Below are 60,948 nucleotides of genomic sequence, written 5' to 3'. Positions count from 1 at the left end.
CCTCGTCTTTTTTTTCCTGTCTTCCTTCCTTCCTACTCCCCTTCCTTCCAATTAATAGGTATTGAGTAACTAATAACACTATGTGCCAGGCATATGTAATTAATAACAGATGTGGTTCCTACTTATACATTCTACGTCTATTAGAGGAGAAAGAGCAAATAATCAAATAAAAATCATATGTTGCTAAATGCATTGGGGAAAAAAAAATAAGAGTCCAGATAGGGAGGAGCTTACCTCATCTGGGGAGGTAGGACAAGGGTTCTTTTTTTTTTTTTTTTTTTTTTTAGGACAAGGGTTCTTAAGGAAATGAGAGTACAGCTGAATGCTGAAGGATTCATGGGCATTCAGAGGCTAAGGGGGCAGATAGAGAAAAAACACCTGATGCTGAAGGAAGTCTGCAAAGTGTGTGGGAAGTCTCCAAAGCGTGGAGGATCTGGCCCTACTTTAAGGAACTGTAAGAAAGACTTTCTGAGAGGGAGAAATAATAGCAGAAGAGAGTAAGGTAGATCATGGGTGGAATCATATGAAGCAACTGTAGGCTTTTTAAGCAGAGGAGTGAGCTGCCTCAGTAGAAGTGCCAGCCCTGTGGGGAGAAGAGCACTTACTTCAAACAGCAGGCAAGAAGGGCAAAGGTAGGAGCAAAGTAACTGTGCTAGGCAAGGAAATATGGACTTTGTAAACAGGATAAATTTTATTGAGTATTGAAAGAGAATGATCAACATCTACACAAAACCTGGCCACAAATGCTCAAAGCATTATTTTCATAAGAGCCAGAAAGTGGAAACAATCCACATGTCTACTAAGTGATAAAATGAGAAATAAACTGTGCTATGTCTATACAGTGGAATCATCATTTGGCAATAAAAAGAAATGAAATGCTGACAGAAGCTACAACACAAAGGATGGGTTTGTACAAACCCTTGAAACACAAGGGTTTCAAAGGATGACCCTTGAAAACATTATAAGTGAATGGAGACACCAACGACCACATATTGTATAATTCCATGTATATGAAATACCCAGAATAGGCAAATGTAGAGACATAAAGTAGATTAGTGGTTGCTTAGGGCTGGGGATGAGGTGGGGGACTGACTGCTAATGGGTGGAGTTTCTTTTGGGGGGGGGGCAAAACTGTCCTAAAACTAAATCTTGGTGATGATTGCACCTCCGGGAATATACCAAAACAGATTTAACTGTACACTTTAAAACAGGTGAATTGTATGGTATGTGGATTATATTTAAATAAAGCTGTTGGGATCTCTGGGTGGCGCAGCGGTTTGGCGCCTGCCTTTGGCCCAGGTCGCGATCCTGGAGACCCGGGATCGAATCCCACGTCGGGCTCCCGGTGCATGGAGCCTGCTTCTCCCTCTGCCTATGTCTCTGCCTCTCTCTCTTTCTCTCTCTGTGACTATCATAAATAAATAAAAATTAAAAAAAATATAAAAAACTAATTTAAAAATAAATAAATAAATAAATAAATAAATAAATAAAGCTGTTAAGACAGAAAATACTTTTAAAAAGAATCCAGGAACTAGGGACATCCACAGAAATGGATCTTGATCTTCAATTTTTTCTCACTTCACATTCATTGTACTCCAAATAATTGTAGCTAGCAAAAGAGACCAAGGTCTGTCTTGCTAGGGTGAGTTGGGAGGATTTATGGCTCTATTAATATATGTAAGAGTGGTGGAGTGGAGTCCATTGTTCAACTACATTAGAAGTACCAAGCAGCTGTTTCAGTTAATCATTACGAGGACTGCAAACAGCACGCAAAAGAGAGCGCTCCATTTTTTTCAGCATTTTAAAAGAATAGTCTTAATTTGCTAAAATAATGCCTTTTCTCTTTTTAGCATTTTTCCCCTTTAAAAAGTAGTGCTTATTTGAAATCTTATTTTCATTAACATTAAAGTGTTAGCTTAACTTTAAAATGTCGCCTCGGATCTTTTAAAGATTTTCTATTTCTTAAATCTTGATCAGGAACATGTGAACCATTATTAAATACTACGTGGGTTCAAAATAGCTACAGGGAATATGAAGTTGAACAGGTGGCAATGCTTCCGTTTTCACACTCTGAGAAGGCCAAGGTTTCTTAGGGAAGCATTCCTGGTATCTGTATGAACCAGTTTCATAGTTCCTCAGCTGGGGGGTGTGTGTGTGTGTGTGTGTGTGTGTGTGTGCGTGCACACACACGCAAGAGTAGGGGCATCCAATTTCATTTGGCTTGCGCTGCTGACTCTTAGATTTTACAAAAATTTCATTTCCCTTTCCAGCTTCCGTCTTACTGATGCGTGCATGCCAAAGTGTAATTCAGGCTTAACCACTCTGTGTGTAAGCTAGTTAAATTGTCTTGTTTTATGTATGAAGGAAGCTGACACTCAGGAATGATAAGGAACCTTGATTTGGTCACTTTACCAGTTAATGAGAGATCTTCCGGTGGCAATACAGTCTCCTGATTTCTGATTCTTTTAGTGAAACATTTTCATATCCTAAACCTTCAACCTCTATCTTTTCACATCTTATAATTAGGAAATAAATATCTGCACCGAACATGACTTTATGTTGTTGTTGTTTTTTTTTTCATAGAACTGACTTTAGGAATAGATAGAAGAGGTAGTTATCTGTGTGGTGTCCATAGAGAAAAATCAATCAATCAATCAATCAATAATGACTTTCCTTTTGGGACATTCATTTTCCCAAGTAACAAAAAAGTTTCCACTCATTTCTCTTATTAAACAGCAGTAACTGAAGATGCATCCAGATGCTTTTAACAAAAGACAGCAGCCGGGCACCATGGCTCTGACCTAATGGATTCTAAGAAAAGGAATGTCAAGGTCATTGGAAAATTAGGCCTTTCAGGATTGTGTCCGTGTTGGGACTACTAGTCTCAATCTCCTTGCTTCCTCTGTGACCTCCTTAAAAAAAAAAAAAAAATTCCATTCTCTGCAGGGAAGACTTTTAGAGACAAAAAGGGTAGAGCATAGGTGCCCCCTCCCCTCTTTAGAATTCTAGGGCCTGGTCCTGGAGTTCCTGGATCGAGTCCCACGTCGGGTTCCCTGCATGGAGCCTGCTTCTCCCTCTGCCTGTGTCTCATGAATAAATAAATAAAATCTTAAAAGAAAAAAAAAAAGAATTCTCCATCGCTCTCTGTTGCATTTAAATCCTCAACAATTCCTTCCTCAGCTTACAAAGCCTTACAGGATGCGGCCTATGTTTGCTTACTTCTCCAAGCTTATTTCTTCTTACTTTCTCCTATTCCCCCCCCCCCCCCCCATCAAACCCAATGCAAGGCCTTTGAATTCGCTCTTCACTTTGCCTGGAACGCTCTTCCATCCGACGTCAGCCTGGCGGTTGAAGCAAACCACGGCTTCCGCGTGTCCTCCAAAGGCCCGCCCCTCCAGCAGCCGCCCAATCATCACCATCACCATCGCAGCATCGACTGTTGTGATTTTCCTTGCATTGAGCTTGACGCCCCCCAACATTTGTTGTCCTTCTCCCCTTCCTCCCCCGTAAGCACCCAGACTCCTCTGCCCCCATCGCTGCTCAATCCACGGCCTGGAGCCGTGCCTGACATCTGCAGCAGCCCGCCCAATGCAGAAATGGGATGCACGAGGGTTGCACCCTTTGACCCCCCATCTCCCAAACAGGGGTTAGGACTCCTCATCACGAGGATGCCAAGTTCCAAACGTCTTCCGCATCCTCCGGGGACTTCCCGCCTGGATGAGAGGTCCGCCGAGGAGGCTGTGCAACTCGCCCGGACTAGGCCTTCCCGGTCCTAAACGCAAATAACAGTTAGGTGATCGTGCGCGGCTCGGGGGCCCCGCGGGGACCCACGCTTGACTTCCCGAGTCCGACACCGCGGACGTCGGGAAGGGTGAGCACTAGGGCCCGGAGAGCCCGCGATGCTCCTCGCTGAGGTTCGGGGAGGGCCGACGGCCTGCAGCGCTGAGTGGTCCTCCCCCCCCCCCCCCCCCGCGATGCCGGGGAGAAGGGGCGGAGCCACGCCGAGAGGATGAGCCCCGCTTAGGCCGCCAGAGGTGCCGGGGCTGCGCTCTGGGAAGAGCCCCCGCTCCCCGAAGACGGCCCGGCGGGCCCAGCCCCGCTGACCCCACGGCGGTGAGCCCAAGGCGCGGTGGGGGGGGCGGGCAAGGAACGCGGGAAGGGCCCGAGACCAAACCTGCGCGGCCGGCCAGCGCCTGAGCATCTTGCCGGAGGAAAGGGTTAAGCCGTTTCCAAGGTAACGGATCAGGAAGCGCGCATGACGTTCGCCGCAGGTTCGTAGGTCAGCCTGGAGTTTAAAGCTCCCACGGCCGGGCGGAGTCTGGCCAATAGGGAGGCCGCCTGGGCGTCACGTGACGCACGCCCCGCCCCCGCCGGCGAGCGGCCCCAGAGCACGTGGGAAGGTTTTTTTTTTTTAAAAAGCCCACCCACTTTTGCGCGGGCTCGGCCACCGAGTTGTTCTCTCGCGAGAGGCGCCGCGGCCTCTCGCGAGAGTGAGTGGGAGGCGTGGGGACTAGGTGGTGGTGCGGGCTTGGAACTGCGGCGGCGGAAGCCGGGGGTGGGCAGGGCGAGGGCGGGGGCGGGGGCGGGGCGGGCCGCGGGGCGGGGAGGGGGGAGGGCCGGGGGCCGGGGCGGGAGGGGGGCGCCCGGCCGCTCGGCGGCTCGCGCTAGGCTGGTGGTTGCGGGCCGGTGACATGCGTGGGAGCTGCGGCCGCTGCGGCCCCAGGTGAGGCGGGTGCGGAGCCTCCCGCAGCGTGAGCCGCGCTTGGCCCCGGGGGCGGGGTGGGGGGGGCGCGGTGCAAGGGGCGGCCCGGCCCGCAGCCCCCGCTCGGATTTCGGGGCTGCCCGGAGCTGCGCCGCCGCACGGCGGTGGGAGGAGGGCGGGAGGAGCTGGGCGGCGAGAGGAAGCCCGCGGCGCTGGGTCGGGGGGGGGGGAGGGGGTGTCCTTGGCCTCGAGACGGGTCCCCCGGGGTCCGGACTGGGGCGGCCCGGGTGCAGCCTCCCCTCCCCCCGCCGAATGACGAGCTCGGTGTGCATCCCCGGGGTGGTCCTCGGAGCCGGGGCTCCGGTGCGGGAGCTCAGTGTCCGTGGGGTGCGCACGGGAGCGTTTGCAGGAGGAGGAGGAGGTGGAGGAGGAGGAGGAGGAGGGGGAGGGGGAGGTGGAGGACGTTGCACTTTGTCCCCGAGCAGCATCCTTCAGTGTCAGGACCCCAGAGCCCTGGAACCTGGCGCAGCCCAGATCGCGGGACAGAAACGGAAGGCGCCAAGCAGCTCCCCGGAGCCTGGATGGTTTGCATCGTGCTGTCAGATGTCCTCCGAGGCTGCTCGTCGTTAACGGTTTAGATGCCCTCGCCATTCCGTGTCGCGAATGGATTGGGCGTACTTTTTATTATTCCAGGCGCCTGCCTACTCTGCTTTGCACACACATAGGCGGGGGTGACCCCAAAGTGTTAAAAGCGTTGGTAAGATGGCAACGGCAGGGGGAGGATCTAAACCACTACCAGGGGTGTGCGCAGAGCGCGCTCGTGAATTCGTGCTCTCCCTCTCTCTGTTCTCAAACCTGATTCAGCCGGAGCCGGTTTTGGAATTAAGGGTGTTAAGGAAATTTCAGGCTGAGAAATAGAGCTGACACGCATTACCTAATGGTCTTAAGTGCAAACCAGGGTTAAGCATTCTGGATCTCTCTTCAGCTTCGCAGTTACCCAGCCCCTTGCAAAACACGTAAGCTGCTTCCCACCGCTTGTTAGAGGTGATGTTACAGTGACACTGGTTGATACTGATTCTGACACTCAGTATCTGAGTATCAGATTCCTGCAAAATACTCAGAAGATAGAGAGGACTCAAGAATTCTAAGGTACTCAGGAATGCAAAGATGGTTTTAAGGTCTCGTTTAGGACTTGAGAGCAGCAGTTGGCAGCACGGTTCCCAGCACGATCAGTGTCGAGTTAAAATAGTGCATTAGTAATGAATCTTGTTAAACGTCTGGTCACCTTTTTTTTTTTTTTTTGCAAGTAGTACCACGGATTTTCTTACTTTCTTATGTTCCTTCTGGCAAAGCAACCCCAGGGTTGAGAATGGATTTCGCTGTTAGCTGTGGCTGTGAGTAACAGGGCACTTTATGAGAGATCAAAGAACGTAAGGCAGTCAGAACAAATGGGTTCCCAGGCTAAACTGGTGACCAGTGATTAATAAATGTAACCATGTAATTGCACTGTTGCTAACTAAGGTCCTAGAGATAGACTCCTAGGCTAGTGATGGGGAACTTGCTAAATACCCTGCACCACAGTAAGGGAGCTTCTTCAGCTTCTAAATTCCTGGGATAAATCTAGAAGCCAAAGAAATCCTCCTTTATCTGTAGGGGCTAGAAGAAAGATAGTACATTTATTACTATTATTTTTTTATTTTTATTTTTATTTTTATTTTTAATTCCAGGAACATACTGTCTGGAAATAGGGAAATTTCCGCTTATAAATAGGCAGTGGATTCTTTTAAATACTTAAGGAAAATATGAAAAACTTAAGAAATGTCTTTTTTGAGAATGGGCAAAAGAGACAGGTCTGGATTTTACAAAGCTCCCTCCCATTCCATCGTGGCAGACTGATTTTCAAGGACAGAAAAATCGAATTCTGTGCTAGTCTTTATAACCTTTTGGTAAGGGTTTCAAGCTTTTAGCATGTGGATATTTGTTGATTTGTCTTGCCTTTGAAAAGTAACTGAAGTGGGGCACCTGGCTGGCTCGGTCTTCAGAGCATGTGACTCTTGATTTTGGGATTGTAAATTGGAGTCCCACATTGGGTGTAGAAATTACTTAAAAATAAACTCTCAAAAAATAAGTCGTTTAGGGTAGGATAATATTTTAGGCAAACTGAATTTGTTCTCTTTCTGTCAGGTGGTCTGCATTTTAATAATAAAGTCACCCACTTGGACGGAGGATGGGACAGGCCAGGAAGAGATCCACACTTAGTTTGAGCTTGACATGAGGATGTGTCAACTGGTAAAGTAGGCAAAGGAAAGAAAAAATACTATTACCAGTTTTGAAACAGACCAGAAGATCCGAAGGTCTTTATTCTACTCGTCTTTGCATATAAAAGTTCATTTTATTGTTAAATACTAGAGAAAGCGTTTGAAGTGTATAGAGACTCAACAGGTTAAAAGGAGAAACGTTAACATTTTTGGATTAATCTGAGATTTTTTTCGTGAAAAAAAAAAAGATAAATGGCCTGGTGGTCTGGAATAGATTGGATGTAACTTGAATGGAAATGAAGCAAAATATAGAGTTTGGGCTTTGGAGTCATGCAGATCTATTAATATAAACGAGCCTCCATTTCCTCATCCCCGGTGGTGAGAGTCCAGATACCTCATAGATATTTTGAAGCATATAGTAGCTGCTTATTCAGTGTTTTTCCTTTGGCCCCTTTTAATGGCTTGATTATTTGGCTGCGAGAGTCAAAAACCCATTTGAATGAACTTAGTTTAAAAAGGCATTTGTCATAACAGTTGGAGGACTGCCTCTGAAGTCCCTTGCATGAAGTCCAACTCAGCATCCTGGGAACTAGAAAATCTCTAGGCAATTAGTTACTTTTGAGTTTTTCTCTGGGAACACATGGTCTTGTCTCTGCCACTCTGGACTCTGTTATATGTGTTCTAACTTCTTTTAAGTTGGCTCTCTTTAAAGCTCTTGGTTTCTGCTTCCCTCTAGCTTGGGTTTGCCGTGGTGCCAGGTCGCTCTGCTTTTGCAGCATGGTCCTCAACAGGTGTCTCTATATTTTAATTCTGAATTTCTGGAAGATAGTCCTGTGGGCCAACTATCTACTCCTGGTCCGTTTGGCTGAGGACAAGGAAGATGGGAATAGGAAAAGGAGTGGGGGTGTGTGTGTGGAGACTTAGGTGTATCTCAGCTTGTACTTTTTAAAACTGGGTGTACTGTAGGTTTCTAATAAAGAGGGGATGGACAGGGAGGAGACGATGGATACCTCTGGTGTACTTTAACATCCTGCAGTTGGAGTTTCCCCCCTAGGACTGCATTGAACTTGTTCTCAGTAATGGTCTCCTTCAGGACCGAGTCTTGTAGGTTTGTAAGTTAAGGCAAATTATATAAGCGTTTTGTGCCTCAGTCTCTTTATGTGAGATGGGTATGAAAACAACACTGTGTTGTGAGAAATGTGAATTCTGTTTAATAGCAGTCAAGCAGTGCCTGACTGGCTGGCACAGGGTAAGGATGTCATATCATTGCTCCTGACCGCCTACTGTGATACGGACTTGTGCAGCCTTCTTAGGTGAAAGAATATAGTTTCTTCCTTCAGGAGTTTAGGAGTTGAACGCTGACCACTCCAGACTTAAAACTATTTCTTGACTCCAGTGACGCTAAATTCTTCTAAATCTCTACTTCACCTGCTTTTGCAACTGCCCCTTATTTGTGGTTCTTTGTTTACCTGCCTGGCAACCCTTAATCATGGTTGTCCCCGTAGATTATTTCTTGATCTTTGGTTCTTTCCTAGTCTGTAGGATCAGCTCTCAAGTTCTGTATATATAGATGATGCCTAGAATGATGTCTGTAGTCAGGCTATCTCCAACTAAATGTATATATTTTAGATCCCTTTTAGATATTATATTGACATAAAACACTATCTTCCAGTTACCCTATAACTGGCAAAGGCTCCACTTTCCTTCCAGCTCCCCAAGCTTGAAACCTTAAAATTATCTTTCATGCTCTCTTTTTTTCTTTATGCCCTAAATATATCCTGTCAGTTAATAGGTTTTGCCCAGGCTGTTGGGATGCCTCATATGTACAAAGCACTGGGCCATTGGCAAGGAAATCTATTTACTCATTCCTGCTGCTGGCAGGTTAGAGTACAGCCTTATTACTATGTGAAAGAGCTACTTAAATGTATTTTCAGCAATATATTCTTTGAGTCATGGCAACATAGATGTCACTGATAGAAATGTTTCTTGGGCTAAAATTTTGAACTTATTTTTTGTTAAAATAATCTTAGGGTTATGTATCGGTTATATCTAACTTAGGTAGATGAGGGTTATGTAGAAGATTAAGAAACTTCTAAGCCCCATATTCACTTTGGAAGCACAGCCTGAAGATTTTAAGTTTTTTTCTTTTTTTTAAAGGTATGTTTATATTGATATACAGGAAACTAGAGAAGCCAGGATCTTAACAAATAGATAATCACTGATAGCTGTGGTATTTTTAGATTTTATAAGTCAAACAGCAAGTCTGTTCTTAAGGAAGAAGCAAATGTTTGAATTCCTACTATATCAGTTCTGGCTGTATCACATACTGTTTTTGCATATGTTATATAATTGCATTCTTATAGCAGTTGGGAAGATAGCCGTAGCTTCCTGATTTTGCAAAAAGGGGAGATAGCCTCACCTTTATGCTACAGTTTGCCTATTAGGTATTCTGTTTTGTTTTTAATGGTTGCTCCAAGGTTTTCAAGATAACTAAAACTTATCAGTATCATTTTTTGTATACTGTACAAGCAGTATTTTTTTTAACTCTAGCCCACCACATTGTGTATTTTATTTTGTCATGCATTTTACTTGTGTCTGTTGTAAACCCCATTACATTGTTATTACTTTTAGCTTAAAAAGTTATTTTTTAAAAAGATTAAACAAGGAGAAAGTATCTCTATAAAATATCTTTTATATTACCCTCATATTCACCCTTTCAGGCATTCTAAATTCCTTGTCTAGATGAAACTTCCATCTGGTATTGTTTTTCTTTTGCCTGTTATTCTAGTAATGGTTGGCTGGTGATGAATTCTCACAATGTTTTTTCCCTTCAAATAAACTTATTCTGCTTTAATTTTTGGAAGATACTTATATTGGGTATGGATATGTCAGTTGACAATTTTTTTTTTAAAAGATGTACTTGTTTATTTGAGACAGAACATGTATGTGAGCATAGGGAGGGGCAGCGGAAGATGGAAAGAGAGATTCTAAAGCACATTCCCTGCTGAGCACAGAGCCCAATGTGGGACTCAATCCTAGGATCCTGAGATCATGACCTGAGCTGAAATCAAGAGCTGAACCTTCAACTGACTGTTAACATTTTTTTTTAGATGTTGCTCAGTTGTCATATTTATGGCTCAGCATAGTTTCTGACAAAAAGTCTGCCGTCTTTCTTTGTTCCCCTATATGTAATATATACTTTTCTCTCATTGCTTTTCAGATTTTTCTATCACCAGTTTTCAGAAACTGGATTATGATGTGCCTTGGTGTGATTTTCTTTTTGTTTATTTTTCTTAAGGTTTGTTGATTTCCCTTGCATCTCTCAGTTTATGGTTTTCATCAACTTTGGGAAATTTTGAGCCATTTTGTCTTCCGTTTTTTTTTTCCATTTTGTCTTCCTATACTGATCCTGTCCCCCACATTCTTGGGGATTCAGGTGACTATTTACAGTAAATCACTTATGCTGCTTTGTGTGTGGATTTCTGCTTTCTGTGCTTCATTTTGGAGCTTCTATTGCTATGTCTTTAAATTCACGTTCCCTTGCAGTTCTCTAATCAGCTGTTGATCGTACCCAGTATGCTTTTTATTTTAGACTTGTTTTTATCTCTAGAAGTTTGGTTTGGATCTCTTAAATTTTCTGTTTCTCTCCTTGTGACCATGTTTTCCTCCCCTTTCTTGAGTATATGGAACATATTTGTAATATAATTTTAATATCTTTTATGTTCATTATATCATCTTTGTCATTTCTGGATCTGTACTTAATGACTTTTTTCTTCCCAGTTATAGGTCACATTTTTCTCTTCCACTGGTAATTTTTGACTGTGTGCTAGCCATTGAGTTTTATGCTGTTGCTTGCTTGATTTTTTTTTAAGAGTTGTTGGATTTAGTTGGGGTTCACAGGTTATTTGGAATCTGTTGGATTGTTTTGAGGCTTGCTTTTAAGCTTTATTAGGGTGACTACAGGTCAGCCTCTGGTCTGGCGCTGACTTAGTTCCCCAACTGAGATAATTTTCTTCTCAGGAGGCCATCCATTGCCTGACATATCTACCCTGCCTGACTGGAGATATTGTTTGGCCTGCTGCTCTTTAGTAGGTAGTTCTTTCCCCTACCTCTGATACTCGGCACAGATCAGTAGTTGACCAAGGACCCTAAAAGAACCCATCTGCAACTCTGATGCTTTCATTCTTTGTGAGCTCTCTCTCCAGTGCACTACCCTGCAAATTCTAGCCACCTTGGCCTTCCCAGACTCTCATCTCTGTCTCTGCAAGTTGGTGAGACTGCGAGACTGCTTAGCTTTCTTCTCTCCATGCTGTGACCTAGAGATAGCAGGCAACTTGTGTTTCCCTTCTTTCAGCGGTCATAGGCCTGGGTTACCTGTTGTCTAATGTCTTAAAACTCAGGTTTCATACGTTCTGCCCTGCTTTGTTGTATTTATATTTAACAAAACATTAATTTTTAACACTTGGCCATTCGGAACTTGGCCAACACGTTTTTGGAGCATTTATTATAAATATATTACCAAATATTATAAAATTAGAAATTATTGGGTACTTTAATACTTTCATAAAGTGTAGAAGTACCCATACAAACATTTAAAGGTATACTTTCCTTTTTAAAGACTTTTTATTTATTAACCCAGCAGATGTTTGAATACCTTTCATGTTAGAATACAGATATAGTAAAACATTTTTATCCTCGAGGAATTCACAAAAGGAAGGAAGCATGCAAATAGTGGCACCAGAGGAGTAAAGGACAAATCACTTTGGGAACATAAAGGAGGTGGCTACTTTTTGGGCAAAGAGGGGCAGATGAGATAAGCCAGATCTTCCTCAAGCAGGAAGGTCCTTGAACCGATGCCTAAAGAGGGAGTAGTTCAGCTGGTGAGAGAGTAGACTGGCGGGAAGTTTAGAAGGGAGCCAGGTCAGGATTTGGTGATTGATTAGATGTAGTACTGTGTAGGGATTGAGGGAAGTTTCCACTTTGGCCTGCTGGCTCATTTGGTTTACTGGCTCTTACTAATGGAATACAGAAAAAGATTGTTTAGAAAGTTTTATTCAAATTTTGACATACCAATATTGGAGTAACTGGGATATTTAGTCAGAAGAGTCTAAAAAATTGAAACAAGGGACTGAAACTCAGGTGCAGGAGCTGAACTGGAGATAAGACATTAGGGAGTTATTTGCATAGTTAAAACCAAAGGTAGAGGTTAAATATCCTTGGAAAACTAGATAGAATGAGTACCATAAAGGACAAGGATGGAGATTAGAAATGTTAGCATTTGAGAAACAAGTGGTGAAAAAATTTAGGGAAGGAGACTAGTGTAGTGACCAGAGAGATGGAGAACTGTTTCTCAATTAGAAGTTACAGAGGGTACTCGTTAAAGATACAGATTTCAGGGTCCATGTAGATCTGAGTCTTGATCTTCAGGGGTGAGGGCGGGTGTTAGAAATAAGCTGATCCACATGTGCACTGAAGTTTGAGAACCAGTGCTATAGGAAGAGAGTCAAGATAGGACAGAGACAAAGAAGGTGTTTCAGAGACTCCTTAGCTAGGTAACTCACGCTGTAAAAAGGTCAGGAAATAGATGTCAACTTTAAAATTTCTTAGGCCGGAGGAGAGGAGGAAAGACTTGGAAATACCTGTTTTCTGATTATGAAAGAACTTATGCACATCCAGAAAAAGAAAACACATAATTGTATCTACCCAGGTGAACACGTTTATACCCATTTAGTAGATGTTCTTTTTCACATTGCATATATATCTGTGCAGTCATACAGATTTTACGCAAAAAATGAGATACTGTGAACACGTGCAAACTTGTCTTTTACTTAACATATCATCTTCCCATATTATAGTTATATGACATTTCGTAACATTAAAAAAGTCCCAGTTGTCATGAATGATGACTGTCATGAGTTTAGTCTATATCCATTACATCCTAGATAGGTGCATATATACACACAGAGTTGCATGTGTATGTTAATTATTTTTTAATGACAAGTAGCACCTACTGTTTACACTGTTCTGCAACTTGCTCTTTACCTTAATATATTATGGTCATGTTGTCACATCAGTGTGTATTGATCTAACTTTCCAGCAGCTGGTAATAATCAGTCCTACAAATGTAGTATGATTTGTTTGAATTGATGGACTTCTAGATTATTTTTAGTTTTTTTTTTTTGTTTTAGTGAACATTCTTTTCCACATATCTTCATGAATTTTGTGCAAGTGTGTATGTAGGATAAATTTTAAGAAAGGAAATCACAGGATCCAAGATAAGTGTAATTTATTCAGAGTGTTCCATATGTCTGTTTTCTCTACTCCCTATAATTGTTTCTCTAATGCTTTCATCTGTTTTTATTCTGTGATGTTTCTTAAGACTCCGTTGGCGTTCCAGTGTTTATAGCAATATCCATTCCACTTTTTGGTTGCTACTAAGGGGATTTCATTTATTTTATGGTATTGTTTTTATTTTTGAATTTATTATTTATTTTTAAAGATTTTATTTACGTATTTGAGAGAGAGCATGTGCGTGGACCAGTGGGAGGGTGGGGGGAGGGCAGAGGGAGAGGGACAAGCAGATTGCCCGCTGAGCGGGAGCACAGTACGGGGCTGGATCCCAGGACCCTGAGATCATGACCCGAGCTGAAGGCAGGTGCTTAACTGACCAAGCCACCCAAGTGCCCCTATTTCATGGTATTGCTTTTCTATCCTGTATCTTTACTGAGCTCTAGCAGCTTGCTTTTCAGTTGCTTGCTTCATCTGTCTGTACTTTCTGTCTCTGATATGCTTTGAAGAGAATGATCTTGATTCACTTAAATTTCTTTGGCTGCAGAAAAACACAGTTATCCCCTGCTTAGTACTCTTGTTTATTTACCATAATAGGGCACAAATCAAAAAAACATTCAGTGGAAAGTTTATTATCAAAACCCAGAGGTGTTCAGGGGAAAATACTGTGGTTTTGGCCCTCTTATGAAATGTCTAAAACTACATTCTAATTACATAAGATGGTGAAGAAACCCTGCTCTCTTGTTCTTTCTCTCCCATTTATCTTTGCTTCATTTCCAAAGATATGCTTTACCAGAAGTATGAGTCATATCATCTCGTGTTGGATTCACTTGAATGGACTGTCGCAAAGATTATTCTCTGATAGATTTTTCCATTTGTGAGATAATATTTTACTTATGTGTTAAGTTAAATGCAAAGTGATAGAATAAGGTTCAGAGGGATGCCTGGGTGGCTCAGCAATTGAGTGGCTGCCTTTGGCTCAGGCCGTGATCCCAGGATCCGGAATCGAGTCCCACATCAGGCTCCTTGTGGGGAGCCTGCTTCTCCCTCTGCCTGTGTCTCTGCCTCTCATAAATAAATAAAATCTTTTTTTTTAAAAAAATAGGCTTCAGAAAATGAGTGAAGATACAGAACTAAATGTAGTTTCCTTTTTATTTATATAAATTCTGAGGTTCCATTCTGAAAATAGATAATATGGGTTTTGGGTGGCATGATTATATTTGTCTAGATTTTTTTTCTTTCTTTAATATATTTCTTTTTATTTTTTTTTTTATCTTGTGTTCCTTCATAGGTCTCTTTGAAGGTTGGATTCCATTTGCTTTAGTGCTGAACTGTGAAGAGAGTGTTCTATCTAGGTCTGCTATTCAGGAGTGTTGTAGGTAGAGCAGTGGGGTAACTAGAGGTGTCAAATCCTGGCAGGATGTTGTCTCAGAGCACCTTGGCCTCCCCCAGCTTCCTTGCCACTGTTTCTTGTGCCTCAGGTATGGCTTGTCACAGCATCTTCTTCCGGTGAGCGGCTCATCTAGATAATTGGTGAGCTTTTTTTTTCTTTAGTGTATAAACTTTTCTTTAGTGTATAATCTTTCCTCATGTTGACTTTGGTTAGTAGCTGCAAAGGTGATTGCTGTTGCCTGCCTCTTACCCCCCAGTTTCAGGAGTCAGAGAGAGTGAAGGTGCTTTGTGTGCTGCTCCTCTGTCCTTCGGTGTTGTTTCTAGTGCAATTGCATCATGTGGGAACACATCTGCGTTATTCAGTCACTCTCCTGTTTCTGGCATCTCAAGGACTTTTTCTTTGTCTCTAACATAAAGTGTGATGAACGAGGAACAGCTTTTCAGTCCTTTACACAGTCTAGAGGAGTGTTCAGAGTCTGGAGTTTGAAGGTTGAGATTTGAACCTCAGCTCTGCTGCTTACTGTGTGGGCCTGCATGAGTCGCTTAACTTCCCCTGGCCTGTTTGTCTCATGGTAAACCTGGAGTACTGTTCTATCTGTTCTATCAGTCCTAAGGATTAAATGAGGTGTTCACCTGAATCTCTTAGCAAAGCGCTTGGGGGCATGGTAAGCCCTCATTTGGACCCTCGATGCTTCAGGATCATTGCTTTCTTTGATGATAACTTCCCAGAAGAGGATTATTGTTTTATATATAGCATAGGAATATTTTCAGAGTTTTGATGTGTATTACACAGTTGCCCACTAGAAAGGTGCTACTTGACTCAGGTGCCAAGTTCGAGAATTTTGTTTTTCTAGAACCCTTGTGTAGGCCTTCCTATTTTATATGCTTTATGTGGCGTTTAAGGCAAATCCCTTTGCTACTGAGGGTTGGTTTCTGGCAGTTGAAGGGAGCTCTGTGGGGGAAAAAGGAGAGTGAGTTGGCCTGGGCAAAATAAAAGGATTATTGTCTTGCTTTGGCCATAGAGGCTTTTATATTTATACCTTGTTTTGAGAATTAGGCCCTCTTGATCATTTTGGTCCATAAGTAAATATTTTAGTTTTTCTTTTACCTATGATTTATAGTTTCCAAAGTACGTCTTATACATTATTTTCCATTTGATTCTTACGGTAAACTTCTCCAAAAATAAATTAATATGTACACTAAGGAAGCACATCCAGAGATATTGCAATTTACATAGAGGAAAAAAAGCTAATGAGAGGTAGAATAGGGACATAAATGGTACTCTGAGTCCTGGTATATTGTTCTTTATCTTGTGCTTTTGGGACCTCCCTTGCCTTTCTCACAATCCTGCTTCAATTCTAGTCATTAATCAAATTCTATTGTTAAGGAAACCATTAGGATTAATTCTAGTTAAGAAGAGAATATCATCATAATTGTTTCTTAAAAATTAGAATCTAGAAATCTCTAGAGGGAGGTGCAGGTGTGTGCGCACATGCATACACATTTTGGTTTTCTCTCACAGCGAAAGCATATGAAATTAGAACTCCACCAGCATTTAATTTCTTTGCCATTCTGATGGAAACTAGGTTGATATTTGGTTTTGCATGTATATCTCTTATAGTATAAATTTATATTAATCAGATGTCTTAAAACCTCAATGGGGTTAATTCTTGGTAAAGCCAGTTTGAAACTAATCATTTCTTAAATTTTATTCATTCAAATTTTTAAATTATTTATGATTTAGAATTCAGTTCCTTCTTTCATTCTTTACTATAATAAAATACTTCCCTTCCAAGTCTCTGAACCCAGGAGAGCTATATTACTTTGTTCTCCCCTCTATCCATAGCATCGAGCACAAGTAGATTTTAGATGGACCAAGGTACTGTGATTCGATGTGAATATTGAGCACTTAATGCCCAAGTTGATTTAAGCTTTCAAAGGTACTTTCTTAAAACGTTGATAAAAAGTTTAAGTCCTTAGTTTTAGAGTTTCTTCCAAGATGTGTGTGCAGGCATGCGTGCACACGTGTGTACATGTGCATGTGGTAGGTACTCTTAATCATTTAACTTGGATGTTTTTTGAACTCATTGGCATACTGTTAAGATTCCTAAGTAAGGAGTTTGTTTATGGGATTTTATTTGATATGTATTTTGTTTGATTTTATTTCATATTCTCATTTGTATATTATCAAATATTTCTGCCCAAGAAATACGGAGTAGAGCATTTACATATCCACAGTGGCTATAGGGTTAGACTGACTTTTGGGAGGCAAGAAGGCCGGGATTCTTTTGTGATATTTCGCTATTTCAGATTTTTAAAAGGTTTTCCAAACTTTCCTTATTAAGACTTTCAAATATTTTCTTATTTGCTAAAAACCAAAACACAAAGGCAGTGAGATTGAATAGATAAGGGCAGACTGCTTTATCATAATTTTTTATATATCAGATATTTATGTTTTTATTTTTTTTAAGTGACTGAATTTAAAGAAGTTATTTTAGGAGAGAAAGCTTGCCTGAATCACTAAAATTAGTAAATTGTTTTTCTTTAATATATTTTCTTTAGGTGTTAAATGGATTAATTCTTCATTGATTACACATACAACAGCAATATAGTTATGGCGACCTTCCAGACTTTGAGAAACAGTCACATGAAGACTCGAGCATCTGTCAGAAAAGTAAGTTCACTGTATTAGATTCCTTTAAATGATAGTTTTAAATAAAAATGTTGACCATTTTTAAAAATCTTATTAAGCAGCTATATGGTATTGTTTTAAATAAATCTGTGTTGTAATTAGTAATATTCAAATCTTGCAAAGATTGGCATATATGAATATAGAGATAGGAAGTCAATCAGCCTTATTTCCCAAAGATCACAATGCCTCCCCATTTCTTCTCAACAGATAGTTTTCTGCCTTCTGTGTTCTCAAGGTCTTCCATCTTTTGCAATGTAAGCATCAGGTATAAATTTTCTTAAGTACCTTTGCCCCAAAATATTACCATTTACTCAATTCAGTAACTATAAATTTGAATATTTATTTATTTTAAAATTTTTATTTATTCATGAGAGACACAGAGAGAGAGGTAGAGACACAGGCAGAGGGAGAAGCAGGCTCCCCATGGGGAGCCCGATGTGGGACTTGAACACGGGATGCCTGGATCACGACCTGACCAGAAGGCAGACGCTCAACCACTGAACCACCCCGGTGTCCTAAATTGGAGTATTTATTGTATGCTAGGTCCTGTATTAGGTATTGGATAATCAGTAGTGAGCAAATTAAATACGATTGCCTGATTTTTTTTCTAGTCTGAGGAGGAACGCTCTCTCTTCCTCTTAAGACAATTTGGTTATCGTTCCATTTTTTGATCTCTTTTTTCCTAACATTTTATTGTGAAAAATTTCAAGCATACGGAAGAGCTAAAACCTTAGCACACCTAAACTTGCAGGCCGACCACCTATACTTGATAGTTGTTAATACAGTCGACCTTTGAACAACATAGGGGTTACGAATGCCAACCCCCTATGCAGTCAAAGATCCATGTACAAGTTTTGGCTCCCCCAGAACTTTACCTCTAAGAGCCTACAGTTGATTGGAAGTCTTATCCATAACTTAAACAGCCAACTGACACATATTTCGTTTATGTCTTATATTCTGTATTCTTAACAATAAATTCTAGACAAAAGGTAATGTTATTAAAATCATAAGGAAGAGAAAATACATTTACAGAAGTGAACTGTTTATTGAAAAAAAAAAATCCACATGGAAGTGCACCCATGCAGTTCTAATCTGTGGTGTTCAAAGATCAACTGTATTTTATTTGCTCTGTGTGTGCATGTGTGCACGCACACATGTTTACTTTCTGGCAGAAGTACTTGAAAGTTACAGTCTTAATATCTCTTCACTCCTTGAATACTTGAGCATGCTTCTCCCAGGGATTATCGTATCCTCCCCATATAACAATAATACAGTTACCACATGACAATAATGAAATTATATCACATTCAAGAAAATTAAGTACAATTCCCTAATGTCTGATACCCAGATGTACTCAGACTTCCTTTATTACTCTTAAAATGTCTTTTTGCAGTCTTCCCCACCCCCAGCCACACTCCCATTTTGGATTTAGTCTAGGCTCCTAGGCCTTGAGTTGCACTTGATGCTTATGACTTATTTTTGTTATTTTTGGTCTGAGAGTTTCTCCTCTTTTATTTATTTATTAAAGTTCAAGAATGACTTTTTTTAAAAAAAATATTTTATTTATTTATTTATGAGAGAGAGAGAGAACGAGTGAGAGAGAGGCAGAGACACAAGGAGAGGGAGAAGCAGGCTCCCTGTGGAGAGCTTGATGTGGGACTTGATCCCAGGACCCAAGGATCACAACCCAAGCCAAAGGCAAATGCTCAACCACTGAGTCACCCAGGTGTCCCTCAAGACTGATGACCTGAGCAGATCAGGCTAGTATCTTGTGTGATGTCCTGCATACTAGATCTGTGGTATTTAACTTATTCCTCTCTCTTCTGTGTTTCATAGACTCTAGAAGTTAGATGTCAAAGCTTGATTAGATTTGGGTTAAACATTTTTGGCAAGAATAGTTGTAGGTGATGTGAGGACAGAATTTCAGGTTTCCCTGTGATCAGTGATGTAAAAATTGATCAGTTGATGAAAGTAGTAATGTTGCCTGCACTCCATTTTAAAAGTGTATTTTCCATTTTCTAGTTATCTATGATACTTGGCAGTGTGCATATATCTTGTTTTTTCCCCAACAACTTTTTATCTAATATTTTTGGTATTCCTAATGACTGTTTCCTGAATCTTTTATTTCTTAGAACCTACAAAATGATGATTTTCCTAATGTTATCATTCCTTTTATATTTATTACCTAGAATTCTTAAAGAAAAGCTTTCCCCCATTAATCTTAAATGAACTATAGTATCTCCTATAAAGATAGGGTAAATGCCCTTGAATTACCAGTTTTCAGGTTAGTGATTTGGTGGAATAGGCAAATGAGCTTATTTCCATTCATTCATTCAATTTGTATTGCTCTGGATTCATGGATTTTAAAAATTCTGTATTTTACAATCTTTTATTTATTTATGGTCATTTATTCATTTAATTTGCTCAAGGGGACTCAGACATGGTCCCCTCTAAGCTGGGGCCTATGTCCTGTTGTGTTAGGCTCTTAATTCTTTGATTGTTTCCCTATTTCCTGGGATAACAGATTAACCCAGTTTCACCTTCTACTTTCCTTTCCTCAGACTTGGAATTGGCTATTTCTCCAAAGAACCCTTTCTAGTTTTTAGAAACCAAGTACTCTGGGTACTAGGATTGGTATCCATATCTCCTTCAGTGTCATGAGTTTACATCAGTAGTTTAGGTTCAGATTTCATGTTTTTTTTTCTTTTTTCTTTTTTTTTTTTGAGTTGTTTGTATCCTAGCTTAAAAACTTCCATCACTAATGAAAACAGAATCATTTAAAATTCAGAATATTTTTAAGCCCACAGAAAAGTTGAGGAAGGAAACCAGTACAATGAACACTGTACATACCCTTCACTTAAGTTCACCCTCTATTAACATTTTGCAGTACCCATTCTATCTGTGTATAGAACACACATGTGCATGTGCACACATGTGCACACATCCCTCTCCACGCTTCCCTTTTGAAACCATGTGAGAGTAGGCTGCAGACATTTCTTAAGAATATCAGCATCATTACTACCCCTGAAAAAATTAATTCAATGACCTCATCTAGCATGCGGTCCATATACAAATTTCCCTAATTGTCTCAAATATCTTACTTTATACTTTGCTCTTCATCTAGGTTCCAGTCAAGATTTGCACTTTATTTGGGTGTTGTGTCTCTTTGGTTTCCCCCCAGTATCACCAGATATTTCCAATATAAAGATATGTATCCTTTATAACTGGTACAATTAACAAGTAATCTGTAGGGTGATGCTGAGAGTGTGAGTAGCTTTTAACCCTGTGATAGGATACATTGATAATCTTTCCCTAGATCAGTAATTACACTGGGATTTACAAATAGCATTTAAAAATTTTGTCATTCTGTCCATATTTGTCATCTAGCATTCTTAGGTAAATTATGTGTTTTTCCCCCATCCCCTATTGTTTTATCTGTCCCTTTTAATGGATTCAGAGATTTAAAAAAAAAATCCCGTTGTAAGATTCCTAAATTTGACTAGTGGAAATCCTTCAGGTTGCCTTTCCTTTTCCTTTTCCTTTTCCTTTTCCTTTTCCTTTTCCTTTTCCTTTTCCTTTTCCTTTTCCTTTCCTTTTCCTTTTCTTAAATTTTAATTCCAGTATAATTAACAGTGTTATATTAGTTTCAGCCATACAGTATAGTGATTCAACAATTCTTTACATTACTCAGTGCTCATCATAGTAAATGTACTCTTAATCCCATTCACCTGTTGCTTCTGTGTTCTTTTGAAACAGCTTGTTTAGTCCCTGAGCACGTACTTGGTTCCTGTCACAATTAAGATGTCCCCCCCTGCATGTCATACTTTCTCTGCCTCTAGCCTGGAACCAGCCATTTTCCCAAGAGCTCTAGTTCTTTTTATTGGCAAATGATATTTAAAAACCAATGTCTTTGTCCTGGGTGTGCTCATTACTACTGAGGGTCATTGCTTCTGTGATGGTTTAGTAGAAAAATGCAGTACATATGCTTAAAAAATCATGAGTTAATATTGGTAATTCATATTTGATATTAGATTTTTTTTCTTTATTGCTTTGGTTTCATATGGATCTTGTCTTTTAAACCAAAGATTTCCACTAATTTCTTATTTATTAAAATTAGCAAACATTTATTGAGTTCATATAGTATGTGAGGTACTGAAATCTGAGGAAACAAATTGAGTAAAACAGAGTCTCTGACCTCAATAATTTGGTTTATTTCCTACCATTAAAAATGAAAACACTCATGATAATATGTTGTGATATGGATTAAATGCTCTCAGTGTGCAGATAATACATTTATTTTGATGAAGGGGTGGGAAAATCTTCACAGGTCTTGGGCTGGATAGGATTTCTACAGGGAAAGATTAGGGAGTAAGGACATTTCTAATAGAAGAGCAGATCAGTAAATCAGCAGAAGGAGAATAAGGTAGAATGAAATTAATGTTCTTTCTCTCTCTGACTATAATACCTATTGTTTTCTTTATGTAATTTTTTCCTCCCTCTGTTCCTTTGTGTTTGTGACCTCTCCCCCTCCCTCATTTTATCATGGATGCTTTAGGACCCCTGAAAGCCTTAGCTCAAGTTATTATCTTTTTTTCCATCTCCAGCTTCATTATGAGAGTAATCACTTTTGTTAGCATGCCTTTTTATAGCATCCACATTACCTTACTCCCTATGTAATTGTCGCTTCTGTTCTGCCAGTGACTTGGGAATCAGGTATGCGCTCTGTTGGGTTTTAGTGTGGGGTGCAAGTGAGTGAACCCAGAATGGGGGCCTTATGAGCTTCCAGGAGATCAAATGGCTGGGCAATGGTATGTGTTTTGAGTACGTGGGACTCTACTTGATTAAGCCTTTTGTTGGTTCGTCCTCTCAGCTCAGTTGAGGTCCGTATGTATCCACAGGTGCCAAATGAATATTAATTGGAGAGTTAGTGACCCTACATTTAAAAATAGAATATCTGCAGGATCTTTTACCCTGTCTCAGAATTAAATAAGTTAAGAATATCTTTTATTTTCAGAGCTTCAGTGAAGATGTGTTCCAGTCTGTCAAGTCTTTATTACAGAGTGAGAAGGAACTATGCACTATATCAGCAGAGGATTGTTTAAAGCAGGATGAACATGCCAATTTGACTGAGGTTTGACCTAATACTTTATGTATCTTTTCTTAAACACAATGTATTTTCACGCTTCCTTGTAAAGCTGCATCATCTATTTTTAAGTTGCCTAAAATCTCTACATATTAATTCATGTGTGAGAAGTATCTGTTTTAAATATCAGCTGACATAATTATCATAGTGTGTTATAATGAGCATATTTAATTCTGTGCATTGGCATTGTTAAACACTCACTGGACATAACAGCACAGTATTAGTTGATTCCTGCTATATGCAGTAATTCATACTTCAATGCTAAAATTTTCTGCTCTGGAACATGAAATATATACTATTCTCATATTTATTTTTTGGTTATTGTTAGCTTCCTTGATTATTTAAGTTCAGTACTTTGATACAAAATGAAACAGTAGTGATAAATTTGTTTTGAAATTCATGTATTTATTACTCAAGATATACTATTTGCTCACCTGCTTTTGCTACATCAATGTTTCCAGTCTTTGTTTGGACTTAACTACTATGAAAAGAAGTAAATTTTTTCCTGCAGTATAAACAGTCTAGCAACACATTCATGTCTTGAAATAAGAGAAGTAAGGTATTAGGTTGTTCAAGTTCAGAAGTGGTAAGTATATTAGTTAAAAAAGAAAATTTGTTTTGAAACCAAGGATCTAATATAAAAGTCTTGATTGTTCTTATTTTGGGGAAGGATTTTCTTTAACATCCTTGAGAAACTATATTTGAAGTAGTTCCGTAGGATGGTGGTGAGCATACCTTTTAGGCCTCTTGTGTTCTCTGACTTGAGCCTTTTCCTTCTGTGTCAGCTAATTTCCAGGGCTCTTGACTTTATCTTCTCTGTTATCCCTTCTGCTTTACTTTAGTCAAGCTGAGCTTCTCTTAATGTCCTCAGTTGTTGCCAAGTGTGGCAAGTCTCCTGTGTCCTTCTGCCCTCACACAGTTTTCCAGCTTGTGTCTCTCCAGCTGCTTACGTAGAGCCTTTCTGAGCCCACATTCCTTGGTGAGGCATTCCTCAATCAATGGGAAGTATAAGACTGCTGGCATCTTCAAAACCCATGTCAGCTTATTTTCTCTTTTGTATTCAGTAAAAGGAAACTTGAAAGAATAGAAGGAATTCTGTCTCATTTGAGGGTGTGCGTATCTCAAAGTATTTTTTCCAAGAAAGGAAGGAAGTTCATTTTTGTGTGTCTTTGTTATTGCATGTCTGTGATGTGCAAGGCACTTTCCTCCATGTTTTCTGATTAACCCTCACGACTGTGGAAGTGGAGTTGTATGGCTTAAGTTTTGCAGATGGGGAGCCTGGCTCCTAGAGCCTCACAGTTTACCTAGAAACCTGGAAATTGGCTGTAGCACTTTTAGGAAGTGATAACCATAATTAATCAGGATAACGATCCTGGGGTAATACAATATTCTGACTTGTTTGTGAGTCATCAGAAAGAGACTGAGTGTCGCTTTATGTCATAACTATGCTGCTTTCCCTTAATTCTTGAGAATTGATTGTCCATATTGCTGTCATTAAAGTATTTATATTTTTAGTCACAGTACTTGCTTAGTTGACAGTTTACCATGCTGACTTCAAATGGAATTTTTCTTTTCTTTTCTATGATATCAAAGACATAAAGGGAATGTAAATTTTTTAAAAATACTTTTTTGGGATTATAAAAGTAGTACATGATGCTTATAGAAAATTAAATACTACAAGCATAAAAAAGAAAATGCCTATCATTAATCTTATGAATTGGAAAAAAACCATGGTGAACAAAGAAAAAAAAATAAGATCACTTATAATTCCATCTAGAATTAAACACTACTTACATTTTGGTGTATTCCCTTCCAGTACTGTTTTTCACATGTATGTTTTTAAAAATAAATAAGGTTGGAATTGGGTGCATACCTTGTATCATTTTTTCTGTAACTTGTCCTTTTTACTTAGTAATGTGACCTTTTCTCATGCCGTTAAATATATCTTTTTAAAGACTTTATTTGAGGGAGAAAGAGAGCATGAGCCAGGGGAGAGGGAGAAGCAGACTCTCCACTGAACAGGGAGCCTGATGCAGGGCTCATTCCTGGGACTCCAGGATCATGACCTGAGTCAAAGGCAGACGCCCCACCAACTGAGCCACTCGGACGCCCTGGCATTAGATATTCTTTAGAAATTTAATTTATATAAACTTCTGCAGAGAAATCACTATGTAAGCATTTTGAAGGAATAAGTAATAGTATCACAGGGAGTCAATAAGGAGTTTTGGGGACCTCCCCAGGGAAGGCCTTTCTTAGGGGTTAACATTTAAGTTGGATCTTGAAGAGTAAGGAGGAGCAAGGTATGGAAACATCCAACCAATAGAGATCCAGGTTGAGGGGGTGTTATTGCATAGCTCTTAGGCAAGAACATGCTGGGCATGCTCTAGACCCAGAAAGGGGGCCCATGTATATGAATGAAAGTGTGGGAAGGTTGAAAGCACTAGCTAACCCAGAGCCTGGGGGCCTCAGTTAGGACTTGGCAGTGGGAAGCATGGAAAGGTTTGCCAAGGGAGTGACATGATTATTATCAAGACCAGGTGGGACAGGACTGTAGTAGTGCAGATGAGAAGGGTGGCAGGGGAAGTGGAGAGAGGAACATGTATGGGAGATACATTTGTGGAGTAGAATTGATGGAACTTGGTAATGCAGTGGATGTGGGGAAGGTTGAAGAACTACATTATGGAACCGTGTCTTTGGTGAAAAAGCTTTGTGATGATCTTTGAAAAAACTTATCATTTTGTCAAAGACAGGATTTTAAAAATTTTTAAGTGAGGTATAATTGACATGGAACATAGTGGTTTTTAAAAAATTTTTAAGTGAGGTATAATTGACATGGAACATAGCGGTTTCAGGTATGCTTCAACATTTGTATATAACTGAGCATTTTAATGTTTTTTTTGTGTGTTTTTTTTATATCTCAGCTCTGTCAATCTAATTGCAGTAAGACTTAACTCAAGTTAATGGAGCTTTATTCCTTTTTTATTCAGGTTACATTTCTAGGTTTTAATGAAGAAACAGATGCTGCTCATATACAGGTATAGTCAATTTATTGAACTGGAAAAGACCATGAGAGATTATTTGGGACAAATTTTGAGGCCATGAAATTTGCCTTATTTAAGAGCCCAAAATTTACTTAAATTCATCTGTTATCATTCCTATTTAAAGCTAAAAGACATTTTGAGATCACCTTTTGAGTGTGCTTTGGGCATTTTCACTTTTAGCATTTTCAGAGTATTCTTGTTACAGAAAGTAAAGTTAGGAGACCACAAAAGTAATTTATTTGAGAAAGTTGCAAACCGCAGGCTAACTTTTCCTCCATTCTGTGCAGCATAACGTAGAAAGTGAAACTTGTTTTTTAATTTGAATAGTCTTTCTAATCTGACTTTATCAGATTATTATGTTTTTAATTGAGCTAGAATAAAATTTAAAAGGTGAAATTTGTAAAAAGTAATGATTAACCAGTGCAAAAATTTTAGCCTGATCTATGCAGGTGTTTACAGAGAGGCTGGTAGTTGAGATTATAATCAGCAAAGGAAAGCTTCACAGCTATGTATTGGTTGAAACTTGTATAGATGTGATAGGCATACTTTGTTTTGTTTTGTTTTTACACCTTGTGCTGCTGCTTAATATTTGTGATTGCCATGGGTTTACTTTTGTGGTAAAGCGTCTCCCAGTGGACGAAGTAATACTGTTCACTTTTTTATGAATAATGCCTATCAATGAATAGTCTGCTGTGTGTCTCCCTTATGCCCTTGCCTGAAGGAAACTATTTAGACAGAAAGCACAACAGAAGACATACTCCTGAGAACGTAAGGCTGAAAAGAGAAGTGTTCCAAAGTATTTTTCTCTTTCTCTACTTCCTCTTTAAGAGTTACTGGTAAAGTCATGTTTATAAAGGAATGTATTCTACGAGGGGTCAAAGACATTCATAACTCTTTCCCTGGGTAAAGAATTTACATAAAAAGGGCAAATGATAAAAAAAAGGAAATCTCTTTTCCTTTCCTTAATATCTTCATAAAATTTTTATTCGGAGTCTAGAAAGATAGATTGGTATTTTACAATACCAGAAAAATAGATTGGTATTTAACAAACATAAAACTTAAGCTCTAAGAAACACCGGCCATTGGTAAGAATCCTTATATGTAGGAAATAACCCATGGTTAACCTGAAGATTGCAGGTTGACATTTGTAGCTAAAAAGTATTAAAAACCTAATTGTCATGGATGCATGAGGTACTCTGTAAAAATGCTTTTGCACTTGATGTCAATATTTAAAAGGCTATAGAAATAGGTATTAAAATATATTTTTTAATTTTTTGTATATATATTTTTAATTTTTTTAAAAAATATTTTAGTACAGTTTATTTTTGAGTTTAAAAAATTGTGTAAGATAAACTACATATGTTAACTCTTTTGAACTGGAAAATGTATTAACCAGTAGACCTTGCAGTTTTTGGATAAAGCCCACATTATAGGAATCTTAACAAAAGTGTTATTTATTGTATTACTGTTTTAAATTAGGATTTAGCTGCAGTTTCTGTGGAACTTCCAGATCTTCTGAATTCATTGCACTTCTGCAGTCTAAATGAAAATGAAATCATTTGTATGAAGGATATAAGTAAATCATCAGATACAAACAGTGGTCCTCTAAATCAGGTAATTTTTATATATCCTTTCTAATGTGTTTTTCAGGGCAAATTTTATAAAGACATTTGATGAAGAGTATTAAACTTTTAGGGATCCCTGGGTGGCGCAGCGGTTTGGCGCCTGCCTTTGGCCCAGGGCGCGATCCTGGAGACCCGGGATCGAATCCCACATCGGGCTCCCTGCATGGAGCCCGCTTCTCTCTCTGCCTGTGTCTCTGCCTCTCTCTCTCTCTCTCTCTCTGTGACTATCATAAATAAATAAATAAAATCTTTAAAAAAAAAAAAAAAAAAAGAGTATTAAACTTTTAAATGCTTGGATGAAATTTCTTTTTTTTTTTTTCCTGGTATCTCAAGGAAATATGATTAGTCAGTAACATAACTCAGGAGGCTTTGAAATCACTGAAAGATAGGATAATTTTGGCCATAGCTTTAAATTAGATTTTTCATGTGCGAAGTTCCCCAAATGATACGTAAGTACATATTCGTTTTTTTTCTGAAAATTTATTTCTCGATTTCTTGGATTTCTGTCTTTTTATAAATACTACAGGAACTTTCCTCCCCTTTATGGCCAATTCCAAATTTATATATTGTGTTCAGTGTTTTGGAGAAATTACTTTAACTCATTTTCTGTTAAAAGAATTTAGTATAAAGTTGATATCTGAAGATATGTTTTTTTATTTATAAATAAAAATGTTACCATTTCAGACAGGTAGTTAGTATTATAATAGCGTTTAGTTCTTTTAGTATTACCTTGTTGATAATGCATCAAAGAAAAATGCTTTGCATGTTTTACCTTCTAAAAAGTGAATTAGTAGGTTTAAAGTTTGGATTACTTATTCCAAGTATAAAAGTCTACTATGTTCATTATGAGGTGTACAGATAAAAGTAGAACTGGTTGCCTCATTTCTTTAATTATGTTCTTCATTTATATTTACTTTATTTACTAGGATTACAAGAGGTGATTAGCTATTATATTTAATTTCCAGCTCTTGACTAAGTCATTTGTCAATATTTGCATTTTTTAAGATAATGTGTATGGGGAAAAAATCTGATGATTCATATTTTTAACCAGCTGTAAACGTTATTATAAAATTGTATTATAATACTAGGGAAATTTAGGTAAAAGGAGGGGAAGATTCTTTTACAATAGGAGGGCAGGTGGTATCATGCTAGAAGCTACTGGAAAATGGGGTAAAAATAGAATAGAACTTGCTTCCTGCCCTCTACCAGTTTACAGCGTGGTTGGTGAGCTAGGTTAATGAACAAGGAAACTCTTGGCGATGAATGCTAATATAGGTAAGTGTGATTGCCAAAGATATGGATAGTAAGTTCTGTAATATTATTTAAGGATCTAGAATGGGTCGAATTTGAGTACCGATGAGAAAAAATTGGGAGAAAGAAAGATTGAGAAGTGAGAAATGTTGTAGAGAAAGAAGGAAGAGTTAACAATACAAAATTGGGGAGCCTTTCAGGATACACACATTTCTGTTTTTCCCTGAGATTGTGTTTTTTCTAGGCTTCGCTTGCAGATAATATGCTTTGTGTGTATAATACATTTTGAAAATAAAATGATTTTTTATCATCTTTCATCTTCTCCAAGAGTCAGCATTCTGGAATGCTCTGCGTCATGAGAGTGTCACCTACATTACCAAGACTCAGAATTGATTTTATCTTTAGTCTCCTAAGTAAATATGCTACTGGTATAAGATACACCTTGGACACATATTTGCATCAGAAGCACCAACTTGAGACTGCTAAGGAAGACGATGATGATGACACCAACCAGTCTGTGTCTTCCATAGAGGATGACTTTGTCACTGCTTTTGAGCACTTAGAGGAAGAAGAGGCCTCAAAGCCGTATAATGATGGTTTGTTCTTTACTAGACTTTTTCATGAAAAAATAAAAGTTTAACATTCAGTTTTACTAGTTTTTGGGCTGACTTATTAATTGAAATTCATCTTGATATTTGATACAATTTAAACATTCTAACTTTCTTTTTGATTCTGCAAAAAATTTTCTTGTGATTCCTAAGTGCATTGTTATCTGCTCTTTAGTTGTGCTATTTCCATTTGCTATCTGTTATGGGTAGTACTGTTCAAGCACTGTTTACTTCATTACATTAAGTGTTTGGACCATGCCTGGGTTAAAATTTGAGAAGAGTTAGCTGGTAGAGGGATCATATTAGTGTTTCTAACACGTGTGACAAGGAGCTAAGCATTTCGTAGACCAAGTATTTCTAGATGCGAGGTAAAATGAAATTATTTTAGTAAAAGGTGTATTTGCTCTCAAGTGTGATTTGGGATGAATCTGGTGTTACACATAGTGTAGAAGACAGTTAAGCTACAAATATATATTTCACGCTTGAAGTCTACTTATTTCCATTGATATAAACTAATTTTTAAAAGATTCTGTTCATTTTATTCTTTTCCTATAGGAATAAATATTACTGCACTAAAGAGCCAGTGTGATGCTGCTTCACAGACTTCTTCTGGTCACCATTTAGAAACCCATGATTTAAGGATTCTGGTTAGTTCTGGGAGGCAGAAGTCATTGGCTAACCCTTCAGCTTCCTTAATAAATGTGCTGGGACATAAAGAACTACCTTCTGTGAAAACTTCAGTCACCACGTTAATTTCTGAGCCTTGGATCCAAAAGAGTTTCTACAGGTCATCTAATGCTTCAGATAAAGGTAGTGATGCACGGAAAACATTATTTTCTTCTTCCCCTGCCTACTCCTCTGAATCTGAATGCTCAAGTCCAAGTCCTGTTATTTTCTTGGATGAAGAGGGTTATCAGAAAAGTTTAAAAGCAAAACTTGAGTTACCTAAAATTCCTGTGATGAAAGATGATATAGAAGATTCAGACTCAGAAGTAAGTGAATTTTTTGATAGTTTTGATCAGTTTGATGAACTAGAACAAACTTTAGAGGCTTCTTGTTCATTTCCAAAAGATCCTGTCCTAGGGAAGCCATCGCAAAAGAAAGGACACAAACATGAAAAATCTTGCTCTGTAACCACTACTATGAATCCTCAAAAATTCAAGTTTGATCGTCCAGCTCTCCCAGCTAATGTTAGAAAGCCAACTCCTCGTAAACCGGAATCCCCTTATAGTAACCTGTGTGATGCCCCGGATTCACCTCGCCCAGTGAAGGCGTCAGGGGAAGACAGTGGTTTGTTTAGCCCTATTCGATCTTCTGCCTTTAGTCCTCTTGGAGGCTGTACTCCTGCTGAATGTTTTTGCCAAACAGATACTGGTGGAGATAAGATTCATGAAAATCATGATTCTGTTTATTACACCTATGAGGATTATGCAAATAGCATTTCATGTGAGGTATTGGGCTCAGTTCTTCATACCCAGCACACTCATGCAACCTCAAATATTCATAGTATTAAAAAGGGAGAAAATAAAACCATAGCTCTTAAGAATGGAAGCCTTGATCAAAAAAATAAATCTAAAAATACATCCTTGATGATTAAAGACAGTATTCAGAAATTTGCATCAGATCTTGTGGAAAAAAGTTTCGGCAGTGCATTTAAAGACTTACAGAAAGGAGTCTCTTCATGTACCAATGCATTGTGCCATTTAGCCATCAAATTGACATCGTCCATTTTTCAGATGGCATTTAATGAACTGAGAAGGCAGTGTGCATTTTCACTGAGAGAACGTGCCATTAGCAGTCTGGCTAATTTTTTGGTGAGCGAAGCTTTATCAAATGCTTTACAGGATTTACAGTATGTAAAGAAGCAGATATTCACAAACACAGTTGCTAGGTTTGCTGCAGATCTTGCCGAAGAGCTTGTTTTTGAAGGCATCATGGAAGTGTGTCAGTTTTCGTATCCCCCAACACCCACGTCTCCACAGTGTTGGTCGTTGGACTGTGAAGATAGAGTAGTAAAGTCATATGCAAAAGACTTATCTGAGTCTGTAATACAGGAAGCGTTTATTGAGCTTTCACAAGTTGATGTGACATTCACAACCAAGGCAGCGGTTAGTGTTTCTACAGATAACCTAAAGTGTGCGAGCACAGAAAATTTAGTGCCATTGACACAGACCTCCACGTTTTCCCCTGCTTTTAACAATCAGACAGTTATGGCAACAAGACCCATGCAGGAATATAAAAAGGAATACACAGTACAGCAGGCCTTGTTTTGTACTTCTGGAGTTGTTACTTCTATACCAGTGCCCTTGGCGGGAAATGCCCTTCTCCCATATCATATTTCATCTAATACATATCAGGCAAAGTCTCTTCAGTCATCTGATGGTAATAATTTGAATGGTGATTCTATCCAGACACGTGTTACCACAAAAAACAAAGAAGAGGAAGTAGCATGTCTCAGAAATATTTGTTTACCCTCAGACCACAATCCAGGTAGCCAGAAAGATTTTAAACCAACTAATGATGATATTGAAATGCAAAGCTCTTCAAAATTACCAAGTGATCCTGTGATTATTAGCAACTTTTCTACAGCAATGGTGCATACGATTGTAAATGAAACGCTGGAGTCAATGACATCATTCAAAGGCACGAACACAGTTGATGAACACACAGATTGTGTAACTACAGCAGTAAAGGGAAAACCCTTTGCTTTTCACTCTGACCAAGCAACACTGCAACTGAGCGAAGCTAGCAATAAGGACATGTTTGCTGATCAGTTATCTAAATCTATTCTTAAACATTCCATAGATAAAAGCAAATCAGTGCTTCCAAATGTAGATAAAAGTGCTGAACACAAGGAAGGCTTGCCTATTCCCAGAGAAGAGTCACAATTCCCCAAATTTTCTGATCCTCAAGATCACTTAACCCACTGTTTGCTTTCAGTAGGAAAGGATTATGTTCCAGAATGTAAAGGTTCATCAGCTCACGGATTTTCTTTAGAGACACTACCACCTTGTCCAACAATTGTAGGTCAGAAACCTGATTTGAAGGAAGTTGCTAAGGACAAATCTGTGAAAAAGCATAATTTGAATAATACAGCACTTGAGCCCTTGTCTTTTGGGCAAGAACACCCTTTTCCTCATTCACATACTTTGTCCTCCACAGTGCTTACATGTGTAGATGGTTTGCATGTGGAAGATAAACAGAAAATTAGAGATGGAAATGTAATACCTGGCACTCCTCCATCCACTCCTCTAGTGCCATCCCAGGCTAGTTCTGAATGGGATATTAAGAAGTTAACCAAAAAGCTCAAGGGGGAATTAGCAAAAGAATTTGCACCTGCTACGCCACCCTCTACACCTCACAACTCGTCTGTTGGTAGTTTGTCTGAAAATGAACAAAATACTATAGAAAAAGAAGAGTTCATGTTGAAACTCATGCGATCTCTTTCAGAAGAGGTTGAAAGTAGTGAAGACGAAGAGCACCCAGAAGTGGATGTAAAGTCTGAGCACCCAGGGAAAAAAGTTCAATTTGCAGAATCATTAGCTACCCACATCATTTCTCTCGCAACGGAAATGGCAGCTTCCCATTTAGATAATAAAGTCATTCAAGAACCCAGGGTTAAAAGCCCTTGCTTAAATGCACAAAGTCAAAGAAGTGTGTCACCTGCTGTTTTAAATTGCTCAGAGGAAAATTTACAAACGTTATGCAATTTTGCAAGTGATATGGCGGCAGAAGTCATTACAGAAGCTGAGAAAATAGCAAAAGTTAGAAGTTGTATGCCTTTCAGGCAAAGGAAGAATAGTTGTTACGTTGATGGTGGCCGAGATGATAGATTAGAAGAGAAGTTGGAAATGGAGGCTGTAGCATACCCACGAGAAGGAGATCCATTCATTCTTTCGTTACCACCAAATCCTTTTATGTCTGGTCTGACGTATAAGTATCCCAGCTGTGAAAGCGTGACAGACGAGTATGCGGGTCATATTATCCAAGTGCTAAAACAGGAAGGCGGCAATCGTGAGTTAATAATGGACCAGTATGCCAATAGACTTGCTTATCGATCTGTTAAATCAGGATTACAAGAAGCTGCCAAGACAACCAAAATGAAGTGCAGCTCAAAAATGTTTCCCCTGCAAAGCTCACAGGTAAAAACCAAGAACGAACTATTAATATTCCTAAATAAAGAACACCACCAAGAAGTAGATAAAGAACGACAAAGCAAAAGAAATGGAGGTTACCTTTGTAAAAATCAAACCTGTGAATGGACGCGGGATACATATAAAAATGAGTCCTCTGAACTGTATAATTTTTCAACCTCTCTAGCTCACAGCATAACAAGAGATGTCAAAAAAGAGCTGACAACGTCTACGGTTGGCTTGCCAAAATCCTTAACAGATTCTTGCCTTTATGAAAAGTCTGGATGTGATGAAGATACCAAGTCTCACATTGAGCCAGAATTTCTTCAGTCTCTTCAGCCTCCCTCACAAAATCACAGATTTTATCACAGTACAGGCAACTTAAATGGATATGGTCATGGAGAGAATGTTGTTCAAGCTATAGAGCAGTATGCTAAAAAAGTAGTGGATGACACACTAGAGCTCAGTTTAGGATCTGCAGTTTTCCATGAGTCTGAGTCCACGAAAGCAGCTGATAGGGTCACTTATACGGAAAAGTTGTCACCTCTCATAAGTCAAGCTTGCAGATACTGTGACCGTAAAGAATTGCATGATTGTACTGGGAATTCATCTCAGCACATTTCTAGACTGGATTCATTTGCTAGCGGTAAGCCAGTTTCTGTATCGAAACTTAGCAACATCCATCAGGAGTCTAGAATTTGTCACCTTGATGTCCCACAAATTCATGTTGGTCTTGATAAGAAGACAGTGCTTGCTGAGAAGATAGTTGCTGAAGCTATTGAAAAAGCAGAGAGAGAGCTGAGCAATACCAGCTTGGCGGCTGATAGCGGAATCGGACAAGATGGCATTAGCTTTGTTGAGAGCCTGACCACAGAAATAATGACATCGGCAATGACGAATGTTGGACGCGCGGTTAGCAGGTGAGTTTCAGATGTCCTTTGGGTCTTATGATAAAATGAAAAGTTACTCAGTCATATGTGTCTTAGGTCCTGTTCAGAACCCTAAGTTAACAAATCTTCCCTACTACATTTGCGTGGTGTTTCATATCCTGTATGTCACTCTCCATCTCTGTTGTCTCATTATCCCCCTGACCGCCCTTTGAGGGAAAGTATTAATCACTTCCTGAACTAGAAGAGGAGGCTTAGGGATAGTCACCTTGCCCCCCACCCCCCCACCCCTCATTCACAGAGCTGTGAAGTAGGTAACGCTGGATTGAAGAAAAGCCAGAGAGTTGTAGACCACAAATGCAGAGTATCACTGTGATAGATAATGACTCCAAGATTTCATTCTTTTTTAAAGCAGTGTTTTCTTTCTCTCACAAAGGTAAGTTTTCATATAAAGAGGATAATTTAACGAAACTGCTATAAGGAAGAAAGCTTTAAAAAGCAGTAATTGGAAGTCTCTGAAGACTTCTGTTACTGTTCTCACTTCTCCTGGTAGGTGCCTGTCTAAGGGGACAGTTCTCTTTCTGATGACCTCGCAGTGTTCTTCAGTAGCTGTGCCTTGTGCTCAGTGATTCCAATACCATAGTGATTAAACTTTTCACTTTTAGCCTTTTTTTCCTCCCTGGAAAGCATCAGGACCAACTTATGTTCTTGGTTTGTAGGATTTTGTTAGGCCCACTGGACAGAGAAAGTTCCTAGAGTTGAGGTGGAATTTAATGGCGTCACATGAGTCTTCAGATTTTTTTTTTTTTATATATTTTTAGTAGCTTTTGTCAGAGCCATGGCAAGGACTGCCTCTCTTCTTAGCCATCTTAAAATAGGGAGATGCACATATAGGGAATATAAGAAATAGTGAAAGAGGTTATAAGGGACAGGAGGGGAACCAAGTGGGAAAAATTAGAGAGGGAGACAAATCATGAGAGACCCCTAACTCTGGGGAAAAAAACAAAGGGTTATGGAAGTGGGGGGGGGGTGGGCGGAGGGTTGGGGTAACCGAGTGACTGGCACTTAGGAGGGCACTTAATGGGATGAGCACTGAGTGTTACACTATGTGTTGCCAAATTGAACTTAAATAAAAACAAATACCCCTCCCCCCGAAAAAAAGGAAAAAAAAATAGGGAGATGCAGTTTGGCCAGGACCCTGGAATCCAGTTGTTCTGTGGCATCTTCTTGTGATGTTTCTGGTGAATGAAGGGAGGTCTCTATTTTCTGTAATCAGGCAGCTTCCTTTCTCCTAGAGCTGGGGTTAGCAAACTGACTCTCAGGCCAAATCTGGCCACTGCTTGTTTTCTTTTTTTTTTTTTTTTAATTGTGTGTGAGCTAAGAATGGTTTTTACATTTCCTCTGTGGTTGATAAATCAAAACAATACTATTTTGTGACAAGTGAAAATTAGATGAAATTCAAATTTTAATGTTCATAAATAAAGTTATACTGGAACACAGCTGGGCTCATTAATTTATGTATTGTCTGTGGCTGCTTCTGTGCTTTAACGCCAGAGTTGAATAGTTGGAGTAGTGAGATGGCCAACAATGGTTGGGTGTTTCCTGTTTGGTCCTTTACAGTAAAAATTGCAAGCCTTTGTCCTCGACCCACGTTTCCTTTGTTCATGACTACCTGTCAGTTCTTAATATGGTGATGTATAGTAAGTGGTTAATAAATACGTGAATGAATAAGGTAGTAGACTAGGCTTTTCTACAACTGAAGTAACGCTCCTCAAACAAGATTGACCTCAGGCTATTTTAACTGTTTCTCCCTGTGCCTCTCCCCAGGCTCTAGTAGGAAAAGAGACTCCACCCTAGATGAGAGGAAAATATTGATAGCTATCGATAGCTCAATATTTTTACTTTCCCTTCTGGCTCCCTTGGGTGAGTAAGTAGGCCCCTCAAGTTAATTCCTAGAAGCTAGTGCTGTCCTAGTCGAACTTTTTATCAAGGCCAGTAGAATATTACTTTGTATTTCTTTTCTCTTTTTTCTTCTTAATAATTGTATAGGGTTCTATAAGTGCTGATTATTAAAAGCTGACTCTAGTGTGTACAATGTACTGTTTCCCATTTTCTATTTCTGAAGTTAAAATGGTTTTGCCTTTCAAACTTTAGAGGGATTCATTCAAGTGGATTATTTTTAAAGGTGTCATTTGGTGTCCCTTTTCTTGTAAATGTTTGATTCATGAAAATAACCATAAATATTTCACAAAGCTGTAAATGTACAGAAGGGTGGTATGTGGGTGGTTTGTGAGTGTCGAATGGGGAATTACATGGTAGTGCATTTTTAGCAGAGCAAACATCTAAACTATATTGTGAGCCATTATTTCTGAGCCGGAATAACCCAGTAGTCATTAAAACTCTTCTCTGGACTTCATTTAGTGGGTCATTTCAGCCAAAAAAACCATTAGATTGCAGCACATTCCAGAAAAATGTAAAAAATTAAAAAAACAAAGTAGAGGTCTGTTACGGCTCAAAACTATAACGTGCCTGTCCAATGTAATTCCAGTTGATGTATCTTAAATATAAAATGAGGATAGCCCCAGAGGGGAGTGGGCATTTCAGGATTTATTCTGGGTGCTGGGGATACAAAAATAAGCAAAACCAGTAAAAAATATATGTTATCTAGAACTTACATTACAGTGGAATAAGACAAAACAGCGAAGTGTATCACACAATGGTAAGTGTTTTGGAGGAAAACTGAAGCAAGGAAGGGAATGGGGGCGAGGGTGGTGGTGGTGGGTGGTGCAGCAGGTGGGCATGGGTTGCAGTTTTGAATAGGCAGAGGGGGAAGAAACACTGATAAACATTTGAGCAAAGAGCCAAAGGTGAAGGGAGAATAAGTCGCACTGGAATTGGGGCAGAGGGTTCCAGGCAAAGGGGTAGGATTGTGCATGTTGGGGAAGCAGCACAGAGGCAGACGTGCCTGAAGTCAGTGGGCTGGGAAACTAATAGATGGGAAGAGATGGAGACCAGGAGAGGCTAGCATACCAGTGAGTGTATTATAAGGATTTGGACTCTCATTCTGATTGGTGAGGAGCTGTTAGAAGGTTTTGATCAGAAGACTAACATTTTTCCTCTTTATCTTTAAAAATATCATTTTAAACTGCTGTGTTGAGAATAAAATATAGAGGGGGCAATTGCAGTAACTGAACAGTGGCCTAGTGGCCTTTCTCGTGAGATGGAATAAAAATATAAATGTCTTTTCATTGAAAAAAATAATGAGAACTGTTATGATCCGTGCTCAGAATCTTAAAGAGATTGGCTAGTTTGACTCGAGGCTTGATTGACAGTACTAGAATTCCTCAAACTACATTTTTGTTGTTGTTGTTGTTCTTCAAGCCAGAAAGAGCTTCCTCTCAGTACAAAGAAGAGTACTGTCTTAAAAAGTAGGTGATCAATGTAGGAACGTGCGCTCCTCTGCAGTGGTGCCAGTTGAAAGTATGAATTGCTTGAAAGAGAATTCAGATCAACAGAGCATTTGGGATGGATCCATAATAGATATAGCTCATTTAATTTTGAAAGTATTTTGCTCTCCTGCAGAGTCTCTTTATTAGCAGACACAAAGGGTTGAATGGGCCACTGGTGTGGCTGTGAAGATCGATTCTTGTTTTTGTCATCTTTATCATCAAATTGATAGCTTTGGAACTCAGAATCTGAATATTTCGGATTGAAAATTTTTTTCCCTTCTCCCCCATTCCTTCCTTCCTTCCTTTTTTTCAGTCCAAAAGAAATAGAAGACTTACAGTCAACCGAGTCTTTCGGCAGCCAGCAGATGAATCTCAGTATTGGTGATGACAGCACGGGTAGCTGGTCTAATTTAAGTTTTGAAGATGAACACCAGGATGAAAGTAGCAGTTTTCATCACCTAAGTGAAAGGTAACTAAATTTGTGCGTGTGATTGCATAGTTTAGGTCCTCAGACCTCAGAATTATATTTACACGGGGTGTTTAAAAATTAGAAATATGCCATTATTTTCAGAATATGTTTTATGGTCTATAATGTAGTTCTAATATATATATATATATATATTTTAGTTCTAATAGTTTTTGACATTTATTAGATACCATGATTAGCTAAGCTAATTTTCTTTGGGTGTGACAATAGCTGATGTGAAAAATACTGCATTCATTTGATTTTATACCTTTAGGATTTTCCTGGACTTCCGTGATTTTTGAGGAAAAAATGTATTTCTCATTTCAAAAAATGTTTTTCTTTAGAAGCTGAAAAAAAAGACAGTTATCTGTAAAAGTTATCTAAATGACCCTGTAATTTTCTTGTTATTAGTGAAAGTAATATCTTTCTTGGGAGGATTCCTCATTTACCCTGCTATCCAGGAACAAAATGGCCGAGAGCATTTATACTTGAAAATACATAAACTTCTTGTAAAAATACGGTATTGTACAGCGGAAGGCATTTCCCTGGTATATAACTTGTCTTAGTTAATTTTGTTCGTAGTAACAGTCTTTAGCATATTTTATTAATTATGATACATTTGTTTCTTACATTCTTGACTCTCTAAAGGCATTCCTGACTAAACTATAAAATGCCATAAATTTTTTTTATCTGCATTAATTGATAATTGGAATTAATAAATGCCATCCAGGGCTGAGTCTAGGGAGAGGAAAAGGTCCTAGTTTTTGGCCTGTGAGAAGGACCCTGTGAGGCTTCAGTTGAACAAAAACCCTTGGAATTGACTTAAAAAGAGGAAGAAGTGAGAAGACTGTGGGAGGAGGGGAGGAAGGGAAGGAAATGGCTTCTCACCTGCTAAAACACATCATCTCAGAGCATTTTGTTTGATGCTTGGATTAACCAGTAAGTATTAATATTTGTATAAAACATCTGTTTTGTCATAGTTTCTTAAAATGCTGTGTAAACCACCAATACATCTTAAAATCTGGGTCAGGGACGCCTGGGTGGCTCAGTGGTTGAGCGCCTGTCTTTAGCTCAGGGCATGATCCTGGGGTCCTGGGATTGAGTCCTGCATCCAGTTCCCTACAGTGAGCCTGCTTGTTCCTCAGCCTATGTCGCTGCCTCTCTCCCTGTGTCTTTCATGAATAAATAGATGAAATCTTTAAAAAAAAATCTGGGTCTAAGAAGGCAGTCTTTAAAACTGGTAGTGGGAAGTAGGGGTCATATCACAAACATTATTTGGCCCTTTCCATAACTCTACCTAGAATAGAATGTTAAGACTTAAATTCTCCTCTCATCTTGGAGAAACATAGGCTTCTAGGATTTCAGTGAGGGTCGACATTGCTGCGTAGGAAATCCTAGCGTTGCAATGGTGAACGAGGGTTAGTGGCCCGTGGCATCAAGGGCCTCTGTAGCCAGCTAAACAGCTTTGTGCAGAATGTTGTCTGGTTAGATGGCTCTGTCCTTGGTTCTGTCCTTCTTAGCGTTTTATTAGTGATAGAAAATAAGGAATCCTGCCCATTGGCATCAGTGGTTTTGCTTTCCTGTGGGTTTAGTTACCCATGGTCAGTCGAGGTCCAGAAGCAGATGATCCTCCTGACATGTTGTCAGAAGGCCACTTATTGCCTAACACTACTGTCATTGTGCCTGTGTCATTCACCACACATCATCTCATCTCATCTCAGATGATTATCATCTCACATCATCACAAGGCTGGTGAGTACACGCAGTAAGGTGTTTTGAGAGAGACAGACCACATTCACATAATTTTTATTGTAGTATACTGTTAAAATTACTCTTTTTAGTTTTTGTTGTTAACCTCTTACTGTGCCTAATTTATGAATTAAACTTCATCATAGGGCAGCCCGGTGGCTCAGCGGTTTAGCACCGCTTTCAGCCCAGGGCCAGATCCTAGAGACCCAGGATCGAGTCCCGCATCGGGCTCCCTGCATGGAGCCTGCTTCTGCCTGTGCCTGTGCCTCTCTCCCTCTCTCCCTGTGGATATATCATGATTAAATAAATAAAATCTTTAAAATAAATAAATAAATAAACAAATAAACTTCATTATAAGTAATGTATGTAAAGAAAACATAGTATGTGTAGGGTTCAATACTATCTATCCATGGTTTCATGGATAGCCACTGCAAGCCTTGGAACACATTCTCTGCAGATAAGGGAATACTGTGCTCATTACTTGTGAATGACTTAAAATAAAGATGAAAAGATCATCTCATTAACCAGAACCAAGTTTCAAAAAGACCAAATCAGGCTGAGACTCAAAGAATTATGTTTAACATGGTAAATGCATTTGGTTCAGAAAATTAACTGGATTCAGGCTGGGGAATAACATGGCTTTATAGCATTTTGTCTGAAAAACACCTGTAGTTTACAGTCTTAATAAGAACAGTTATGCTATGTGGCTGTCGAGGTTCAAGGACAGAGAAAAAGTAGGGCTCATCCTGGGTTGATAGTGTGATTGCTGAACATACAATTTCTAGTGCCTCACCTTCCAGAGATTAAGATTCAGTAGGTCATTGGAGGTCCCAAGAATCTCCGATGATTTTACTGCAGGTGCTTCAGAGGCCACATTTAAGATACATGGCTGCACGTGTTTTGTCTTTGATGACATCTGTAGGAACTGTAATTTTCTGGTACAGAGATCAGATAGGAGATAAAAGACTTAAGTGTTTTAGATCCTCCATATGCTTTTTTACTCCAAGTAGGAAGGTTAGTAGAGGGCAACAGTTAAAGAAATAATAATTTCAGAGTTTCATAGGTGCTTATGAGGAATGTGTAGTTATTTGATCTGAAAGAGGCTTGGTTTGTGTATGTGGGTCTCTTAAGTACTGCAAACGGGCTGTGAATTTCTTAGAAGCTATGTAGTGGGTTAGGTAAGAGATGGGACTGGGCTTGCGGAATTCTTGAGATAGTATTTATGAGATATGTCCAAATCGACAGTAGTTTTCATGTGGCTGAAAACCACAATAAAGAATCTGAGCCTCCATTTATCATATGGTTTCACTCATATGCAGAACATAAATAGTGAAAGGGACCATTAAGGAAAAGGAGGGAAACTGGGGAACAATTAGAGAGGGAGACAAACCATGAGAGACTCCTAACTCTGGGAAACAGACAAAGGGTTGCAGAAGGGGAGGCGGGTGGGAGGATGGGGTGACTGAGTGACTGGCATTGAGGAGGGCAAGGCACTTGATGGGATGAGCACTGGATGTTATACTGTAGGTTGGCAAATTGAATTTAAATTAAAAAAATCTTAACCTTTGGCCTCCACTGGCTTGAGGTACACCCCTTCTAGACATAGGAAATATGAAAAGATGTGAAAGGAAAATACACAGATAGGAATAGATAGGAAATAGGAAAAGATTTAAAAGAAAATGATGGATGCAGGGCAGTGTTTAAGAATGAAATATCACTGTTAAGTGAAGATATTCAGTTGTTTTGTGTCAGATTAATGGAAGGTGATTGTATCTCCTAGGTTGCTCGGGACAGGCCAGGTTTGCTTCTGTTGCTTTGGTGTAGTTATTAATGGTGACTTCTTTCATTTCCCAAAGTGTCCTGCTTAGATGAAGAATTATACAGTCCCCCTAGTTAGGTGGCATTTCATAGATAACTGACTTTAAATCGGACCCACTTTGAGGGGTAGGAGGGGTGGGGGAATGAGGTTAAATAGAGGGAGTTTGAATTTTTAGTCTTCACATTTTTTTTTGCCGTTATTCATTTCATGTTCACCTAAACTTTAGGGGATGGGTTTTGATGATTAATTAAAAGGAGGAATCATTATTGTTGTCAGAGTATGGGTAAGGATTTTAATTTTGTAATATTTTTCCTTTGTTTAGAAAATCATTCCTATATTAGAGGTAGTGCAATGTTTGAGATCTTCAGTTTTCCCTTTCTCTTTGGCTCACAGCTGCCTCTCCATTCTATATTTCCATGTTTTTCCATCTTTGGTTTGTCTGACGACAGACCACATAGGCAAAACTCTGGCTGCTTTCAGGGTTTTATAGATGGAGTTATATTTGTCTGAGCACAGGTTGAAAAGAAACTACTCAGTTTTAACTTCAATTTTCTAATACAGTATGGTTTGTGACCGTTTGATGGTGTCAGAGTAAATACAGATACGCAAATTATTGAAATTGCTTGTAAACTCTTTAGAACTTTTAAATAATCATCCCTTTTTTGGTAACTGTATCAACATTTACTGATGCACAGAAGATGATTTTGTGTTAATTCACTTTTTAAAACCAAAATTTTGGTTTTGTGTACATATTAATTTTTGTAATTGCCTAGCCTAATGTGGGGAAACGTAAGCTGCTTATCACTGCGAACTAATGTGCTTACTAATTATTTTAATGATTAGAATTTTAAATCGCATGTTTAGGTTTTAATCTGAAAAATTAAATTTAGTATTGTTTCTGAACACAGTCGCTTATTGTTTCTTTTTGCTTTGCTGCAATGTTAGGATATCGTTTGCTTTCCTCTTTTGATTAGATAGTTTAAGGTGTCTGTGTGGCATTAGTGACTGGCCCACCAGACAGGTGTATTGCTCGATTAAGCCTTGATTACTCAAAAATCTGATGAAAATGGATGTTATTTGCCACCTACTGAATTATACATAATGTATGAAATGAAGGTAATTGACATAATAAGGGTATTTTGAAATCAGAAAAAAAAAAAAAAGAAATCAGAAAACATCTTTTCTCCAAGTAGTTAGAAAAGGTCTATTTGGGATTATGTTTGGTGCCTGTTATTTCAGTACCAAATCCATCTGTCTAAAGAGCTGAGAGAATGTTAACGGTAACCTGTGATTTTTTTAAAATTTTACCCAAACTGAAGAGTTTTGGCTTCTTACAAATTATAGCCCAAGATTTGCCTAAACATGAATTTAATCATGAAACTTCTTGAGGCATTCATCTACTGTCCTAAAAGTCATTCTGTTGTGTCCATACGTGAAATAAATAGAAATTTAGACTATTTTTCCTGATGTGTGGAGGCCAAATAAGAAAACTCCCAAACACCCGAATCCGTCGGTAGCCGTGATGGTTTCTGCCTCCACGGATGCCCCCCTCCCCGGGGGCAGCTCTCACCCGAACCTCCCACTTACCACTGACAGAAGCTGTTCCAAGGAAAACCCAGGTCGTCTTTACTATTCATTTTCTGGTTCAGCTCTGTTCTTTTCTTCTTCTGGCAGTAATGGTAACAGCAGTAGCTGGAGCAGTCTTGGTTTAGAAGGAGATTTGTATGAGGACAATTTATCCTTTCCAACATCAGACAGGTTGGTCCGGTCCAGAAACTTACAAACTGATGAGTCTTTCACACTAATGCATGATGTCATACTCTGAAAAGAACGTGGGTTACAGTGCCAGTATGTATCAACCTGCTTTCCTCCTGTGTTTGGACTTGATCCTGCTTGATAATTTACATCTAATGACAAAATTCAATTATGCTAAGATACAACTGACCTCTAATTGCAAAATGTGTTACATCTATGCATGTAGTGCTCCGCCTGCTATTTTTCATCCTACCAATTACTATTTCATTAAAAAGAGCTTGCTTCCTACAGGATTTCTGGTTTTTGTTGTTGTTTTATTTGTTTTTGTATGTAATTTTACTTCATATTTAAGGAAAGCATAGGAAAAAAATTTACTCTGTTAAAAATATGTACATGACATCAGCAGAGGCATTAATGAATATTCATGGCATTCTATGATAATTCAAATGCTGTGTTATCCAGAACCAAATTAGTAGACTATTTTAACTTTAAATTATTTGAAATCAAATTTGATCATGAAATTACTTGGTGTTCTGTATCACAGTAAGGTAGGCCTTCTTGGTTACTGATGACCTACCTGTTTAGGCATCGTTTACAATTCAGATTTTAACGTGAAATGGTGTGAGAAGCAAAGCTTCCTTTTAAATTGTCATTTCTTACCTTTTTAAATGTCATATATCATATCGTAACATTCATTCTTTTCCATGTTTTAAGAATTGGTTTTAGTACCATTATTTTAATTAAAGCTTTTTTTTTTTAACTGCTTCTGCTCTTTTATTTGAAAAGTGATGAGCCAGATGATAAAGATGAAGATCCTGAGGATGATGGAGAAGGTAAATGACTGTTTTTCAAAGTGTTTGCATGTTTTTTTGTATAAGGTTTCCTAGAAGAGTCTTCACTTCGTGCGTTTTCATCTGTGGGCCTCCAGGTTATTATAAATTAGGGTATTTGCAATCACAACAGTCCTGAACTAATGTATCCGGTGACAGGTCCTTTAATGAACCATTTGTACCATTTGATTGCTAAACTAATGAAGTGTACCCATTGGTGTGAAAACTGAATTACTTAAAAAGAGTTATTCAGTTATTTGAGAGGGAAATTTATGATAATCTCTCTCTGTGTAATTATCTTTTTTAAAACATAAAACCCTTACATTATAATATATAATTTATTAAAATCATGGCATATGCTCTAGTTTTATCCTTCCAAACTAGTAACTTCTTAAATTAGTGTTTAATGTTGATCTTACATAAATCAGAAGGTAAAAATTAAAAGATATTTTAAGATACATTCTTCCCTCTCTCAGTCCTATTCCTGAATTCACAAATAGACATATTTGAAGAAAATATTCAGTTCTTCCTTTGATGAACACAGTGCCAAATATCTAAATACCAGAAGTCATTGGTAACAGAGTTCTGGACCATGATTTGTAATCCTTAATTCCAATATTAGAGTATCTGAGTGAATGTAGAAACTTTCTATATTGAAGCTGAATTTTCATTTAGCTGGTTTATTTAGATGGCTTATTTTTTTAAATTATGAAAATACCAATAATGTCTTCTATAGAGCAGCACCTAAAAATATTTATAGTGTTTGAGATATTTGTTTTTGAGCTAGTGCTTTTTTTCATCATTTCCTTAGAAGTAGGGCAAACTGAGAAAAATGCCTAAATGAATTCTTGAAATGTACTTTATTAACACCTGAGTGTCCAGTTAGTTTTACCTCCAGTTATGCCTTTCTTATTTAGGGAAGTCATGTACCCATTTTTGAGCTAAAATCCTCAGACTTGAGGTGATTATTTTTTAGTCCCAGTGCTTCTGCTAAGTTAGACATTCTGTTTTTAAGTAGACATTCTTCATATAGGGCTTCTAGAAGTAAGTTTTTGTCATTGGATATGACATAGGGATAGGTCAATATTTTTAGAGATACAGATAGGCTAGGTAATATTTGCTTTATTTTGTTGACTGAAAAAAATGTTAACTTTGTCTAGGAAAGTTGTGTCATGTCTGGTATCATGATATCATGGTGTACCAGACCCCTTTTTTGATTGAGAGTCATTGAGGGGAGAGGAGGGAAAAGGCAGTACTTTTTTTTTTATCTTAAGAGAATGACACAGATCTGTTGTCTAAGTGAAAACATTAGGGACCAACACAAATCCTAGAAATGATTAGTAGTAGTCTAGAATGCCCTGCAAACTTTAAAAAAGAATCAGGGACCGTCACCAACAAATTTCCACGACTGGCACAAACTGACGTGACGTCTGCCAGCATGCCCACTGTTCACCTCAGTGTGGGAGGGCACTTACTTGTGTGAGCTCTGCTTTTAGCTCAGCCCTCTTTAAGCAGGAGTGATGATATGGGTCTACAGGTCATTAGTTTTATAGCCAACAGCGATTCATCCTTCTTTATGTTGAGAACATAATTTTCATAAAAAGAAACTTGTGAGTAATAGCTTATTTACAAAGAGGTGTGCCAGAAAATTCCCTGGTCTGCCTTTTGGGATGTAAGTGGCTGCATGTGACATTTCCCCCCGTCCTTTGCCTAAAAAATGAAGTGGTTGAGAGCATGGAGCCAGACTGTTATGTTCATGTCCTGGCTCAACCACTTCCCCATTGTAAGACTCCGGATCTCTCTCTGCCTCACATTCCTCACCTGTAAGATAGAGATGGTAGTTCTCACTTCATAAGATGGGTGTGAGGGTTCCAGGAGTTTGTATATAGGAAGAACTAGGATGTAATATGTATATGTAATACTACCTAGGATGTAATATGCCCTGTACAAGTATGTGTTGCTTCTGTTACGTAATTCAAGAAGCTTTCTCAAAGTCCATTTAATACATTTCTTTATATGAGATTTCTATTTTGATGGTTTATAATTTTGTTTCCTCTTTTCTTTACTTGTGGATTGTATTTTGACACAAATCTATGGCATTTATAGTACTTGAATTCAATGCCTCAAAATAGAGTTTTGTATTTGTGCTCTCAGTAGATAGATGATCAGCGTTATTCCTTTGTTGTAGCTTTATTTTGCCCTTTGAAATAAATGTTTTGGTTGATGTTAAGCTGAGGATGAGGGAAGACAGATTTTTTTTTTCCGAGCATTCATTGGAATCTTAAGAAATGGAAAATATTTCTCTACCCATGGGAACCAGAGTATTGAGAGTTGAATTGATGAGTTTCACTTTATGTCGTTCAAATGTAAATACTAGGTTTGGGGCCAGACAGAAAGATTCTGCTCATTACCAATATTGACATGGAGCCTTGCACAGTGGATCCCCAGCTAAGGATTATTCTTCAGTGGCTCGTGGCTTCTGAGGCTGAAGTGACAGAACTTTATCTTCATGACTCTGCAAAGAAGGAGTTCATACAAGTAAGCACCTGCTGCACAGGGTGGTTGTAAGGCCATGCTTAACCATCTTCGGTGTTCTGTATCCCATGGGTGACCTAGCCAGACGCCCCTTGATTGCACAGTGGGTCCGTGCTTGTGTGCTAGAGTCGCATAGTGGGTCCGGATGTTAGCCCTGCCCCTCTGGTAGTGTAACCTTGGGCACGTTCAAGGTTTCCTTATCTGCACTATGAAAATGAGAGGTTACCTTACAGAGGTTTATGAGGATTAAACACAATACTGTAAAAAAAAAATATGCTTGCTCTAGCGCCTGACATCCTAAGCACTCAGAGTTAGGTGCCATTAATAACCATGTATTCATATGGAAAGATTGAGTTATTATTTGTTTTAAATTGATTCATAATTATGCCTGGCAATTAGTATGTCTCCTACTCTGTTAATCCAGTTGTATTAGTGGGAGAAGCTAGCATGCTTCAAAAAGCCATGAAGGTTTAAACATCTTATAAGGGGCCATGGGGTTCTTAATAATGCAATATTCAGATTCAGTACACTAATTGGGTATTTTTATCAAGAACTTAACTGTGTGCCAGGCATGTTGTTAGTCAAGATTTTTATTTTATATAGTCTTAAAATTTTTGTCCCAGAATCTTCCTTATCAGAATTTTGATTTAATCTTCTTATAGGGTATAAAATAGTTCAATGAATAACCGGTGCAAATTGATCTATAACAAAAAGGGAGCAGTCCAGTTACTCTTGATTCCTGGTTCAGAATTTACAAAGATATAGTTTAAAGAAGTGTGTGGAAGAGATATTCAGTAAAAATGACCTTTTGTTGGTATTTTATTGTTTGTTTTTTCTTGGACTTTTGGATTTTTCTAGGTTAGGTTTCTGGTTTGAGGCAGAAGGAGAAGATAAGACAAAGCGATCTTCAGGAAATAAATCGTCAAGAAGGAGTAGATAGGAAAGGTGTGAGAGCCCACTGGAGGGAAGCAGATATTTTCAAGTCATTTAGTCTTAAATAAAGTGAGGGCTAAGGAAGACCATGGGCAGAGCTGAGCGTGAGCATGATGGTGCTAGGCGCTCATCCCCAAGTAACCTAGGGAGGACATTCTGAAAATTCCTCAAGAAGTTAAACCTGGCATTATCATATAACCCAGCAATACCCAAGAGGAATGAAAATGTATGTCCATTATTCCTACCAGGCCAGAAATGGAAACATCCTAGAATGGATAAATAAAATGTGGTATTTCTATGCAATGGAATATTATCTGTCAAAAAGGAAGGAAGTGCATACATGCTACGCCATGGAGGAACCTTCAAGTCACATTAAGTGAAAGAAACTGGTCACCAGAGACCATATCATATATTTTATGATTACATTTATACGAAATGGCCCAAATGGGCACATCTGTAGAGACTGATGTAGATTAGCGTTTGCCTAGAATTCTGTTTGGGAGACATGGGGAGTGTTCACTAATGGGTAGAGCTTCCTTTTGGTGTGACAAACGTGTTCTAACAGTAATTGTGGTGATGGTTGCACCCAACTCGGTGACTGTACTAAAAACCATGGACTAAGTACACTTTAAATGGATGAATTATATGGTCTGTGAACTATATCACTATAAGGCTGTATTTAACAAGGCTAAGCATATTTACATTACAAAATTAAAGTAGTTTTTACAGAACTAAATAGAACAAAATGAGTGAAGACATATTCTGATACCGGTGACGATGTATTTATTTAAACCTGTATTTAAATTTACTTTTTTTTTTTCAAGAAAAATGAAGTATTATTGAAGCATAACATTACATTAGTTTCAGGTGTACAGCATGATTCAATATTTGTCTATATTGTGAAATGATCACCACAATATTTATATACTTTTTTTGGTTGTTTTTTTGTTGAAACATTAACATTTCTTAACTTAGAAAGCCATGTTTCCACTGAGGCCAGAGTGTGTATTCCAGAAAAAAGCCACACTACATGTTGTGGAAGGAAAAATCCACATCCTTCTACTAAGATTGACATCTTTATTATTTTATGTTCCTAATTAAGGGTGTGGCAGATGTATTTAGTTAGGTCGAGAATTTCATGTAGAGATGGCGACTCTACTCCCACACAGACTATCTGGTGGGTGAGGTTGGTGGAGTTCTGTCTCCCAACAGCCCCAAAGTGTCATTCCCTGGAGGAGATGTATTTGTCAAGGGCAGGAAGGAAACATGTTTAGTTTGTGTAGAGGGGTGGTAATTTAGGAGAGGAGGCCTTGCTATAAAACTGGGAAATAATATTTTACTGCAGACGGCAAGAATCTCATAGTTATCTGATACTAAAAATAAAAATGGAAACTTTGTTGTTATGAGATTGTCTTTGGCTAACATTGGACATGCCTTTCTTTCTTACCAGCTCTCAAAACGATTACAAGAAAAGGGATGGAAGGTGGGGGACGTCGTGCAGGCTGTGCTGCAGTACTATGAAGTGCAGGAGGAGAGGCACAAGTCACTGTTTGATTGGCTCTTGGAAGACGCGTAGAACAAACTTCCAGCCAGTACATTTTATCGTTTTGAGAGAGGAAGAAATAGATCAAGATGCATAGGGTAAACTTTGAATATTAACATTTACAGTGAACTGGGAGGGAAGTAAATCAAGCTTTTTAAGCGCATTCAGTCATCCCACGTTGTATATAGTTCATACTTTTGTAATTTCTGTCAAAGACTATCTTCATTATGCTTCTGTGCACATGCGTAGTGTGTTAAGACCCTCAGAACGTTGATTTGAAGGAAAGTCTGACCATGAGGTTTTCAGGGACATCGACAGCAGTCTTCTTGCATCTGAATAGTGCTGCTACAAACCACACTGAGGTGGCTGAGGACAGAGTCCAGGGACAAAGAGTTTTGCTCCTTCACAAACAAATGCTGTGCTATTGAGAACTAATCTGACAAAAGAGCTTTGAGGCTAATGGGTTCCCCCACACACACAATAGAACTTCTGTCTTATTTTTAAAAGTCAATTTTATTTCCACAGCTCAGCTCTTGGTAGCTTTTTGAATCCCTTGCACTATTTAATTTCTTAGAAACATTGGTATTTTAGGTTCCGATAAATACCATAAATGATAGTTTCCCCATCCTTTCATCGAATGACATTATTTACTAATGTTGCCAATCCATCTGGCATGAAAATGAGTATGTGTTTGTGTGTGTGTGTATGTGGATAAGGGAGACTTTAACCTTGCCTAGTGGGTTTGTGCCCTTTTTTTTATTTTAGTGTTTTCTTGGTTAGAAACCCTCTGTTGACATTTAAAAAATGCTTTAAAATAAAATGTCTATAAAGGTTGTGCAGTAAGAATTTTTCTTTCTTTCTTTTTTTTTTTTTTTTTGGCAACTTTGGGCCCCTAACTTATAAATGAAAATAAAGGTACAAAACATGTTAAAATTTTAAAAATTAATGTTGATATGGAAATGCATCCAGAGAAGCCCAGTAATGATTTTCATGGTCAGATTTTTGAAAAAAAAAAAAAAATCCACAAAACTCTCTGCCTAGCAAGGATAAGCCTTTTCCAGAAAAAGAAGGGACTTCCAGCACCTTCTCACTCCCATAACCCCCTCCCGCGATAAAATAGTATCTGCATTATTTTGTAAAGTCGTCTGACATGATTTTTCTGGGCTCCATGTTTTCTACTACTTTGTCTTCAGAAACTGCCACTTGACTTGAATAGAGGACCAAGATTGTGTCTTGGTTTTGTATGTGAGGATATGCATGTGTGAATTTTTGGTTCTTCCATTAGTGTTTTGTAATCTAGAATAAATCACTTTTCGTTGGGGGCTTTTGGTTTTGCTCCATTTCATTTTCTTTTTTCCCGGAGCACTGACAGTTCTGGAAGCTGCACAAAGTGTAGAAGACATAGCACCCACCAAGGGGCAAGGAATAAGGGCACTTATATTAATTTGAATTAATAATTATGAGAGAAATGTATTTTATAATGAGAGAGTAAAGTTCGCTTAAGAAAAAATGCCCAAAGCTACTTAAATATTTTGAGGTTACAGTGTGAACTTTGATTTTTCTCAACTTAAAGAAATAGAGCAAGCTTTATAAATAAATTCACCTAAAGTTTCTTCAAGTATTTTTTACGGTGGAGTAATGCAGGAAATCTGTATAGCCAGAACTGTTTCTGTCTTTAGCTTCTCCAAACTGGAGATGCAGCAGCACTGGGCTGGGTTTATGAACGCTGGGAGCTGGGTTGTTAATCATAACAGGGATTAACTGATTATTAGATTAGATTGCATTTTTACACGTATATGACTATCAAGTTGTGTTTAGTAACTTCGATACACGTACGGGTTTGATTAACAGCAAATTGAGTTCTGCCTTTCTTTTAAACTTAAAGTGAAAATATATTCGTTTTGTAAAAAACTTCCTGTGCTTGGAAATGTTTATGTTTATATCTCTTATGGTAATAATCATTTTGAAGTAAGATTTTCCTCCTATCGTTGTTGTCTCTGCATTCGCTTGGAGCTGTGCTGGAGTCAGGGTTCCTTTACTTAGCCACCACGGAAGGACAGACCAGTCTGTAGGTGTTAGCATGTGTGGTAAGAACCCTAATGGAACTCTACCCTTGTAGCAGTGTAGGGGTGTAGAGAACAATATTAAGTATTAGCAGATGTGAAAACAAGTGTGAGCAAAGCTCCTTATATGGAGAGAAGTATCTTTTAATCAAGGACATTCTAAACTTACTTTCGTTAAAGGCACTTTGTGATTATTCCAAAGACATCTTATGTCTGTTTGGTTGCTCGGTCTTCAGCCCTGTTTGTTGAGAGGACCACCCCGCCCTCCTCCCCCACCGTCTCATTTTATTACTAATCTACTTGACATATTTATATTGTAACATGGTAATCTTGCCATTCTGTGCATTTCGGCCCTCATGAAATTACCATGTCTTATTCAGAACTCTTAAAATTGTGATATGCATTGAGTTGAATTCTGTTTATCAACTTCAGAACCCTTGAAGGATCTGTGGAAAGAAAGTGAATGACAGGAGGCCTCTGATAAGGGTTCTTTTTTTTTTTTTAAGAACATTGTTTTTGACTGAAATGTAGCAATTCTTTCATAGCCTTCTTTTCCCAAGGCAAGTTTAAATTACATTCATATTTTGGATATTATTAATGTTGGTTTTGAAGATATTTCTTGATTTATACAAAATGAATGATTAAGTCACGGAGGAAAATTAAAATATCAATTGGGTTGGTTGATAGAATTTAATGGAGTAATAAGACCTTTGAGAGTATTCACTTAGTGAATACATGCGATAACATCTTTATACTTTGAAAAATGTTCCACTTACCCTTTCAGATATTTGATGTGAATTAATTCAACTCATAATACTTGCATTTTGCTTAAATAAGGGTTTTATGTTGCTGGTAGGAGAATTTAATTACTTATTAAATGTACCATGTATAAAGTGAAAGACCGTTTATCTACATGGCTTTGACATCAGTGCACATTTGCCAGAAGCAAAACTTAACCCCGACTGATCATCAGAATTCAGACTCAAAATTTCTTTTTAGTTAATTATTTAGCTAATAGTATGCTTTCACAATTCACTGTCAGTTTCCCATCAGTATGTTGTTTAAATTTTATATTTCTCAAAGGAAACTTCCCACAGTTTAAAAAAAATATATTAATGCATCCACACTCAGGGTATAGGGAAAATACTTTTCCATATAAAGCCCTGCCCACCTGTCACCAGCACAAGACAGTTAGAGCTTCAGTGGGAATTATGTGATTACCTTCAAGTGAAATGCATCTTTCCCCCATTTTTAGCAAAAGACCCCACACGCATTTACTCACTTATATCCCTGCCCTGAAGATGGAGATGCAGTGTTGGTCACTCTTGTCACTTTATTTATTTATTTTTTTGTTTTACCATCCATGTACATTCCTTTCACATGGGTAGAATTGTAGTTCTAGAAGTTCATTATTTTATTTTTGTTGTAATGTTTGAATACTATTTAATATCGGGTTTTAATATTGCTGGATTTGCTAACTTTGGTTACTTGTGCAGTGTTTAAAGTAATTCACATTCTTGTTTAATATATATATATATAGCAAAAGCAGCTTTGGGTAATTGTAGCTGTTTATTTGTGCAGAATTACTACATTAAGATCTCGTATAACAGTAACTTTTTTTAGCTTTTCTGTCCTTTAATATGTTCATTTACCAAAATACGAACTTCAGGATGCACTATAATTTTGTTTTTGCAGTGGCTCAAAATAAACATTTCAGAAATCACCTTTGTAATAATTTGCAATTAATTGTTCTTTTATCTTTTATGAATTGTTTGTCTGTGATCTTTCCTCTCCCAACTAAGAATTCTCCAATAAACGTAAGAGATGCCTGGCCTCAGTTTCCTTCTATATTGTCTTGTTAACTGCTCTGTCCTGAACTAAACAACAAAGGCATTAATTGAACTGCCATGATAGAAGACACATAATCTCCGTGCTTCTAAAATGGTTTCTGAGAACTACAGAACCTGGGTATTTTTAATCAGACACTGGATTCTGGCTGTATATTCAGACGCCTCTGAATGCTGACATAAGTGACTTGAAAGGCTGGCTGCCCAACCTATTTTGCATTTGAGTGCCAAGTGGAATATTATGGTTGCGTGTTCAGGAATTCTGGCCTGGATCCAGCACTCCTTCCGCAGGCGATAGGGAGCATACATACCCCCTGTCATGCCATGTAGCATCGGGCTTAAGTAGCATCGGGCTTAAAAGTCAGATGTTGATTGTTGCTAATGGACCATGACTTGTCCTCAGTGGGTAAAGCCCAGAAATTAGGGACAGGGGCCCTATCGCTACTTGTCATGCAACCTCTCACCTAAAGCAGGTAAGATCAGTATCGTGCCTAGAAAAAAATCTGAATGATATGCCAGCAATTCTTCATTCTCCAGGGTTGCTCAAAGAGGGGAGGAAGGTTCTAGAAATTAGAGGCTTAACTTTATTGCTCCTGAACAAAAAACAAATCATAGTTGTTAAGAGCACCATTTTTTAAGTGCGTAGACAAGAAAGGGAGACACAGCACAGGTTTACCAAGAGCAGGTTCTATGAGAGCCTTTTTCCTTTTTCAGTAGAATTGTTCCACTGGCGCATTAGGATCCCAGAGACCTGGTATCTGTATTTTAACGAGGCATTTTGTATGGAGAAAGGAATGAACAGTTGTGGCTTCTTGGCTTCTGAGAATGTGTTCCCAAAGACGTGTAGTTTTAATAGGTCAGTGTCGACCTAGAGGGTCAACACCTAATGTACCGTAGGCCACCTGCTGTAGAGCCATTTTATACCCGCCTTGGGTGAAGATCGTGTTGGAATATACTGACCAGGGGTGTCGAAGAGCATTGCAGGGCATTGCATGGTAACCATTTTGAAGGACAATATTCAAACAATTGCAATAAACTTGGACAAGGAACTTCTGAGTCTGTTTTATTTTTTTCCCCTTTTGTCCTTGTGACTGAACCACAATTTGACATTTTCTTCCAAAGAGGGGAAGGTTCTCTTGCTTACACACTTTTACAAATTGAATATTCTGAGCTCAGATATTTTCCTCCAAATACCATATTTTTATGACTTTCTAGACATACACTTAGTTCTCTCCCAGTTACATAAATTCTGTGAACCAAGGAATTGAAGCCTAGAGATTCCGTAGGGGCTTACAATGATGTGAACTTGTGCAGAGTCAGAACAAGGCTGTTGGAAAAAAAAAAAAAAGCTGCCAGAATTACATCTGAAATCAACCTCCTCTCTTTTTCTGTTTATAACAGAATATGGGCAGTTGTGGGGCAAGGGGGCATGGATTCCAGGGAGACTAAAATGTTCTGATAAGGGCTTTTCCAACAAGTCTTGTCTTTGAGTCACCTCAAGTGCGTCGTGGCACATTTTGGGCCAACTTAAACTGCCTAGATTTGGGCAAGCCAGCTGACCTTTCTACTGCGTTGAACCCTAAGAGGCCATGGCTTACCGGAAGGGTCTCTGGTTAAACACAGAGCTAGGGAGATAACGGACAGTACGTTTAAGAAGCCTGATCACCTGAGGCCTCCGTAGGCCCAAGGGGCTAAGTGCTCTGGAAAGGTAGGAGGGGAGTAGTGGTTCTGGGTAAGTACAGGGAAGTGGGAGAGGAGAGACCCTCAGGGCTTCTATCAGAGTGCTAAGAGGTTGCAGGGAGAGGAAGTGGGCCATAGCCAGGGCCCTTGTGGGAGTGGAATGTGTTTGGGGGGAAAAAAGCTATGACATTAGTCCCTGCTTTTACGGAGTTTATTATTTAGCGAAGAAGAGTCATTAAATGAGTAATTAGAGAAATAGCTATTTAACTACGGTTTGAAGGGTGGTGGGAATCTGAAACAGAGAAGCCTAATGGGACTTCCCTAAGGATGTGCTGCTGAGGCTTCAGCTGGGTTCCGGCTCGGTGGGAACCAACCAGGCGGAGGGAGTCAGGGGGGTTGGGGGAGGCGGGGAGCTTTTTCAGTAGAGCAAACAAACACCCTGAGAAGAGAAGGCTTGTGGCTTGTTTGAAGAACCAAAGACCAGTTTGGCTAGAGCCTGGGGAGTTGTGACACATGGTGAAAAATATAGACCGCTCTCACCCAGATGCCTCCTCAAGAACGTGTTCCTAGTTGTACTGCTGTAATGTACGTTTTTTATACTGTAGAAGTTGGGTTTTAAGTCTGAGGCGTGGTGGGTTGATAGTCTCACTTGACCCTGTGCTTTTTATTTTATTTATTTTTAAAGATTGTATTTATTCGTGAGAAACAGAGACAAGGACGTAGGCAGAGGGGGAAGCAGGCTCCCACCGGGGAGCCCAGTCGGGGACTCGATCCCAGGACCCCGGGATCACGCCCTGAGCTGAAGGCAGACACTCAACCGCTGAGCCACCCAAGCGTCCCGACCCTGTGCTTATTAAACCATGCCTGGACCATCAGGTTTAGTCCCAGATGCCATCTCACCAAGGACAGAGAGAGCGTGAACCATCCACACCCATGACTGTCTAATTCGGGAGGAACTAAAAAGGAATCCTTTTAGTTGTCACTGAAATACAAAAGGCTGCTTGGCCCAGAGAAGGAAAGTAGGGGGTGTGTGGTGTGTGTGTGTGACCTCAAAACTGCTTTTAAACATACAAACGGCTGTCAGTGGAGATAGATTGGAACTTGTGACCCTATAGACCAGGTAAGTGGGTAGATACTAGCAGCAGGTTTCAGCTTGTTCTCCCCAAATTAAAGCTCTCCCCAAATTAAAGGACTAGACCCTTTCCATGAAAAAAGTGTGCTTGTCTTTGGAGAGGGGTCTGCAGTGCTGGCTCATCGCTTTTGCCATTTTTTATTATTTTTAAAATTTTTTTAAAAAGATTTCATTTATTTATTTATGAGAGACAGAGAGAGAGAGAGAGGCAGAGACACAGGCAGAGGGAGGAGCAGGCTCCACGCAGGGAGCCCGACGTGGGACTCCATCCCAGGTCTCCTGGATCACGACCTGGGCTGAAGGTGGCGCTAAACTGCTGAGCCACCCGGGTTGCCCACTTTTGCCATTTTTTAAAAAAGATTTTGTTTATTCATGAGAGAGAGAAGCAGAGACATAGGCAGAGGGAGGATACCCAAACAGCTCCTAACTTTGGATTAGGTGACCTGCTTTCCCACCGCTTAATTTTTCCCATGGCAGTTCAGTGAAGTTTAAGAAGAACGTAGGCTATAGGGTTCAAAGAACTTGATATAAAATCACAGCTCTGCCACTTGCCACCTATCATAGGATCTAGAGCAAAGGCCTGGGATGGTGGTATTTTCCTTCACGGGGGATTTCCTTTGCTTCTGACAGGTGCCTGGGGGCACAAGTGGTCTTGGAGCTCCTGAATTTAAATTCAAGCATTGAGGTTTTCTGAATAAACCAGGGGGCTGGAAACTGCTGCACACCTGGGCCAGGGCCTGTGTACGAGCGGTGCAGCCCATCAGGGTTCCTCCTTAGAGAAGGGGGTGGTGTTTGAGAATTGCTTTGTTGGATAGGGTAGCGGGAATGGACTCCTGCCTTGTTAAAGCCCCACGAGGCTACCAGAGTTCTGTGTATCACATTTTTTTCTTCAAGTTTGGCAAATATTCCTAGGACAAAAGAGTGGTGTTGGGTGCCGAGTTTCCTTGCTGGGGTTCTTTGCTTTTACTAGATGTGACCCCATTGATTCCTCAATATCCTTATGAGCTGTTTGATGCTTTTAAGAGGCTGTTTTGATATTTTATCCAATTTTTGCTCCCAGGTAACAACTCAAAAGATTTTAACTTACATGGAAGTACATTTATTTATTTATTTATTTATTTATTTAGCTATCTCCATGTGCTTGACCCTTGACATCCCTTTTATTTTTGTATTTTTATTTGTTTTTTTTTGAAGGGGTCATAAATACAAATGATATTAAATCCCGAAAGGTATAAAGACACACAGTGACAAGTCCTTCTTAGAGCTTTCCAGCCACCAAGCGGCGCTCCCAGAAACAACCACCTTATGGTTTCTGCTGTGCAGCAGTTGTGCTAAATAGGATGCTTCAAAGCTTGGATTGGCTGTTATAACCCATCATCGGATGTTAATTTGAAAGTGTCAAAAAACAGGAAATGGTTATTGTGAAAGTCAAGTTAGTGGTTACTCCTGGGGCAGAGGGATTGACAGGAGGCTAATGTGGTGTCAATAAGACTCTATTTCTTGCCTTGAATGGTGGTTAGACTGTATAGATTTGTGCAATTCTGTGTATACATTTTGTTTAACATGTATGTGTGCACGCGCGCGCACACACACACACACACACACACACTTTAAGAAAACAACTGCACAGACACCTGGGTGGCTCAGTCCATTAAGCATCTGACTCTTGATTTCTGCTCAGGGCATGATCTCAGAGTTCTTAGAGCAAGCCCTGCCTTGGGCTCCATGCTGGAAGGGGAACCTGCTTAAGTTTCTCTTCCTTCATCTCCCTCTCCCATCACCCACCCCACTTGCACACGCTGTTTCTCAAAAAAGAAATAGTAATAATTAAAATACGTAAAAATAAAAACACAACTGCGGAATTGATCATCTCAAAAACACCCAGAGAGAACAGATGGGTTACTTGCAAAACAATAATTTGATTCACCGCAGTTAACAGTTCTGACAAAAGCCCAAGGATAATAAAATGATATCTTCAAGCGCAGGTTAAAGTCAGATCTAGAATTTCACATACTTCTAAACTATTTTTCAGTAATGAACACAAAATTAAGGTAATTTCTAATGGACCAAAAGAATTCACAGTTAACCTTTGTGCGCTGAGAAAAACTGCTAAATATACCACTTTCATAAGAGGTTATTGAATGCTATGGAAACAGTGAAGAAGCAGTGTTTCAAGTAATAATTAAAATAGAAAAATGATTTCTATACACTAACAATGAGACTGAAGAAAGAGAAATTAAAGAGTCAATCCCATTTACAATTGCACCCAAAAGCATAAGATACCTAGGAATAAACCTAACCAAAGAGGTAAAGGATCTATACCCTAAAAACTATAGAACACTTCTGAAAGAAATTGAGGAAGACACAAAGAGATGGAAAAATATTCCATGCTCATGGATTGGCAGAATTAATATTGTGAAAATGTCAATGCTACTCAGGGCAATTTACACGTTTAATGCAATCCCTATCAAAATACCATGGACTTTCTTCAGAGAGTTGGAACAAATTATTTTAAGATTTGTGTGGAATCAGAAAAGACCCCGAATAGCCAGGGGAATTTTAAAAAAGAAAACCATATCTGGGGGCATCACAATGCCAGATTTCAGGTTGTACTACAAAGCTGTGGTCATCAAGACAGTGTGGTACTGGCACAAAAACAGACACATAGATCAGTGGAACAGAATAGAGAACCCAGAAGTGGACCCTGAACTTTATGGCCAACTAATATTCGATAAAGGAGGAAAGACTATCCATTGGAAGAAAGACAGTCTCTTCAATAAATGGTGCTGGGAAAACTGGACATCCACATGCAGAAGAATGAAACTAGACCACTCTCTTTCACCATACACAAAGATAAACTCAAAATGCATGAAAGATCTTAATGTGAGACGACAAGATTCCATCAAAATCCTAGAGGAGAACACAGGCAACACCCTTTTTGAACTTGGCCACAGTAACTTCTTGCAAGAAACATCCACGAAGGCAAAAGAAACAACAAAAATGAACTATTGGGACTTCATCAAGATCAAAAGCTTCTGCACAGCAGAAGAAACAGTCAACAAAACTAAAAGACAACCAACAGAATGGGAGAAGATATTTGCAAATGATGTGTCAGATAAAGGGCTAGTTTCCAAGATCTAGAAAGAACTTATTAAACTCAACACCAAAGAAACAAACAACCCAATCATGAAATGGGCAAAAGACACGAACAGAAATCTCACAGAGGAAGACATAGACATGGCCAACAAGCACATGAGAAAATGCTCCGCTTCACTGGCCATCAGGGAAATACAAATCAAAACCACCATGAGATCCCACCTCACACCAGTGAGAATGGGGAAAATTAACAGGGCAGGAAACCACAAATGTTGGAGAGGATGTGGAGAAGGGGGAACCCTCTTGCACTGTTGGTGGGAATGTGACCTGGTGCAGCTGCTCTGGAAAACTGTGTGGAGGTTCCTCAAAGAGTTAAAAATAGACCTACCCTACGACCCAGCAATTGCACTGCTGGGGATTTACCCCAAAGACACAGATGCAGTGAAACGCGGGGACACCTGCACCCCGATGTTCAGAGCAGCAATGTCCACAATAGCCAAACTGTGAAAGGAGCCTCGGTGTCCATCGAAAGATGATGGATAAAGAAGCTGTGGTCTATGTATACAGTGGGATATTCCTCAGCCATTAGAAACAACAAATACCCACCATTTGCTTCAACGTGGATGGACCTAGAGGGTATTATGCTGAGTGAAATAAGTCAATCAGAAAAGGACAAACATTACATGGTCTCACTCATTTGGGGAATATAAAAAATAGTGAAAGGGAATAAAGGGCAAAGGAGAAAAAATGAGTGGGAAATATCAAAAAGGGAGACAGAACATGAAAGACTCCTAACTCCGGGAAATGAACTAGGGGTGGTGGAAGGGGAGGTGGGTGAGGGGTGGGGCACTGAGGTGAGGTGACTCGGTAAAGGGCACTGAGGTGGGCACTTGATGGGATGAGCACTGGGTGTTATTCTATATGTTGACAAATTGAACACCAATAAAAAATAAATTTATAAAAAAAAGAATTAAGAACTCTGGAAAAAAAATTAAAAAAAATAAAAATAGAAAAACGAAAGCAAAAAGGAACAACCACCCAAATGCAATACTGTTCTTATAATAATTTCTACTTACTTTCTATGGCATGCACTTCACATCGTTGAATCCATGTATCAACCTTGTCATTATTATTCCTATTTTTCATGTGCAAAAAGTCAGGCTCAGAGAAGTTAAGTGTCTTCCCCGGTGGGCATAGTGGTAACGCCAGGTCGGCCGGGCCCCAGTTCTACTCATTACATTACACTGTGTCACCATATTTAAAAGCCAAAATACAGAAGGTGACAAAATTACCTGTAACAACACCTAGAGCCAACAACTATTTACCTTGGCAAATTTCCTTCCAGTTTACCTCTCATACATATATTTTATACAATTGGGATTTCTTTTATTTCATAAATATTTGCCAAAATCTTTTTTTTTTTTTTTTTTTAATTCCACATTCACCTTCGGGATTTTCAAGTTTGGTGGTCAATGAATCTTGCCAGGCTCTTGGATGGAAATATCTTGAACAAGAGCTCTTTGGTCTGACGGATACATATAATGTTGTATTTTCTTTGCATTCCTCTTGTGTGATGCTGCTTTGAGACAAAGTTAAGACAGTTGATAATCTTTACAATGTAAGTATTTTAAGTAGATCTTTTGAGAAGAACAGTATGTAAAAAGGATCTCTGGTTGTCTTCCAGAAAGCATGAAAAGGTATTTGATATCTCCGCATGACTACTTGATCTTCCCCTTTCCTGTCTTCACTCTTTTTTATTTTTTAAGATTATTTATTTATTTGAGAGAAAGAGCACAGGCAGGGGCAGAGGGAGAAGCAGCCTCCCCACTGAGCAGGGAGCCCAACGCAGGACTCGATCCCAGGACCCTGAGAACATGATCTGAGCCGAAGGTAGATGCTTAACCAACTGAGCCGCGCAGGGGCCTCTCCTGCTTTCACTGTTACCCACCCATCAGCTCTGACAGCAGTAGAGGCTATTCCATGCACGGTTTCATGTCCCTCAGAACATGATGAGAAGAATGAGCCATAGAA

At 39.0% G+C, this 60,948-nt stretch overlaps 1 protein-coding gene and 1 long non-coding RNA gene across 6 annotated transcripts; one reads left to right on the top strand and one right to left on the bottom strand.

Annotated features, from left to right (window-relative positions):
• Window positions 1-251: 251 nt before the first annotated feature.
• Window positions 252-4,302, bottom strand: LOC112678719 (uncharacterized). Its single transcript, XR_007404809.1, has 2 exons — window positions 4,175-4,302; window positions 252-3,772 (listed from the first exon to the last, which is right to left on the bottom strand). It is a non-coding gene; the product is annotated as an uncharacterized LOC112678719 (long non-coding RNA).
• AKAP11 (A-kinase anchoring protein 11) lies at window positions 3,977-52,999 on the top strand. 5 transcript variants are annotated; one of them, XM_049099196.1, is made up of 12 exons: window positions 3,977-4,113; window positions 17,203-17,314; window positions 22,347-22,463; window positions 25,463-25,510; window positions 26,996-27,130; window positions 28,721-28,988; window positions 29,556-34,053; window positions 37,783-37,938; window positions 43,178-43,261; window positions 44,045-44,091; window positions 46,466-46,626; window positions 49,007-52,999. In XM_049099196.1, the coding sequence occupies exons 2-12, from the start codon at window positions 17,255-17,257 to the stop codon at window positions 49,130-49,132; spliced, it is 5,700 nt and encodes a 1,899-aa protein (XP_048955153.1). In that variant the 5' UTR covers window positions 3,977-4,113; window positions 17,203-17,254; the 3' UTR covers window positions 49,133-52,999. The 5 variants fall into 5 exon arrangements, with proteins under 5 accessions (XP_048955153.1, XP_048955156.1, XP_048955155.1 ...); XM_049099198.1 differs by lacking the exon at window positions 3,977-4,113 and adding an exon at window positions 4,213-4,234; XM_025478180.3 differs by lacking the exon at window positions 3,977-4,113 and adding an exon at window positions 4,602-4,723.
• The last annotated feature ends 7,949 nt before the right edge of the window (window positions 53,000-60,948 follow it).

Source organism: Canis lupus, chromosome 22 (assembly GCF_003254725.2).
Source record: "Canis lupus dingo isolate Sandy chromosome 22, ASM325472v2, whole genome shotgun sequence".
NCBI classification, from domain to species: domain Eukaryota; kingdom Metazoa; phylum Chordata; class Mammalia; order Carnivora; family Canidae; genus Canis; species Canis lupus.
The sequence above is the reverse complement of the archived record's forward strand: the minus strand, read 5'-3'. Positions and strand labels throughout refer to the sequence as shown.

Coding starts and splice junctions, on each gene's coding strand:
- AKAP11 (XM_049099196.1), top strand. CDS start 17,255: ATGGCGACCTTCCAGACTTTGAGAAACAGTCACATGAAGACTCGAGCA. Junction 17,315..22,346: donor CTCGAGCATCTGTCAGAAAA/GTAAGTTCACTG, acceptor TTTTATTTTCAG/AGCTTCAGTGAAGATGTGTT. Junction 43,262..44,044: donor TCCTTTCCAACATCAGACAG/GTTGGTCCGGTC, acceptor TTATTTGAAAAG/TGATGAGCCAGATGATAAAG.